At 39.3% G+C, this 72089-nt stretch overlaps 2 protein-coding genes and 1 non-coding gene across 3 annotated transcripts; 2 read left to right on the plus strand and 1 right to left on the minus strand.

Annotated features, from left to right (window-relative positions):
- Positions 1-24436: 24436 nt before the first annotated feature.
- On the minus strand, positions 24437-24543 carry LOC118487761. Its single transcript, XR_004882704.1, has one exon. It is a non-coding gene; the product is annotated as a small nucleolar RNA R71 (small nucleolar RNA).
- An 18034-nt stretch (positions 24544-42577) lies between these two features.
- On the plus strand, positions 42578-43108 carry LOC110913795. Its single transcript, XM_022158615.1, has one exon. It carries the CDS (start codon positions 42578-42580, stop codon positions 43106-43108), a length of 531 nt encoding a protein of 176 aa, XP_022014307.1.
- Positions 43109-43289: 181 nt separating this feature from the next.
- LOC110911770 (GDSL esterase/lipase At5g45950) lies at positions 43290-48543 on the plus strand. The gene is made up of 5 exons (XM_022156421.2): positions 43290-43681; positions 44377-44507; positions 46491-46724; positions 47673-47919; positions 48229-48543. The coding sequence occupies exons 1-5, from the start codon at positions 43387-43389 to the stop codon at positions 48423-48425; spliced, it is 1104 nt and encodes a 367-aa protein (XP_022012113.1). The 5' UTR covers positions 43290-43386; the 3' UTR covers positions 48426-48543.
- Positions 48544-72089: the final 23546 nt, after the last annotated feature.

Here is a 72089-nt window from a genome sequence, read left to right on the forward strand (position 1 = left end):
AATCATGTCCAATATAGTATTGACACGTGTCATGAACTTTAAACATGTAACGAATTGATTACGAGGGACTAAAGCTGACAAACGAGGAAAGTATGTATGTAAAAGGATCCAAAGTGTTAACATTTGAAAATTTTTCCATTCAACGACCCTACACGATGCTTATGCCCTTAAACGAATAAATTGTGAAACGTATGTAACCGTTTGTGGAAGAAAGTGAAAGATTACAAGACGCGAGGGTTAAATGTGTCAACATGTTAAAGTAATACCTCTGAGTGACCTTTTAACGAACCCAGAGCTTTGTAATGATTAATTATACTCCCAAGAACAAGTGACGAAAATTTCACAAGGTTTCGATATCGTTTGAGATAAATACGTTAACTTTCGTAAATAAGGGGTTTGAAGCGTCCACAAGGCAAAACTTGTGTTTTCGGTTATCGTTTAACGAAACCGGACCTAACGGTGATTGGTTATATCTTATGGATCATAAAAATATAAATTATATGGGCTAAATATGCTTGAAATGGAAATTATTGCGTTTTAAAAGGTTCAGGGGGTGAAAGTGTCAAGTTTGAAACTTGTTGAGCTGGTAATACACCTGGTGGCGTCACGCCACACCTATGTCTCTCTTCCGTCGCACGACGCGACGACATAATCTGGGCAGAAGTCATGCACAGGTGTAGGTTCTGCCATTCTCTTCACCATTGCATGGTTTAATTCAATTCCATGGAATGTTTGTTGGTTTTAAAAACCATTTTGGACACATGTGATCATCAGAGGAGAGCCCTAACACCTGTAATGATCTGGTGGCAACCTATAGTAGTATAAATAGGTAAAGATTTGGCAGCCATTCTCACTTACAAGTTCAATTTCATACTCTCAAACTTACTCTCAAGCTTTGGAGCTTTTAAAATCATTCCCTGGAGCATCCTACCTTGGAAGGAAGCTCTCTTAGTCTAAATTTTCATGCTAAGGACTCTTGTAAGTGTGCTTAGCCTCTGTAATTAAGTTTTCATTAGTGTAATGACCGAAAGTCAAAGTTAGCGTAATCCTGCTTTGACTTTGTGATTAATCACTAATGGTCCAGCCATTATTCGAATTGAAAGTGGTTATGTGTTGGTAATTATGTAGGTGTTAAACCCTTAAAAGGGCACCTCCTAATTATCACGTTATCTCAGTCAATTGTCGGGTCAAACTACTTAATAGAAAAGTCAAAAGGGTCTGTTTTGCAAAATAATACATAACTGATAATGTTGAAGTTATGGAACATGTTTTAACACTTAAATAACTTGGTAAATAATATAAGAACATGTTTAGGCATGTTCAACCCGACAATTCTGTGACAACCCTCATAATTACATGTATCCGTACGATTTATTAATGTTAATTAAAGTGCTTGATGACTGTGCTAAATTACTTAACTGCTTTCTGATTACTGTGTCATACTTACATGTGTTTTTTAACATACTAGTCTTGTGCAGAAAATTGGCTAAATAGTCCTGTATGCTTTCCTAAGTGTTGGGAATTAACTGTGACATGAAAAGTTATAAAAAGGACACTAAACGGAATAATTAAACACTTTAACGGAACGGTATCTAACCGAACAACCGGACATTACCCGGGACACTAAATTTTTGTCAAATACATTGTTTAATTATTTCTTGGCTAGTCATGATCCCTGTACACCATAACACCCACTAAAATACCCACTAACTAACATATGGAACTGTATACTTAGAATTGAACTTGCACTTAACAACTTGTTACAAAATATACATCAACCCCCCCCCCCCCATACCCGATTTCGGTCCAAAAGCGACCCACCAAATCACCCAAATATTTGCTAGATTTTATCTCATATTTTATGTAGATATTGCTTGATCTTGTAGCCAAAATATTAGATTGTGATCTTTACAAGTATGGTGTAAGATCATTCCTATCACTTCATATCTTCACAAAAATCAACACCATTTCTCCCTTACTCTCCCTCTCCTCTCGGCCCTCACCATAACCGCCACCATCACCACCTAAACACCACCATCTTCTTCCATTTCAAGCCTCATTCAAGACTAGAAGGTGATTTAAAGGAGCTTGAAGTTGTAGATCATCAAGGAGTTTCATTACTTGCTTTCATCATCCATTTTCACCATCTTTTTTTTTCACTAGAGATCTTCGCTAACTTTAAGCTAGTAGTAAGTTCTTGATTTACTCTTGTTTACTTCCATTTTGAATAATGTATGATGAATATTACAAGAACACTAAGAACAAGAACTAAAAACATAAACATGAAGCTTTACATAAAGTTTACATAAAAAGATGAAACATAATGAAATATTGCTAGTGTGATGTTGTTTGGTATATGTTGATGCTTGCTTGAAGATTACTAGAAATATGATGTTGATCATCACATGGAACTTGTTAAATCATGATTAAAAACATGAATTAACAAGTTAAAGAGGTGATTAAAGGTTTACATAAAAAGATCACCTTCACATTTAGACATGAACTTGAACATAAAATGATTTCTTGTAAAATAACAAACAAAGTGAACTAGTAATCTTGACTTGTGAATGATTTTCCTAAAGGAACCAAGTTTGAAAGGACGGTTCTTGAAAGATCATGATTTTTAGTAAACCTACACTATTTTTAGTAACAAAATAAGTATAGAAATATTTTCGGAACAAGAAGATGTGGTAAATAAATATTTTTGTAAAAAGTACCTACAAGTTGTAAACATCTAGAAATCCCGAGAAAGAGATTTTCACAAAAGTAAATACACTTCGGGAGGTAACTAAGACCACTAAATACCTTACCAAGTTACTACGCGTTTTTACGAAAACTCAAGTTCATGTTACTACGTAGAGTGCATTGTTCTTACACTTGGTGAATGTAATATTGTTTAGTGAATGATTGTTGATTGTTGAATAATGTTTGGAAAAGAGAATGATATGCTTATTAGCATGGACACTTCCATTTACAAAGGAAACTCTGGCGAAATTTTCTAAAAATTCCAACACTTAGAGATTATTTTTCTAACAAGTGTTCACATATACGTTTTAACTTTGCTTTCCAAAATAAACTTCGCCATGAGTTTTGTTACAAAAATACAAAGTATTGGAGGTTGATTTTACAAGTAAAATGGTTAAATATATATATATTTAGAATATATATTTTATACTAGAACACTTGTGTGGATACTTGTTTATTTTGTGAGATAGTTATATTATTTTAGGGTAAAATAATATAACTTAACAAAGTACCTTGACATTGGAATTGTGTGGTATGTGTGGTATGTGATAGAAGTAATGAGTAGATAAACCGTACGTAGGAGACGTGTTATGCATGCACAAGAAATTGATTGTTATCTGTACTTTATTAGGACGTGCTTGATTCTGATTATTAGAGTAACTAATCTAACCGAGCAAACCAAGGTGAGTTCACACACTTTCTAAGGCATGGGATTCCCGGTGGTTTGGGAATGGGTTAAAGTACTAAAACGGAACCTACATATCCTCCTTGGGTAGGATATGTACCGCCATCCTCCATGGGTAGGATGCCAATATTAATCCTGCGTATTCTCGTTGGGTAGAATACGTACGTTCGTCCTCCTTGGGTAGGACAACAACCTTAAAACTTACTAGACAAAACTCTATCATGAAGTCCCTCATTTTATATCGACTTAATCGCCGAGGACAATGGCGAGCGGGTCATTAGTTAATAGCGCTATTAGGTTTAACAAACCTCACACCGTGCCAGTCAGACGGGCGTGTACTAATGGACTATGGCAAACTGTCAATGATGATAGGCATTGATGTAGGGCACAACTTATTTTCATTAGTAGTCGATATCATAACGGTCTAGTGGTTCACATGGGGAAGCCCCCACTAAATATGGTTTGGGAAAAGAGAAATTGGTTAAATATATTTTTAACTATGGGGTAACCCCCACGGCAAGTAAGCCAACTAAACAAAAACTATGTTTTTGAAACAACTTAAAACTAAACAACCAACCGTGAACTCACTCAACTTTGTTGTTGACTCGTTGATTACATGCCTTACAGGTCGCTAGATGCTCATGGAGCTTGCACAAGGAGGAGGTCGTTGTGGGATATGGATTGTTATGTCCCGTGCTTAATATTTAATCCTTATGAACCTATTAAACTTACGTTTTGAACTTTAAACTTATGAAGTATGGAACTTATGTTTTGGACTTACGTTTTATGCTTCCGCTGCTAACTTAAAGTAGGTTACTTTCTTTTGGTCACCAATTGTATTGTGGTTGGTTTCATTTACTTAATTACGTTGTTCAATATGATTGGTGGCTCGATCCTGGTCATGTCACGCCTCCAAGCGGTGATACTCTGAATGGTGGATTTTGGGGGTGTGACAAATTGGTATCAGAGCCATTGGTTATAGTGAACTTGGTTTTAAAAAGGGAAAAGCTTTTTGACAAAACCAGACTATAACCTGTATAGTGCTCAACGACCCACAACGACGCTTCGCTCCACATGCAAGACTCGACACAATAGGTGGTATGATCTATGTTATATTGTCGGTTAGATAGTTCACAATGTGCATTAGTTAACGTGATAACTGCTATTTGAACCTTGTGTGCTTTCACTCTTTTGTCACCCCACACTTACGCACTTTCGCGACACCTTCCTCACTCATATTTACTTCGTTGTGAAGATCATGAGTGGGCGTCTCAACTTGACTCAGGGTCAGCTGATGGCTTTGATTAACGAACGGATTGCTGAAGCCTTAGCAACCCAAACAGGGAGTCAACCCATGCACCCTCAAACACGCATGGGCACCTTCAGGGCATTCTTGGAGTGCAAACCTCCCACTTTTGACGGCACTGGAGGGGCAATTGGCCTTCTAAACTGGATCTGGAGAATCGAATATACATTCAAAGAGAGTGAAAGCCCTGCCAGCAAACGAGTAGAGTACGCTACTTGCATGCTGCAAGGAAAAGCGTGTTCTTGGTGGAACGCACAAGTTCAGATGCTCGGGTTGGCAGACACGAATGCCACCCTCTTGAGCGACTTCAAGGATTTGATTAAGGAAGAATTATGCCACCTGGACGACATTCTGAAACTTGAAATAGAGTATTATGGGTTGAAGATGGAAGGATCGGAGATTGAGGCATACACAAAGTGGTCCAACGACTTGGCTGCCTTATGTCCTAACTTGTCACAACCCATATCTCGACGAATCAAGCTATACCTCAGAGGCTTAGTCCCGGAAATCCAAGGGTCTGTAATTGCGGCCAACCTTTCCACAATCCAGCAAGTAGTTTGTTTGGCGCACCAGCTCACCGATCAGGCGGTGGAAGAGGGCAAGCTGCCCAAGCGTAAATTTTCCAATGCAAACACTCTTAAGAGTAACAAGCATATTTGGGGTGATCACCAAGGTGAGGGTCCTAGCTCTATACGATAGGACCCGCACAGGAAACTAGTACAGCAGGGGCTAAACTACCAAAATCAGGGGGGATACCTCGGGAATAAACCAAGACGCCGCAAGTGCCAACGGCACCACAGCGGGTCATGTGCGGGATCATGTTGCCAACGGTGCAAGAAGATGGGATATATGGCTAGAGACTGCAGGAGCCCATATCCTGCAAACCGGAACCAGCAGCAGCAGGGTAGCAAGAAGGGGTGTTTTCGATGTGGTGCTGAAAACCACCTCAAGAGGAACCATCCGCAGATGAGACAGAATTGTGACAACAGCGGCAACCAGGGCAACGGGAACAATAACGGAGACAATAAGGATAACCGCAGGACTGGTGAGCATGAGTTCCTGAATGGACAAGAGGAAGAAAGAAACAACCCCAACATTGGGGCGGGTAAGTTCCTACCAGACAACTTCTTTGTTTCTATTTTAGTTGATTCGGGTGCCGATGTTAGATATGTGTTCCTAAGAGTTAGTCAGGTGCTTAAGCGTACCCCATTACCCTTAAAACACCAAACATGTTATAGAACTAGCTGATGGTGAAAGTCTTAAGGGTACACACACAGTTAAGGGTTGTAACCTCGTCTTAGCTGGTCAGACCTTCTCTATCGATCTTATTCCTATCGTACTTGGTAGCTTCGACGTTGTTATTAGGATGGATTGGTTATCTCACCAGCAAGCGGGAATTCTTTGCAACGAGAAGATTGTCCACATCACTCGTTCTGGTAAGGAACCCCTCGTGATTCGTGGCGACAAAAGTGGTGCTGTTGTGGGCATCATCTCTTTCCTTAAGGCTCAGAAGTGTTTGCGAAAGGGCCACACTGCTATCCTAGCCCTCGTTTCTGATACATCCTCGAAGGGAAAGAAGATAGAAGACATTCCTATTGTGCGCGACTTTCCTGAGGTATTTCCTGAGGAATTACCTGGTCTTCCGCCTCATCGGCAAGTCGAGTTTCAAATCGAGCTAGCTCTTGGAGCAGCACCAATAGCTCGTGCACCTTATCATCTATCTCCATCAGAACTTGAAGAACTGTCCTCACAACTACAAGAGCTCTTGGACAAGGGTTTCATTCACCCTAGCTCATCGCCTTGGGGAGCTCCAGTGCTATTTGTGAAGAAGAAAGACGGTAGCTTCAGAATGTGTATTGACTACCGCGAACTCAACAAGGTAACCATGAAGAATCGTTATCCTTTTCCGCGCATTGATGACTTAATCGACCAGTTGCAAGGGTCGAGTTTCTATTCCAAGATAGACCTGAGGTCAGGTTACCATCAACTGAGAGTCCCAGACGAGGATGTCTCTAAGACAGCATTCAGGACTCGGTATGGGCACTACGAGTTTCTGGTTATGCCTTTTGGATTAACGATATGAATCTCATGAACAGAGTGTGCAAGCCTTACCTGGATAAGTTTGTCATTGTATTCATCGACGACATCCTGATCTATTCTAAGAGTCAGGAGGAACACGAGCGACACCTGAGGCTTATCTTGGAACTTCTTCGAACAGAGCAGTTGTATGCCAAATTTTCGAAATGTGACTTCTGGCTCCGCGAAGTCCATTTTCTAGGCCACGTGGTAAACAAGGATAGAATTCATGTGGATCCATCCAAGGTTGACTCGATCAAGAACTGGCCTGTACCCCATACACCAATAGAAATCCGCCAATTCTTGGGTTTGGCAGGATATTACAGAAGGTTTATCAAGGATTTCTCAAAAATTGCGCAGCCCCTCACTTCACTGACTCAGAAGGTATCACCTATCGTTGGGGCGATGCACAGGAATCTGCGTTTCAGCACTTAAAAGATAGACTTTGTAGCGTGCCTATCCTCTCATTGCCTGAAGGCACAGATGATTTTGTGGTTTACTGCGACGCCTCCATCCAAGGACTTGGTTGCGTATTGGTGCAACGTGACAAGATCATTGCCTACGCATCGCGCCAACTTAAAGTTCACGAAAGAAACTACACTACGCACGACTTGGAATTGAGAGCAGTTGTTTTCGCACTTAAGATATGGAGACATTACCTGTACGGTACCAAGTGCACCATTTACACCGATCACAGGAGTCTCGGGCATATATTCAAGCAAAAGGAATTAAACATGCGACAACGTCGATGGGTCGAGCTCTTGAATGATTATGAATGCGCTAACAAATATCATCCGGGCAAGGCCAATGTTGTGGCTGACGCCCTTAGTCGAAAGGATTCTACACCTAAGCGTGTACGTGCGTTACAGCTTACCATTCACTCTAGCCTTCCCGCTCAAACACGAGATGCTCAGGCTGAAGCGTTGAAAGCAGAGAACATCAGGGCTGAGTCCTTACGAGGATCGAGGCAGTGGTTAGAACAAAAGGAAGATGGCGCCTACTATGTAATAGGGCGCATATGGGTCCCACTTTACAGAAATTTACGCGAGCTTGTGATGGACGAAGCGCACAAGTCTCGTTATTAAGTACATCCTGGTTCGGATAAGATGTACCACGATCTCAAGACTACGTATTGGTGGCCTGGCATGAAAGCCAACATAGCAACCTACATCAGTAAATGTTTGATTTGTGCGAGAGTCAAGACTTAATATCAGAAACCATCAGGCCTACTCCAACAACCAGAGATACCTAAATGTAAAGGGGAGCAAATTTCCGTGGATTTCGTAACTGGCCTGACTAGATCTCAACGCGGGAATGATGCCATTTGGGTGATCGTGGATCGACTGACCAAGTCTGCACATTTGCTAGCTATCAAGGAAACGGATAAGTTTTCTACTCTAGCAGACGTATACCTAAAGGAAGTAGTATCAAGGCACGGAGTGCCAACCTCCATCATTTCTGATCGTGACTCACGTTTTACATCTGAATTGTGGCAAGCTATGCACAAGTCCTTTGGCTCTCGATTAGACATGAGCACGGCATATCATCCACAGACGGATGGGCAATCTGAACGCACCATCCAAACCCTTGAAGACATGCTTAGGGCATGTGTGATCGACTTTGGCAGTGGCTGGGAAAAACACCTCCTGTTAGTGGAGTTCTCGTATAACAACAGTTACCACACCAGCATCCAGGCCGCTCCGTTCGAGGCATTGTACGGACGGAAGTGCCGATCACCTCTTTGTTGGGCAGAGGATGGCGACAGTCGAATCACAGGCCCAGAACTTGTAGTGGATACAACCGAAAGGATTGCTCAGATACGACAACGAATGGCGGCAGCTCGTGATAGTCAGAAAAGCTATGCTGATAAGCGAAGGAAACCACTCGAGTTCCAGGTTGGGGATCGAGTGCTACTTAAAGTTTCACCTTGGAAAGGTGTAGTTCGTTTTGGCAAGCGAGGCAAACTCAATCCGCGATATGTTGGACCCTTCGAAATCATTGAGAAAATTGGCAAGGTGGCCTACAAGCTGAATCTACCGGCAGAACTCAGCGGGGTTCACAATGTTTTCCATGTGTCGAATCTGAAGAAGTGTCTGTCAGATGAAACCCTCATAGTTCCTCTCAAGGAGCTCACTATCGACGCCCAGCTGCAATTCGTCGAGGAACCAGTAGAGATTACTGATCGAGATGTTAAGGTTCTCAAGCGTACCAGGATACCTCTTGTTCGAGTTCGTTGGAATTCTCGTTGTGGCCCGGAGTATACCTTGGAACGAGAAGACCAAATGAAACTCAAGTATCCCTAGTTGTTTAAGAAAAGTGCAACCACTACTGAGGCTGAAGCTACTGCAGAATTTCAGGAGGAAATTCCATACCAACAGGGGGGATGATGTGACACCCTAGGAAAACAAGGAAACCAACGCAACTCAACTAGCTTCCTCAGTAACCACGTGCTAAATTTTGGGACAAAATTTTCTTAACAGGGGGAGAATGTGACAACCCTCATAATTACATGTATCCGTACGATTTATTAATGTTAATTAAAGTGCTTGATGACTGTGCTGAATTACTTAACTGCTTTCTGATTACTGTGTCATACTTACATGTGTTTTTTAACATACTAGTCTTGTGCAGAAAATTGACTAAATAGTCCTGTATGCTTTCCTAAGTGTTGGGAATTAATTGTGACACGAAAAGTTATAAAAAGGACACTAAACGGAATAATTAAACACTTTAACGGAACGGTATCTAACCGAACAACCGGACATTACCCGGGACACTAAATTTTTGTCAAATACATTGTTTAATTATTTCTTGGCTAGTCATGATCCTTGTACACCATAACACCCACTAAAATACCCACTAACTAACATATGGAACTGTATACTTAGAATTGAACTTGCACTTACCAACTTGTTACAAAATTTACATCAACCCCCCCCCCCCCCATACCCGATTTCGGTCCAAAAGGGACCCACCAAATCACCCAAATATTTGCTAGATTTTATCTCATATTTTATGTAGATATTGCTTGATCTTGTAGCCAAAATATTAGATTGTGATCTTTACAAGTATGGTGTAAGATCATTCCTATCACTTCATATCTTCACAAAAATCAACACTATTTCTCCCTCACTCTCCCTCTCCTCTCGGCCCTCACCATAACCGCCACCATCACCACCTAAACACCACCATCTTCTTCCATTTCAAGCCTCATTCAAGACTAGAAGGTGATTTAAAGGAGCTTGAAGTTGTAGATCATCAAGGAGTTTCATTACTTGCTTTCATCATCCATTTTCACCATCTTTTTTTTTCACTAGAGATCTTCGCTAGCTTTAAGCTAGTAGTAAGTTCTTGATTTACTCTTGTTTACTTCCATTTTGAATAATGTATGATGAATATTACAAGAACACTAAGAACAAGAACTAAAAACATAAACATGAAGCTTTACATAAAGTTTACATAAAAAGATGAAACATAATGAAATATTACTAGTGTGATGTTGTTTGGTATATGTTGATGCTTGCTTGATGATTACTAGAAATATGATGTTGATCATCACATAGAACTTGTTAAATCATGATTAAAAACATGAATTAACAAGTTAAAGAAGTGATTAAAGGTTTACATAAAAAGATCACCTTCACATTTAGACATGAACTTGAACATAAAATGATTTCTTGTAAAATAACAAACAAAGTGAACTATTAATCTTGACTTGTGAATGATTTTCCTAAAGGAACCAAGTTTGAAAGGACGATTCTTGAAAGATCATGATTTTTAGTAAACCTACACTATTTTTAGTAACAAAATAAGTATAGAAATATTTTCGGAACAAGAAGATGTGGTAAATAAATATTTTTGTAAAAAGTACCTACAAGTTGTAATCATCTAGAAATCCCGAGAAAGAGATTTTCACAAAAGTAAATACACTTCGGGAGGTAACTAAGACCACTAAATACCTTACCAAGTTACTACGCGTTTTTACGAAAACTCAAGTTCATGTTACTACGTAGAATGCATTGTTCTTACACTTGGTGAATGTAATATTGTTTAATGAATGATTGTTGATTGTTGAATAATGTTTGGAAAAGAGAATGATATGCTTATTAGCATGGACACTTCCATTTACAAAGGAAACTCTGGCGAAATTTTCTAAAAATTCCAACACTTAGAGATTATTTTTCTAACAAGTGTTCACATATACGTTTTAACTTTGCTTTCCAAAATAAACTTCGCCATGAGTTTTGTTACAAAAATACAAAGTATTGGAGGTTGATTTTACAAGTAAAATGGTTAAATATATATATTTAGAATATATATTTTATACTAGAACACTTGTGTGGATACTTGTTTATTTTGTGAGATAGTTATATTATTTTAGGGTAAAATAATATAACTTAACAAAGTACCTTGACATTGGAATTGTGTGGTATGTGTGGTATGTGATAGAAGTAATGAGTAGATAAACCATACGTAGGATACGTGTTATGCTTGCACAAGAAATTGATTGTTATCTGTACTTTATTAGGACGTGCTTGATTCTGATTATTAGAGTAACTAATCTAACCGAGCAAACCAAGGTGAGTTCACACACTTTCTAAGGCATGGGATTCCCGGTGGTTTGGGAATGGGTTAAAGAACTAAAACGAAACCTACATATCCTCCTTGGGTAGGATATGTACCGCCATCCTTCATGGGTAGGATGCCAATATTAATCCTGCGTATTCTTCTTGGGTAGAATACGTACGTTCGTCCTCCTTGGGTAGGACAACAACCTTAAAACTTACTAGACAAAACTCTATCATGAAGTCCCTCATTTTATATCGACTTAATCGCCGAGGCCAATGGCGAGCAGGTCATTAGTTAATAGCGCTATTAGGTTTAACAAACCTCACACCGTGCCAGTCGGACGTGCATGTACTAATGGATTATGGTAAACTGTCAATGATGATAGACATTGACGTAGGGCACAACTTATTTTCATTAGTAGTCGATATCATAACGGTCTAGTGGTTCACATGGGGAAGCCCCCACTAAATATGGTTTGGGAAAAGAGAAATTTGTTAAACATATTTTTAACTATGGGGTAACCCCCACGGCAAGTAAGCCAACTAAACAAAAACTATGTTTTTGAAACAACTTAAAACTAAACAACCAACCGTGAACTCACTCAACTTTGTTGTTAACTCGTTGATTACATGCCTTACATGTCGCTAGATGCTTATGGAGCTTGCACGAGGAGGAGGTCGTTGTGGGATATGGATTGTTATGTCCCGTGCTTAATATTTAATCCTTATGAACCTATTAAACTTACGTTTTGAACTTTAAACTTATGACTATGGAACTTATGTTTTGGACTTACGTTTTATGCTTCCGCTGCTAACTTAAAGTCGGTTACTTTCTTTTGGTCACCAATTGTATTGTGGTTGGTTTCATTTACTTAATTACGTTGTTCAATATGATTGGTGGATCGATCCTGGTCATGTCACGCCTCCAAGCGGTGATACTCCGCATGGTGGATTTTGGGGGTGTGACAAATTCCGAGTTTAGGCTCGGTTCGCAACCGAAAGTCGCAAAACTAGACTTTTGCTTTGACTTATAGTTCTGGCCCGATTTAGCATTAGTTTAGATATGCCTTAGGGTTTCTTTAGGACCCTAATACATGTTAGTATAACCCACTGAGATTATACTATATGGTTCCTTTGAAATCTGAATCATTTGCATGTTTACGTTAAATGCTTAAACGTTGACCATTATGCCCTTTTGATATAAAAACGATATTTTTGAAAATGTGAGAGGACAAAAACCTTTATTACTGATTTATAAGCATGTCCTAAAAATTTAACATCAGTTCATAGTCTAAAATAAAAGTTATGCGAGATATCATAAAATGAAAGCTTTTTATTAATTAAATGGCATTTTCGGTATAAATCATATTTAAATCCAATTTTTGGCACCAAACTTGCTACTCACTGTTATGATATAATATTTAGGGATTTTTGGAAATTTTTGTTGAAATTTTATACTGATCATAATATAGAGTTCTAGTGTAAATTCGGTGTTGACGAAATTGCCCTTTTCATTGATAAAACGAGTTTTATATATCATTTTGATACCAAACCTTTTCCTACTGATTTCATATGTTAAATAAAATATTTTAAGCTTCAGAAACTGATCAGGACTTCAAAATTTTATAAACATTTCAAGTATCGTCAAATACCGACTTTTACGCCTATTAAGCGCATTGTATGGTTTAAAACCATATTTAATGCTTAAGACTTATTACCTACTGATTTTAAAAATAAATTTTATGTGAAATGAACAAAATGCCCCTACGGTGCATAGTTTGGCCATAAACGATTAAACACACACATATATATATGATATCTTGTTGTTGTAACCACATAAAATAAATATTTTCACAGAAGGTTTTGGACCAGATCTTCAGTTTATATTTAAACCTCTTTTATAAACTTTAAAATGACCAAAATACCCTTCGGTGCTTTAATTGATTTTAAATCCATTTTGGGCATGATGGAAGATATCCTACTGATATCATAACATAATTAAAGCATATTAACTTATGGAACTTGTACATGACTCTTTTGGTTACCCGTTATGCATATACGCGTTAGGTAAGATTTATGTAACTTGTTTGCGTAAATTAACCGAAACGGGTCAAACCTTATCATTTTTACTTTAAAATCCAGAATGTATTTAGTTTACCCAATTTATACAAGTCTTCCTACTTGTGGGGTCTAAATCACATTCTATTCCGGTCTTCGCTTAATCTTGCGTTTTGAACCAAAAACCATTCTTTAAAACTAACCGGTCTAAGTTATAACTTAAACAAGACTCGTTAGGAATCTAATAGGTTATTAAAACTTCCGTTCCAGATTAGGAGCCCGGTAAAAGCTACTGTACTTGCTGATTTGATATACGGCTGAGATTAAATTTATATTTTAGCTCAGGTAAATACTTTTAACTTATTTTCCCTTATACGGGCTTGGGATACGGTATTTAATAATACCGCTTGGTCGGGTATTGAATCTTTAATCGATTAGTGGTTAAACCATTGAGATAACCCGTTTTAATCTGTTTTGTTTGATCTAAGCCTTTGGGGGGGGGGTTAATGATCATGTCCTGGATATCCTCGGCTCATTCATTGAAATGGTCACGACTTAAGCACGGGGTGTAGGCATACACCTGACAGTGCGTATGTAAAAAGATATACCCGCCTGTTGAGGATAACTCACCGTGGGTCTATATTATGTGGTGTGTCTATTAATCTTGTTCTGACTTCTATCTCGGATTCTGAACGTACGACAAACATATAAATCTGTACACAATATTATTTTAAATATTTGTCCCAAGTTATATAAGAATATTTGTGCCTTGTGCATTTAAATCAATTTTATAAACACTTTTCAAAAAGAGTGAGTTAATTGTATTTACCAGTGTAAACTGACGTATTTTTCCAAAAAGGTTAAGTGTAGATACTACGCGTAATGGGCTGGAAATTCCTGAATGATTAAATAAAGAGTCTTGCAAGCTTTTATCACTTTAAGTCTGTTGAACAATATTTCTTTTGTTTTGATCCACATGTGGATCTACTTTACAACCGTTGTGTAATATTTTATTATACTTTCAAATCGGTTTGTATTATTATTTTAAGACTTCCGCTGTGCATTGACCATGATGATATCAACTACGTCACGATACTCCCCACCGGGCCCAACGGTAATACATGGAAATATCAGGGTGTGACAAATTATGAAATCCATGACTTGACAATTCCCTATAAAAATTCTTGGAAAGACATTTGTTTTCAAGCTTTATCCAGAAATCTTCATTTTCTGAAGATTTCTTTTTGCTTTCAAACTCTTTTTCTTTTTTTCTAAAAACTTTGTTTTCTAATGTCAAACTGTTCAAATCACTTAACAGTTTGTCATTTTCAGATCTCAATTTCTCACAATTTCCCTGCAAATTAAGAATCTGTTTATCATCAGTTTGCTTCTCATCTTTCAACTTCTTGACTTCCAATGTCAAACTTTCCGCATCCGTCAAGAGTTTGCCATTGTTAGTTTCGAGTTGATCATATTTAGAGCATTCTGATTCAGAATTCGAAGATTCAAGCTTCACAGATTCTTCATTCCTTGGAAATTGCTCTGTTTCTATTTTGTATGTTCCTGCACAAAAGATTTTAACGAAATCAAGAGGATTTTCATTTTCATCAATATAACAACCTCTCTTCATATCGTATTTCAAATTTCTTTTTGCAGCCCAACATACATTGATTCTTCTGTTAATTTCATCTATCACATCTAAATTCAATTCATCTAGATTCATTTTTACTTTATCCATTAATTCTTTCTTCTTCCTTTCATTATCATACTTATGTGTTTTAAGTTTGCTAATGAATTTATATAGATGTAATTTTGAAAAATTTGTATTTCATTTCAGATTTTCCAAAATATCATCCCATTTAGCTGGTAATGCATTAGCAAACTTTGATACTTTTTCAGTTTCAGGTATGATTATATTATGCTCTTTCAAATAGTCAGTCAAACGATCAAATCTTTTCTCCAAATCATCTAATTGTTCATCTTTCTTACACATAAAGCATTCGAACCGGTTAACCCAAACATTCTTAGACAAATTTTGATAGTAACTGCTAAAATGTCCTCGATACCAATCATTTATCTTTTCCAGATGATCATTTTCTTTTTCATCAAACACCATTGCCATTTTTCAAACTGTTCCCGACAAAATTTCACACAAAAACACACTTTCAAGCTAAATAAAGCTTTTCAAGTGGAATACCCATTTTGGAGCGGAATCACACCTATGAACACAATGACTGATTTCGCTTGAAAATGTTTCAAGCGGAATCAACACGGTTGATTCAAGCGGAATGGTAAGATTCGAGCGGAATCAAGATGATTCACTCGAGCGGAATCAAAAACCAAACTGATTCAAGCGGAATCAGTTAACTTCCTCAAGCGGAATCACCGAATCAAGCTAAAACTCTGATTTCGCTCCAAATGCTCGAGCGAAATAAGAACTTTTCAAGTGATATACCTGATTTCGCTTGAAATAACAAGCGGAATCACAACTTCCTCGTTCAAGCGGAATCAGGTTTTAGGCCATTCTTTACCAGTTTTAAGCCGAATTTTGACTTGAAACTTTCACGGGTTTGTTAAATTGTAATTTTACATATCTTGTGAAAAATTTGGCCAATTTTAACCGTGAAAACTTGAAAATCTGTGAAAAGATGGTGTAGAAATCAGAATTCTCCAGCGAAAACGAGCTAAACGGTAAGAACTCTTCCTCCTGAGCTCTGATACCACTTGTAGGATCGTGAAACGACCTAACGAGTTGATCAGAAGAGTGCTTAGACAGAATCAGAGGCGGAATTCATTCATTCTGTCTTTGTTTAGCTTGAATTCACTATTAACTGTCTCTTGTATTAATCAGTATTCGGTTACAGACTCGGAGACACCTCGACAGCACCTCGGCGTCGGAAAACAACTCTGAACTAACTGTCGCTGATCCCGCTTATACTGCCCCTATATATACATCTTCTGATTCCGCTTGAACATGTTTCAAGCGGAACCTCAACACTCATTTGGAGCGGAATCAGACATGTCATTTCAAGCGGAATCAGCCCTAATTCTCACTTTCTCGATTTCCGTGCACAAAACAATCAGTTCTACACTAAGACTCGAACGAAGATGAAGTCGACAGACAACTGCACCGACAAGTTTAACTCAACATAACCACAAATCCATGTGGTGGTGCGTCACTCCTATAGTGTTTCACAAGCACTATATATGTTAAGGTGTGGCTTCTTACGAAGCTAATGACCAGTTTATCACATAAGAATGTCCAGTAATCCCAAATCAAGTATAACGTATCAGTATGCGTGTATTAATTTATTGTGTAAAAACGATGATTAGGTAACAAGTATTAAATCGCATAAAAGTCAAGTTAATATAAAAGAGAGGCTTGATAAGTATTGGAGTACTTCGGGTTTAGAAACTTTGACTATTCCAAAGTGAATCGCAAGTCCTTCCGAATTAGGGAGACATGCTTTGGCCTAATAGGTATAATACTCTTGTCGCCAGGTGATTAACGGTATTTTACCCTTCCAGTTAATACATGTCCCTGATTTGATGGCAGATACGAAACTTTGGCGAGATTGAAAATCGAAGAGTGGGACCAGTCATCAAGGTGTGGACATCAATCCTAGCTTGACAATTTCGTCCCCAAAATGTGGTTTATTGAACGAACAAGATAGAATCTCGAGTCGTCAATAAGGATCCACTAGAGTATGAAATGGAAAATTTCCATCAAGATATGGATATCACTCCTAACTTGATGGTGAAATTTCGTGCAAAATAACGTGTAAGGTGGATTGAAATTCGTCACCAAAGGTGGGAATTACCCCTATTTTGATGAGTTATCTCGATTGTGGAATATGAGTGTTTTCAAGCTATTTATTGCGTAAAATGTCTTAGAAAAGGCACATTGTATATTTAGACAAAACGAATAGGTAGAAGCAAATAGGGAGAATTTCATATTAAGCAAGAATCAGGAATGGTCAAGTTTTGGTACTTAGACTATAGACTAGGTCGAACATGTTAATTCTACCTAATTCCCTATAGTTATGGCTCTGATACCAATCTGTCACACCCCAACCGATGGCGGAAACATCGGGATGAGACGAATACTAGATTGCAAGAGACTTCAAAACACTATTTGTGGCAAATATTTAATAATTGATTTTTACATTGTTTGAACTAGAAACACCACAAGTTTGAAATAAATAAAATACAACAAGTATTCAAGTAATTAAGTTCCATTTCATTGATTAATGGTCATACAAAAATTGGAAACAAATTACAACATGTTTGGAAATAAATTACAATACAACCAGGATTAAAGCTTAAATGTGTTTCTAGGCAATCCTACTAGATTCCTTGCAGCTTTATATCAACAACCTGCAATACACGTTAAAGCATAGTTCAATACAAAAAAGTATTGGCGAGCATACAAGTTTGAATATAAGTATAAAAATGTTTTAAACAGATTTTTCATGGCAATGACTAAGTATAAGCATATGAATTTAAACACGTATGATTGCAAGTATAACACGTATGAGCATATAGAGATTATTTGTATAAAAATTCTAGCATGTTTGTGTATTCGATTCAAAGTACATGTATTGCATCCCAAAGGTAATAAAGCTAAAAAAAAGGATCGAGTATGCTCACATTGGTTGCATTGCGATTTCTTGTAAGTAACGTACGAGTAAGATTGGGAAAAAATCCAACAGAATGAACAACAGCGATTAACCGAAAGTCCGAAATGATGTGGATTCGAGTTCCGTCGTAGAACTCTGATGTGATCTTCGATCCTGGCAAGGTTGTGGTATTCCCCGGTGACTGAGACGTAACGAAAGGAGTCCCGTCAAGCTTCGTACGGTTCCGGCGAAGCTCCGATCACCGGCGAAAGTGTAGTGAACCAGAGAGAGTTGGAGAGTGTGGGTGAAATGTCGAGACAAATGTTTTGTGGTTGTGAAGGTGTCGAGATGGATGAGAGGAGAGCAGGTTGAAGGTCTGATGTATGTTGGTGTGATTACTTTGTGAGTGGGTGTTGAAGATAAGGTGCATAGGTAACTTTGGGAGGGAAAGAGGCTTGGTATGCGGTATGTGGCTGATGTTATGAAAGTGAGATTAGGGTTTTCAATTAAACACTAACTATTTATACTAGGTTTGGTTAGTGGGCTTGGGCCCAAGGCCCACAAGCCCACTTCCCGCGTTTTAAGTGGCCCGTAATTCCTACGAGACCCGTTATCAAAACCCGAATGTCGTAAAATGTCGTAAATTATTTTTTTTAAATGAGAAGGCGTAAAACAGTGTCGGTAGTCACGTTTGACGCGCTTGTTTGTCGCTTACGGTAAAAAAATCGTGTAAAATCGCGTCGTTTGACATTTTTATTCCGTTTTTCGATTTGATTTTCTAAAAATAGAAAACGAACTTGAATTTTCTAAAAATATATAAAAATACGAAAATACGAGGCGTCATAGTCTCCCCTACTTTAGGAAATTCCGTCCCGAAATTTATTCAAGCGGAAGACCCTGGGGAAAGATGACATTTTCGAAGTGTGTTTTGGGTATAACCGAGAAATAGGTGGTGTGTGATCAAAGTTTGTATTCAATGAGGTATGGGGAAACACCGAATTTCTCATGGCACGTTTTTTACGAAAGTTTGGTAATATGGTTGGAACACTTATATATAGGAAGTACCGACGGCGTATCCACCATGTTCATACCATGTTACATCCGTTTCGTTATTCGGTGTCATGTTACGTTCCGTGTCATGGTACACAGTAGAACCTACTATGTTTTTCATGCACCTACCAGTATAATCATGTATGCATCCATGATTATTTTGGTTTGTGCATGGTTCGCATAGTTTGTACTAGTAGTGTACGGGTCGGGGTATATTAACGTATTACGAGTGATAATGATAGCGTATAGAATTTAAAGTATGCATGCATGATTGTATTTAAGTATGAGAGTATAGAGTTTAAGTATGGGTATGATTAAAGTCTTTGAATAGTCCACACGAGATATCTAGTTAACTAGATTAACGCATTATTGGCATGTGATCTCACTGGTCAAACCATCATGTCCGCAAGTATGTATGAATGTCTTAACATGACCGCAAGTCCATGCGGCGGGCGTTACTCCTATAGCGCTACACAAGCGCTATATATGTTAAGGTGAGGCTTCATCCGAAGTTAATGGCAAAATGTCAACCCAGCGTTTAACACAAGCGTCATCTAATAATAACACATGTTATCATTTTGTTGCTATGAAAAGATTCATAATGTATGAATGAAGGTCTTGACATTACCACAAATTCATGTGGCGGTGCGTCACTCCTATAGTGCTTCACAAGCACTACATATGTCAAGGTGAGGCTTTTCCCGAAGTTAATGACAAAATTGTCAACCCAACGTGCCCGCAAGCGTCATCTAATCATAGCACATGTCATCATTTCGTTGCTATGAAAAGATCCGTAACATAACCACAAATCCATGTGGTGGTGCGTCACTCCTATAGTGTTTCACAAGCACTATATATGTTAAGGTGTGGCTTCTTACGAAGCTAATGACCAGTTTATCACATAAGAATGTCCAGTAATCCCGAATCAAGTATAACGTATCAGTATGCGTGTATTAATTTATTGTGTAAAAACGATGATTAGGTAACAAGTATTAAATCGCATAAAAGTTAAGTTAATATAAAAGAGAGGCTTGATAAGTATTGGAGTACTTCGGGTTTAGAAACTTTGACTATTCCAAAGTGAATCGCAAGTCCTTCCGAATTAGGGAGACATGCTTTGGCCTAATAGGTATAATACTCTCGTCGCCAGGCGATTAACGGTATTTTACCCTTCCAGTTAATACACGTCCCTGATTTGATGGCAGATACGAAACTTTGGCGAGATTGAAAATCGAAGAGTGGACCAGTCATCAAGGTGTGGACATCAATCCTAGCTTGACAATTTCATCCCCAAAATGTGGTTTATTGAACGAACAAGATAGAATCTCGAGTCGTCAATAAGGATCCACTAGAATATGAAATGGAAAATTTCCATAAAGATATGGATATCACTCCTAACTTGATGGTGAAATTTCGTGCAAAATAACATGTAAGGTGGACAATAATTCGTCACCAAAGGCGGGAATTACCCCTATTTTGATGAGTTATTTCGATTGTGGAATATGAGTGTTTTCAAGCTATTTATTGCGTAAAATGTCTTAGAAAAGGCACATTGTATATTTAGACAAAACGAATAGGTAGAAGCAAATAGGGAGAATTTCATATTAAGCAAGAATCAGGAATGGTCAAGTTTTGGTACTTAGACTATAGACTAGGTCGAAAATGTCAATTCTACCTAATTCCCTATAGTTATGGCTCTAATACCAATCTGTCACACCCCAACCGATGGCGGAAACATCGGGATGAGACGAATACTAGATTGCAAGAGACTTCATAACACTATTTGTGCAAATATTTAATAATTGATTTTTACATTGTTTGAACTAGAAATACCACAAGTTTGAAATAAATAAAATACAACAAGTATTCAAGTAATTAAGTTCCATTTCATTGATTAATGGTCATACAAAAATTGGAAACAAATTACAACATGTTTGGAAATAAATTACAATACAACCAGGATTAAAGTTTAAATGTGTTTCTAGGCAATCCTACTAGATTCCTTGCAGTTTTATATCAACAACCTGCAATACACGTTAAAGCATAGTTCAATACAAAAAAGTATTGGCGAGTATACAAGTTTGAATATAAGTATAAAATGTTTTGAACAGATTTTTCATGGCAATGACTAAGTACAAGCATATGAATTTGAACACGTATGATTGCAAGTATAACACGTATGAGCATATAGAGATTATTTGTATAAAAATTCTAGCATGTTTGTGTATTCGATTCAAAGTACATGTATTGCATCCCAAAGGTAATAAAGCTAAAAAAAGGGATCGAGTATGCTCACATTGGTTGCGTTGCGATTTCTTGTAAGTAACGTACGAGTAAGATTGGGAAAAAAATCCAACAGAACGAACAACAGCGATTAACCGAAAGTCCGAAATGATGTTGATTCGAGTTCCGTCGTAGAACTCTGACGTGATCTTCGATTCTGGCAAAGTTGCGGTATTCCCCGGTGAACGAGACGTAACGAAAGGAGTCCCATCAAGCTTCGTACGGTTCCGGCAAAGCTCCGATCACCGGCGAAAGTGTAGTGAACCAGAGAGAGTTGGAGAGTGTGGGTGAAATGTCGAGACAAATGTTTTGTAGTTGTGAAGGTGTCGAGATGGATGAGAGGAGAGCAGGTTGAAGGTCTGATGTATGTTGGTGTGATTTCTTTGTGAGTGGGTGTTGAAGATAAGGTGCATAGGTAACTTTGGGAGGGAAAGAGGCTTGGTATGCGGTATGCGGCTGATGTGTGTAAAATGCAACATATAAATCACATCAATTAAGGCATAAAACTAACCCTTTTTAAGTACTAATGTTGGAAAAAGAGTGTTTTTGTCTTCCTTTTGTATTTTCAGGATGAAATGAGCTCAAATTCACAAAAGAAGCAAAAAGACAACTAATTCTAGCATAAATACAAGAAAAGGAATAAAAGTAGACTGCCCGGACCCTCAACGGCATCCTCCAAAGCAAAGAAGAGAAAGCAGAAGTCTGAACACGCCCCGTGCTCAGCCAGCACGGGGCCGTGCCCAAGAAGCAGCATAAAAGACAAACTTATAGAAGCTTCCATTGCCCACCACGGGGCCGTGTCCAGCGGGCACGGGGGCGTGGTGAAAGTACAGCAGGCGCATTAATTGTAATTGCGAATTACAATTAATGAGGAGAGAGAGTGTCAGACGTGCACGGGGGCGTGTCCAGCGGACACGGGGCCGTGCCCAGCCTTCTGTTCAGCCTATAAATAGGAGTGCTTGGTTTCATTCCATCTCATCCCTTGGCACACCACCTCTCTCACACTTCATCCACCACCCACCACCACCATAACACCATCATCCACCACCATCATCCATTGTCCATCGTAGAGTGTGTGAGTCGTCTCGGGATCCAAGATTGATCGTAAGAGTTCTTGACAATCAAGGCCATGTTTGCCTAAGTCTCTTACATCACTTGGTGAAGACAAGTGTTTAGTATAATACTTTTTATTTTCAATCTTTTGCACTTTTTATTTGGTTTTGTATTAATGACTTTAATAACTAGTTGCTTATGTTGAAGGTGATCTTTCCTTATCGTTTGTCCGTGGTGTCTTGGCATTATTTTACTGTCTATATAAAATAAAAGATTTTCACCATTCATATCTCCACGGTCTATATGGAGGTATGTTGGCTACCTGGTCGGGGGTTAAGGGAACGGTTTGGTAAGGGTCTTGCCCTTGTTCAGCGTTTAGAGGTCCTGCTTGGGACCTGGGTCAAATTTAGTAGGATCTCCTTCAATGCCCATAGGTATTGGATGGCGGGGATCCAAACTCTTTGACCCCCTCATAAGTTAACTACTATTAATACTATAACCCGGCTATTTAGGACTGTATCCCTGCTGACTCAGACTACTTAGCCGAGGGTAACGTCACCGCCGAAAGCGGGGCCTACCACAATTTGCATTAATAACTTAATTCATTATCTTTCAATAATCCGACCCTTTAGGATTGTATCCTTGCTGACTCAAACTACTGGGTTGAGGGTAACGTCGCCTTCAAAAGAGGGGCCTACTACAATAACTAAGATAATCTCTTAAACAAGTGCAAAAGTGCGAAAATAATCAAAGGTTATACTAATACACGTGTCGGATCCAAGTGATTCATCTTGTCTATCTGTTTTATTTTATTTTTATTTTTCAGCATTTAGTTAGTTTTTATTTTCTTAGTTTAAAAAACATTTTTCTCACTTTTTGATTTGATTAGACGTTGAGGATAAACCGGTATTAAAAGCTCTTGTGTCCTTGGACGACCTCGGTATCTTACCAACACTATACTACGTCCACGATGGGTGCACTTGCCCATATGTGTGTTTAGTGTTAGTGAATATCGTGTTTTATATATTTAAAACTTGGCTAAAAGTGTAAAAAGGGCTTAATTATACATCTAAAAAATATATTACACCTAACGCACATCAAGTTTTTGGCGCCGCTGCCGGGGACACAAGGATTTTAAGAAAGTTAGGAATCAACGGCCTAATCATATTTTTATTTTTCTTTTTAATTTTTAGGATTTTTCTTAGTTTTTCAGCTTCTGCAGGGCTCAGCACGGGCCGTGCCTGGTCGGACACGGGCCGTGCCCAGCATCGTTACTTGCAGTTTTTTGTTTTCCAAGTTACAGAAGGCTGACCACGGGGCCGTGCCGGTGCAACACGGGGCCGTGTCCAACTTCCAGTAACTGGGATCTGGAAAACAATCACTGAAACTCCGACCACGGGTCGTGTTCGCTAAACACGGGGCCGTGGTGAACCTTCTGACCAACATTCTTTTCTGTTTTTATTGCAGGACTTGGAACCCGACGCCAACCACACGTAGTGTGTGAGCTCCAGTTCCAATAAAGACATAAAAGAACCACTAGAAGAACCCGAACGCTTTCTCAGAAAAAAGGTTAAAAGCCAAAAACCAAGAGAAGGTTTCGGGTGATCCACCTCCAATGGCGGACCAATGTACCCTTATGGATTATCTACGACCCACCGTAGGTAATCTAGGCGCCGCTATCAATGCTCCGAATGTCGAAGCTAATAACTTCGAACTCCGGCCGCATTTGATACAAATGCTCCAAAACTCCACAACCTTCCATGGGCTTGCGGACGAGGATCCCCATCTACATATAACTAATTTCTTGGAAATATGTGATACCTTTCGGATCAATGGAGCATCAAACGACGCCATCCGCCTCCGTATGTTTCCCTTCTCACTAAAAGACCAAGCGAAAGCTTGGCTCAACGCCCTCCCAGCTGGATCGGTAAACACCTGGGATGAACTAGCCCAAAAATTTCTATATAAGTATTTCCCTCCCGCTAAAACTGCTAAGTTAATGACTGAAATTAATACATATTCACAAGAGGACGGGGAATCCTTATATGAAACTTGGGAAAGGTTCAAGGAGCTATTACGCAAGTGTCCCCATCACGGCCTTGCAATATGGCAACAAGTATCCACTTTCTATAATGGATTGTTGCCACACACTAGGCAGACACTTGATTCTAGCTCCGGGGGACTTTTAGGTAATAGACGCCCACACGAAATATATAATCAAATTGAGGAAATTGCTCAAACCAATTTTCAATGGCACACCCCCCGGGGAAATAAGTCTATCGCCCCGGGCGCCCATAAGGTCGATGAAAGCACTTCTTTACAAGCCCAAATCGAGGCCCTTTCTTCAAAGATAAAAAAATTGGAAATGACAAAAAACAGTCTCGGTTATGGCTTGTGAAGGGTGTGGTGGGTCACATGAAAATTGGAGTTGTATGAAAGAAACAGACGATCAACAAGAAATGGTAAACTACATTGATAATAGACCTAGGCCGTCGGGTCCCCCAACGGGAACTTACAACCAAGGATGGCGAAACCACCCAAACCTTGGTTGGAGGGAACCCGGCAATATTAGTAACCAACAAACCCAACGAACAAACTTTCAACAACCAAGAAATGAGTCACAAAATTTCACTCAACAACAAAGTGGACGAGAAAGGCTCGAAGATACTGTATCTCGCCTCGTCTCCGACATTGATAAGAAAAACTCGGAAAGATTTCTACAATTAGAATCAAATTTTAGAAATCAACAAGCTAGTATTCAAAACATAGAAAAACAATTAAATCAAATAGCTCAAAATTTTGCCGAGAGATCGCAAGGCGCATTACCTAGCAATACCGAAACAAACCCAAAAGCGCAAGTTCACCTCATCACACTACAGAACCACGCCGTAGGGCCTGCAGAAGTGCCACCGCCAACGGAAGAAACAGTACCCACACCTCTGCAGGAAAAGAACTCCCCTCCGTCACCAGAGCCTACCAAGGCTCCTCGAGTTCCATACCCCGGTAGGTTAATTCGTCAAAAGACCAATGAGCAATTCGCAAAGTTCGAAAGTCTGTTAAAACAATTGCATGTCAATGTTCCTTTTATCGAAGTCCTAACCCAAATGCCCAAGTACTCTAAATTCATGAGGGACTTCCTTACACATAAAAAGAAAATTGAAAGTTTGCAATTAGTCAATTTAGGCGAAGAATGCTCTGCCCTCGTACTCAATAAACTTCCCCAAAAGAAAATCGATCCCGGAAGCTTCACGATTCCCTGCTCAATAGGGGAATCGCCCGTTCGTAATGCCTTAGCCGACCTTGGGGCTAGCATTAACCTCATGCCCTCATCAATGTTCAAAAGACTCGGCTTAGGAACCACGAGCCCTACAAAAATGAGCATACAACTCGCTGATCGATCCGTCAAATTCCCACAAGGTGTCATCGAGAATGTCTTGGTAAAGGTAAGCAGATTCGTTTATCCAGCTGACTTTGTCATACTCGATATGGAGGAAGACACCAAGGTCCCCCTCATACTAGGGAGACCCTTCCTTGCCACCGCCCAAGCAGTGGTAGATATGAATAACGGGACACTCACCTTGAAGTATGGGGATGATGAAGTGAAGTTCGGAGTTGGGAAGAGAATAGAGGACGACGACCCGGTCAATTACATGAAGGTTATTGATTCGAGCTTGGATGCTGCTCTCCGACGGTGTAACATGGGACGCCACGCATCCCACTCAGAAAACATATAACCTCGCATTGGGTCTAGCCAAGGACCCTTATAAACGTGGCGCACCACGGAGGCATGCCGCGGAACTATCCTTAGTTTAGTTTAATCTTTTAGTTTTAATTTGCAGAAATAAAACACACTCATGGTGGTAATGGATGAAAAAGGGAACGAGAAAAATGGCCCCCTGCACAAAGAACAGAGCAACCCGACACAAATCTCCATCACAGAAGGCTCAACACGGGCCGTGCCCAACCAATACGGCCCCGTGCTGAGCCACCTGCAGAAAAACGCCCAGTTCAGGTAACTGGACACAGGCCGTGTTCAGGGGATACGCCCCCGTGTCCAGGCTTCTGTCTTATTTCTTTAATTTCTGTTACTGGCACCTGACCACGGGGCCGTGCCCGGTCACCACGGGGCCGTGTCCAGGATGCCAGTAACATAAATCTTTGCTTTTTAACCCACTTTTACACATTCTAATCAACCGAAAATCTTATTTTTGGGACACATTGAGGACAATGTGTAATTTAAGTGTGGGGGGGATGCTAAAACCTTGAATTTTGCAAATCCTAATTACAAGCCTTACGCAAAACTCTATTGGAACCGCTAAACACCCCAAATTTTTTTTCAAAAACTTTTCGTTTTTTTTACTTGTCTTGGTTTAATTTGGGAATAACAAGTTCTAAAAAGGTTATATTTTTACAAATTTACAACCGATAGCGTCGTGATAACAAAGAACCAACATAAGAAAATTACGAAACGGCATAACAAGTCTAGTTAAAAATTCGATTATATATACTTGATCGCATTAAAAACCCATTCCCACAAAAGTGAGTTTTGAGCCTTTATGGAGCATACAAATATACACTAAATGCTCATTTTTCGTTTCTTTTGTGAATAGCCGCTTGGTTCTTACAACTCTAGAACTTGCCACGACGATACATTCCCGGTCCTTACCAACTTAAGTAAGTAAGTGATCGAGGCATTAGGACTAACCATATTTTTCTTTCTACACCATTATTTTTCATTTTTTTTTACCACCTACCCAAAATCCCCCTAGTTAGCCCCTTTGAGCCTAAACCTTTCATTTCATTACCCTAAAACCTTTTTTTACCCACCAAAAACCCTTTTTTATTTTTCACCCTTTATTTTAGTAACAAGCTCGGTTTTTCGTAAGCTCGCTATTTTATGTGACTTATCAAAAAAAAAAAACAAAACAAAAAAAAACAAAAAAAAAAATATGATGAAGTCAAAAACAAACAAAAAGCTATATAAAAGCTTGCTTGGAGAAATACTTCAAAATAAAGAGTCACTAAAAACAAGGTATGTCACGAAAACCGACGCTTTTTACGATTTTCGCCCTTTTACTAACCACTAACCCAACCACCCACCTTTAACCCAAGCCTAACCCTTCACCCAAAAAGTCCTCTTGATATTTATAAAGGTAAAAAGTTAAAAAGGAGGAGGATTGATTGCTTGGCAAGCCTATGGAAGGCGTAAGTTCCATGCCGCTCTCGAGTGATTCACTAAAAAAAAATACACCTTCGGCCGAGTGTTGAGTGATCTCCCGTGAGGTATGTGAACTTGTATATAAATGGAATTTTAATAAGGCATGCTATGCCCGAATAAGTAATTTATCCTGTGAAACGTTTTAAATAAATCATAACGAATAGGATTGTAAATAAATAAAAATAAAACTTACAAAGATCTTGGATTCCCGACACTCTATGACAAGCCAAAAACTTTCTCTTCTACCTATTCCATTTGGGAGTGTAAGCCACATTTAAAGAGTTTTGCTTGAGGACAAGCAAAAGTTCAAGTGTGGGGGTATTTGATGTGTGTAAAAAGCAACATATAAATCACATCAATTAAGGCATAAAACTAACCCTTTTTAAGTACTAATGTTGGAAAAAGAGTGTTTTTGTCTTCCTTTTGTATTTTCAGGATGAAATGAGCTCAAATTCACAAAAGAAGCAAAAAGACAACTAATTCTAGCATAAATACAAGAAAAGGAATAAAAGTAGACTGCCCAGACCCTCAACGGCATCCTCCAAAGCAAAGAAGAGAAAGCAGAAGTCTGAACACGCCCCGTGCTCAGCCAGCACGGGGCCGTGCCCAAGAAGCAGCATAAAAGACAAACTTATAGAAGCTTCCATTGCCCACCACGGGGCCGTGTCCAGCGGGCACGGGGGCGTGGTGAAAGTACAGCAGGCGCATTAATTGTAATTGCGAATTACAATTAATGAGGAGAGAGAGTGTCAGACGGGCACGGGGGCGTTTCCAGCGGACACGGGGCCGTGCCCAGCCTTCTGTTCAGCCTATAAATAGGAGTGCTTGGTTTCATTCCATCTCATCCCTTGGCACACCACCTCTCTCACACTTCATCCACCACCCACCACCACCAAAACACCATCATCCACCACCATCATCCATTGTCCATCATAGAGTGTGTGAGTCGTCTCGGGATCCAAGATTGATCGTAAGAGTTCTTGACAATCAAGGCCATGATTGCCTAAGTCTCTTACATCACTTGGTGAAGACAAGTGTTTAGTATAATACTTTTTATTTTCAATCTTTTGCACTTTTTATTTGGTTTTGTATTAATGACTTTAATAACTAGTTGCTTATGTTGAAGGTGATCTTTCCTTATCGTTTGTCCGTGGTGTCTTGGCGTTATTTTACTGTCTATATAAAATAAAAGATTTTCACCATTCATATCTCCACGGTCTATATAGAGGTATGTTGGCTACCTGGTCGGGGGTTAAGGGAACGGTTTGGTAAGGGTCTTGCCCTTGTTCAGCGTTTAGAGGTCCTGCTTGGGACCTGGGTCAAATTTAGTAGGATCTCCTTCAATGCCCATAGGTATTGGATGGCGGGGATCCAAACTCTTTGACCCCCTCATAAGTTAACTACTATTAATACTATAACCCGGCTATTTAGAACTGTATCTCTGCTGACTCATACTACTTTGCCGAGGGTAACGTCACCGCCGAAAGCGGGGCCTACCACAATTTGCATTAATAACTTAATTCATTATCTTTCAATAATCCGACCCTTTAGGATTGTATCCTTGCTGACTCAAACTACTGGGTTGAGAGTAACGTCGCCTTCAAAAGAGGGGCCTACTACAATAACTAAGATAATCTCTTAAACAAGTGCAAAAGTGCGAAAATAATCAAAGGTTATACTAATACACGTGTCGGATCCAAGTGATTCATCTTGTCTATCTGTTTTATTTTATTTTTATTTTTCAGCATTTAGTTAGTTTTTATTTTCTTAGTTTAAAAAACATTTTTCTCACTTTTTGATTTGATTAGACGTTGAGGATAAACCGGTATTAAAAGCTCTTGTGTCCTTGGACGACCTCGGTATCTTACCAACACTATACTACGTCCACGATGGGTGCACTTGCCCATATGTGTGTTTAGTGTTAGTGAATATCGTGTTTTATAAATTTAAAACTTGGCTAAAAGTGTAAAAAGGGCTTAATTATACATCTAAAAAATATATTACACCTAACGCACATCAGCGGCTGATGTTATGAAAGTGAGATTAGGGTTTTCAATTAAACACTACATATTTATACTAGGTTTGGTTAGTGGGCTTGGGACCAAGGCCCACAAGCCCACTTCCCGCGTTTTAAGTGGCCCGTAATTCCTACGAGACCCATTATCAAAACCCGAATGTCATAAAATGTCGTAAATTAATTTTTAAATGAGAAGGCGTAAAACAGTGTCGGTAGTCGCGTTTGACGCGCTTGTTTGTCGCTTACGGTAAAAAAATCGTGTAAAATCGCGTCGTTTGACATTTTTATTCTGTTTTTCGATTTGATTTTCTAAAAATAGAAAACGAACTTGAATTTTCTAAAAATATATAAAAATACGAAAATACGAGGCGTCACATTATCCTTCTTTTAATACAAACCTATAATAACCCGCAGTAGATTGTATGAATTTCAAACAACTGTGATTAGACTGAAATATAAAGCGAGAATTAGAGTATATCACTTCAAAATTAAAAATTCAAAATTTCAAAATTAGAGTAGCAAAAAAAAACATACTTTAAACGATGTTGGAACAATGATGCTGGAAACAACCGTAGAACAATCATCATCATCATTTGCTTAGATCATTCACAATCATCATTTAGTCATAACTCAGATAAAAAAATTTTAGTAAAAATCAAGAACAAAAACAAACATAATCATATATATCACATTACCATCATCAAGGCAAACCACATATCCCCAAAATTTGTTCTGAAAGTGGGTCAGAGAGAGCTTCCGTTTTCTCTTATCCTTTATGATCAAATGTCGAGTATTGAGAAGAAGGGATTTGAGGGAGAGATACATTAGAAATGTGGTTTGAAAATACAAAAGAAGAGAACACGAGAATGTAAATATGAAGAGTGAAATGAGAATATAAATCAGTTTATATAAGAAGATGATTGACAGAAGTGAGTGAGTGACATGCATTAATTGAAAATTACATATCCCCATGCATTTTGAATTTCAAATTACCCGCAATTTCAAAACATCTGCTAACGTATACGTTTGCCAAAGAAACCATATGCTACTTTCTTGTAGATGGGCAGTGGTTTGCCCTTTGGAATGTGGGCCAGACCTTTAACATTTGAATACACAAGGCAGTGCTTTGAAATTAAATTAAATGTATTTTAAAGTGATTTATATAATAGGCTTTATGATGTAATAACGACATAAGAAAAGCATTGTTGGACAGCCTCTCCTGCTGACACATCAGCTTTTCTTCTGTCATTGGGAGTTATCCTTTTATAGAAAGTATAGATAGATAATTCTCTAGTTAAACACTAACCACAAATTCCCTGTGGATACGATACCCTACTTACACTATATACGTAGTTTAATTAGGTTTTTGATTGACTCTGACGACAGTCATCAATGCGCCAGGTAAGGGAAATCCTGGCGCGCCACGCGAGGCTCCCCGGTTTCAAAAATTGTTTTAAAAGTTACATGTTCAGTCCCTGTACTTCCATAACTCGTGTATCTTTCGTTTTCAGCATTAGGGGCCCTTAAAATCAGGTTTCAAATATTCTTGGGAATTAAGTCAAGTATAGTTAAGTTCCGGATTCGATAAAACAGTCTCCCGGGAGCAGAATTGTCATGTGGACACTTTCAACCCTTCTTCTTGGAAATTGCAAATTAAATCATATAATTATACCGAAACTTCATGAAATCATTATCCGATATTCGTGAGAGTATAATAAGACATTACAAAGCCTCAGGATCGTTAAAAGGTCATTCAGAGGTAAGAGTTAACATGTTGACACTTTTAACCCTTGTGTTTCATAAACTTTTGATTTTAGTCACGAACGGCTTCTTGCGTCCGACAATTTACTCATTAAAGAATACGAACATCGTGTGAGGTCAATCAGAGGCACAAGTTTCGCATGTTGACACTTTTAGTCCTTCCACATACATTTTTTCACTGTTTGTCAACTTTAGTCCCTCAAAGTTAACTTTTTATATGATTAGAGTTTATGACACGTGTCATTACTATATTGGACATGATTTTGCGAGGTGTTACATCCTGGTTCTGCTCTAGTTCCATTGGTTGGTTGGGGAATAAGGGTAGAAGTTCTAGTTCAGCTACTTGGTTCAGATTAGGGTATGCTGTTGTATTTGCTAACATGTGGAAATCAGCTAACTGCCTATCAACTTCCTTTTCCCATGAGGGTCTAGCCTCCTGATTCTGGGTATTCCTCTCACTATTTTCCTCCACCCATAATGGTCTAGTTCCCTGGGTTTGGGTATTCATCTCTCTATTTGCTTTTGCTATTGCTATTGCTCGCTGTTGTTGGAGTTTTTTTCATTCTTTTCCTCCTTTCATGCGCTCCTCTACTAAACCATCCTCTCTTTTTAGGGGGAAATGGTTCCTCAGATTGGGCCTTAAAGATAAAGATTCCTTCCTTAGAATCAGCTGAGTAGCCTGAGGTTGGCTGGGATGAGGTTCCTTCATTCTTTGGGGAATTAGGCAATTGACGGTAAGCATCAGATGTACCTTGCTCACTCATGCTGTAAACTAACAAATTGTCAAATAACACAAAATAATATTATATATATTTACACAGAATAACATATGTTATTTCCTAACACAATTGGTGAAAATTTAGGTATTAACAGAACACCTAAATAGCTTAAACCAATGGCATTTGCTCTGATACCACCTTCTGTCGCAGCCCCCGACCCCTACCCTGGGAGCGGGAGCCGCGAGAACACAGAGCTGGTGGTATCGGTATTTATTAATTTGGCAGCGGAATTTAAAACATTAGGATCGTAGTTAGGAAATAAATTTCAGAGTTTCAAAACACCAAACTTTTACAATAAATAAATGGGATAAAACCCATGTTCCATTGATAATACATTTATAGTTATAAATCCTAAATATTGAAAACATAATCTCCTTTTATTTAGGTAACTTTTTATAGCCACTTCTTTAAGCTTTCAGTGCTCCATAGTTGGTTTCTTATAGCTTCACATTAAGTTACCTGAAACACGTTTTAAAAAGATTTTATCAACAAGAAATATTGGCGAGTGCATCCCAGTTTAATCAAAACAAGCATTTATAACTTTATAGTATTGAGAGCGATTACAATGTTTATATCTACCAATATACTCATTCAGTATTTGTCATGTCGGCAGTTCCATGACTGTGGTCATGTTACTCATTGGCTAACTCATTGTCCAATAGTAATAGATTACTAGTAGTGTATACAAAACCTCACATACCGGCAACAATTGTAAAATACATAGACTCAATCACTGTAAGTATACCCGAAAATATTTGAGGTTTTGTATAACAGTTTGGTAGAAAAAGAGAATAACTCACATTGTTGACTTAGGTATTTCTATAGCTTCCTGTTGGTGTTCCTGATTATTATCTATTAAAAATAAACAATGCACACGTGTTAGTAAAATAACCCAAATCACATTAGCCATATAACACAAGACCGAACTCCAACGAACTGAGTTAGGCAGAGCCTTGACATGCGTTACGGAGCCCTAGATCAATTGGGTACGGTAACGAATTAGTGATCGGGGGTTAAAATACTTACAACGAGGCAGAGCTTCGTGTTTTAGGGGTATACTACCCGATAATTTTCGCAGTTAAAGGGACAGAGAGAAAGAAGATTTTGAACGAGTTGGGACTGAGGCTGAAGCCTCTATTTATAGGCTGGATCTGAGGTCTCTCGCGCCCCGCGAGAGCCTCCTTCTTTTCTTTCGCAGCTCGCGAGCCAGGCCTAGCTATGGTTAGGTCTGGTTAGTCACATATATAGCCTCGCCGTGTGTCGTGCCACGTGGCACGTTGTGGTTTCGCCAGGTATTACTCGGTCAAGCCCCGCGATTCACTTGGTGAACTGGGTCGCGGCCCGCGAGCAACCCATTTTCTTTATTTTATTTGATTTTTGTAAAAATTAAGGTTATACGGGTGTAATTTAGCGTATACGGGGTATATTTAGGACGTTTAGGGGTGTTTTTGAGGGTTGTTATATCATCCTCACCTTGTTTTAAATCTCGTCCTTGAGATTCATTGGAATAAGTGTGGATATTTTCGTTGCATTTCTGACTCGAGTTCCCATGTGTATTTTGGTCCTCTTTTTGAATCCCATTTCACTTTGACCAGAACTAATCTCTTGTGCTTGAGATTCTAGATCTTTCTATCTTCAATCTGAAGTGGTTTCCCTACGAATTTAAGTTTCCCATTTACCTCTATGTCCTAAAGAGGTACTACCAGTGATTCGTCTGCTAAGCATTTCTTGAGATTACATACATGAAACACATGATGTATTCTGTCATTTATGAGATCAATGTCGGATTGTGACTAAAAATCCACATAACCTGTTTTAATTCGTTTTGCTTGATAAGGCAATGCGGTATGGTGACCATCCTCCCTTGGAGGATGATCCGCCACGTAGGCGCCACATCATAATCCTACAGAGGATGATCCGCCATGGCAAAACACTGGAAATGGGAGGATGATCCTACCCCACTAATTATGGCAATTAAATTATTTTTTTATTTTTGCAAAGGAAACACATTGAAAAGCTGGTGGGTTTTGTCTTCTTCTGGATCGTCCCAAACGTCTCAAAGCCGGCAGACTCGACGCCGACGGAGGGGGGCAGCGCGGTGTGTGCTTCGTCGCTGGGGCTGGACGGGTGGGGGACGCTCCCCATACCGTCTAGCCTAACTTAAACATTGGTGGTTAATGCGGCCGTGTCCTTGATATCACCGGCTCATTTAATTGCAAATGGCCACGACTTAAGCAAGGGGTGTAGGCATACACCCGACAGATGCTAATGCTACCATAAAATATTTTTCTACCCATATTGGGGATACCCTTCATGGATAAAAGTGGCGTGTCGGTTAATCATGTTATCAGTGTTTAGTACCGGGCCCCATATGTATTGACAAGCATGTAAATACTGAATACAAGAGACATATTTTATCCCAAGTTAATTATGAAAATACATGTGCCATTATGTGCAATTAAAACTATTTTGAAATATTTTCAAAATGTGTCGGTTATTTGTATTTAACAGTGTAAACTGACGTATCTTCAAAAGACTAAGCACTGGTTGCAAAGTACGTAAATAGGCTGGAAGCTGCCCCGTAAATGCTTAAGTGGAATTTGCAACTCCATGCATGAAGCCGTCTGTATATTATTTTTAAACATTCGGACACTTGTAATTTGTAATAGTATTTTATAATCCCAAGACTTCCGTTGTTTTATTTGTGAATATTGATATCAATTTGTCAGTACCCCAAGTCCGGGCCTACCGGAAAATCAGGGTGTAACAGTTGCCAGTCATGTGGGATCCACAAACTAATACTCAAGCACAACGGCTATATTGGACCAGCAACCCAAAGCCAGCCATGTCACCCAGGTCTCCGCCCCACGCTAGGCACAATCCCAGGGGCGGACCTACCTCTTTGGTAGGGGTAACCCCCGCTACCCCTTGGTCGGAAAAAATTTGGAAAAATTAGTGTAAATTTTGGAAAAATTTGACGTTTTTTCGATTTCGTTACGGCTTATTTATAACACGTTACCCCTTGGTCGGAATCCTAGATCCGCCACTGCACAATCCCCATGCCAGCGGGGCAACGCCATGACCAACGCTAGCCCGGTGTGGTCTAGCCAGCGTTAAAGACTAACCACCGCCCCAACCCACGCCCCACACCCCACAGTTTAATAGGTTACCCAACCCCAGCACTACCACCAACCCAATTTATTACCCCTAACCAAGTCTTCTCACTTGCATATATCAATCGACGGTTTGTAATTTGTATCCACACAAACGCATCACGTCATTTGCAATCAATCAATCGAGGGTTTGAAATTTGTATTCACACAAACGCATCACGTCATTTACAATCAATTACCATCCAAATTAACAACTTAAAGAGGCCATTAATTGCATAATGAATTAATGACTAAACAATGCTAACATACATGTATTTTTTATAGTATTATTATTATTATTACAATAATTTTTACTAAATAGATTAACCATCATAAAGTTTGTATTAAAAACTCTAAATAAAGTAAAATTTATTGTATTAAAAATTCTAAATAAAGTAAAATGTATGTCATAATAGTGATGAAATGTAACATTATTGTTGGGGATGTTATTGTTTGATTTGTAGTTTATTGTTGGGGATGTTATTGTTTGGTTTGTAGTTTCTTGCTAGCTAGATTTATCTTTTAAAATGTATCTAATAAAAGTGATGTAATGTAACGTTATTGTTGGGATGTTATTGTGTGGTTTGTAGTTTCTTGTTAGATTTGTCATTTACTTAATAAATAAGGGAAAATGTCGTTCCAAAAAAATAATAAGACGAAAAAAATCACCAAAATAGTATGTGAATCATAGAGTTTGCTCACAATATTGACTTTTATATTCGTTCAAATATGCAATACAAAACAATTAATCAAAGGAATGCAATACAAATCACTTAATCAAAGGAAGACAAATAAATAGAGACTACTATTTTATAGTTACACTTCGATAATTCTAACTTTTTTTATAGCACACACTCTGATAATTTAGCTCATTCAAAGCTCTTTCATAATCCAATAATTTGGCTCCTTCATACCGAATTTGGCTCTTTCATAATCCACAATCTGATAATCTGGATTCTCTATTGCCCAAACTCCGATAATCTGGCTCCTTCAGAGCCCACTTGAACAAATATAAAGTCAATGTCAATCTAGTTTTTTCATTTGTTCTCACAGTTCTCGCGATATTTAGTGTTCTCATTTAAACCCTCCCCTATATATATATATATATATATATATATATATATATATATATATATATATATATATATATATATGATTAGGTTCAAGTGTGAACGAAGAACGATAAATAATAACTTTATTTTTAAAATAATATATAACTTTTTATTATTTTATATTTAATATATTATAATAGTTTATTATTATATTTACTGTTAATAACATATTTAATTTTTTTTCCTTTTTTAAGCCATATATTTCCTTTATCATTTTTCTAATAATTCTTTTTTTTTTCTTTTTTAGAACATATATTAATCAATCAAATAATTTGATAATTCTTTAATAATTTACGTTTATAACTTTTTTCTAAAAATTTAAGTACGTAGTTGTGTTTGATTTTTTCAATCGACATTCCTTATAAGTTTTGTTAAAAACGAAGTTGTACTTAAAATAAAGTATTTATTTGGTATTATAAAAATGTCCAATTATAAACTAAACCGTTCCAATGGTTTGACTTTCTAAACAACATTCTTTATTTTCAAATCACGTTTGTTTTACATTATAATTTGCTCGGTTTCACTGCAACGCGTAACATTAAAAACAAAAAACAAAAACTAGTTATTAATTAAATGGTTAAAAAAATCAAGTTGAAAAATATATCACAATCTTCAAGAATTCTCTCTAGAATACGAAAAGTTTTCGACTCGCCGGTGGCTCGACGGGGACACTTCTGCCTGGTTAGCACGCGAGGTTGCCTGCTTTGGCTTGACCTCTCGTTCTAAACTCGCCGGATTGCTTCCTCCATTCGCTTCCGGGATCGGATTTTTCTTTTGCGGCATTTCGTCGGACGGCTGTCGGTCTCCCTGCCGGACTTTCTTCTTGTTGGCTTAGCGGGTCTGATATTGGTCGCGACTATCTGAGTATAGCACAGCTAGATCGATTCGAATCCCGTTAACACTTCGTAGAAGTTGCGTCCTGGGTGACTGACCCTATCGGTTGTCTAGGTGGGTTCTTGGCTCACATTTGGACACATCGGGCAACATGGAAGATGAAGGACCCTGGAATCAAGTTATCGGAAAAAGGAAACAGAGAAAGAAACAAAACCGCGGTAAAAAACTGCACTTTGAGTTTGAAAATGCCACTACTTTCTTTGTGTCAAATCTCCCAGGATATTGCTCCAAAGGAGATCTTTGGAATGAGTTTAAAAACTTTGGCAATCTCAAAGACGTGTTTATCCCAAAGAAGTTTGATAAAGGGGGTAGCCGGTTCGCCTTCGTGAGATTTGAAGACGTGAAAGATACGGGGAAATTGCTTGAAGTGCTGAATAAGATTAAGCTAAAAGGAGCAAAACTGCTTGTTGCTATGGCAAAATTCAGGCGTGATGGTCAACCATTCTCCAATATGAAACAAAATGAAAACAATCCTTTGCCCAACTACGTTCCTTTTCAGCAGGTACCTCTCACTGACTCCCGGAAGGACTTCCCAAAACACGACAGTGGCAGATCCTACTCTGACGCTCTAACTGGGAGAGGGGCAAATAAACAGAAGTTGATCGAGGTTGAGGAACCCAACTCTAAGTCGTTGCGTGCATGGGTTGGAACATCACTTATGGTTGAGGCCAGGAGTTTTGAAATCCTATGTAATCTGATTGATATCATAGGAAACATGAACCAGTTCCTGGAGGGACTCCGTTACTTAGGCGGTCTAAAGATTCTATTAAACTTTACTCTCAAGTGCCACTGTGATGCATTCATGAATCATTATCAGCAACGTCCGTCCAAATGGTTTTCCACGATCAAACCATGGATGGGAACGGAAAGTTTTACAGATCGTATAGCATGGCTACGAATTGACGGTGTCCCTGTCCATGCTTGGGACAAAGAGACTTTTGATCTGATTGCTAGAACCTATGGGGATGTAATATCTCCCTCTGGTGCAACAACTAAAGACTGCAATCTCTCCTTTGAGATCGTAGGCATCCTTGTTAACTCGGGTAAGGAGGTGAAAGAAGAAATGGTCATCAAATGGAATGGTGTGGATCACAAAGTATGGATTTCCGAGGTCATGAGAGAATGGGTTCCAGACTTTCTTGTTGGGGGATCTGGTTCACCAAAACGCTACAAGAAAAACGACACCAACGACATGCCGGAATCGACGTCGGAACCAACTCCGGTGGCCGACACGAGAAACATTGAAACAAACGATGAGATAGAAGATGGAGAGGTGATTCGGGAATCGGAACAACCATGCATGGGGGAAGGAATAGGAGTTAATTCAGCGCCACCCCCTAACTCGCTTCCCCAAAATATTCCTTCCAACTTTGCGGCTGAACAAAACAATAGCAGTAATAACGTCTTCAATGCTGGTGGGACCCAAGTTACTAAACCACCCATTAGTAAAAATCGGAAATCGGGTTCTGGGCTTCGTCCTCCCAGGCCCAACCACTCGCCACTGGACTCCTCACTTAGCCCAAAGCGACCAGCCACCAAACGGCCCAGATGTGAAGAACCCTCTCCCACCCCTACTCCCTTTCTCTTTCCCCTCCCACCTTATCCTGATAACCTCCGCTCCCCAACCACACACCCTCCCTCATCTATCCCTCAAGTAACTGACCCACAATCGTGCGGTGTTGACCGGACACCGAATGCAGAAACAACAAATAATATGGAAACTTTCATCGGGGCTCAAAATCCAGGCGAACAATGTAACACCAATCTGGGCAGAGATCTCATTGGAGAAGTCGACGAAACAATTAAGGTTGGATGCGTGGCAGGAATGGACGTAAGTAATTGCTCTATTCATATCGAACATATGGTCAGGGGTGTTGGTGAAAACAGGGTTTCCCAATGAATTACTTAACAATTAACATTAGGGGTGTTGGCAATGCTGACAAAGCTTCCTGGGTAAAAAGGATAAAGAAGGATCATGGAATAAATTTCGTTGCTATCCAAGAGACCATGTACGCTGATGGCTCAAGAATCAACTTCACAAGTTTCTGGGGCAACTCTAATCTAGAAGCAGAATGGGTCAATTCGGAAGGAAGATCGGGTGGAATTACAAGCATTTGGGATCCGACGATCTTTACGAGAACTGAAACAATTAAAAACAGGAATTTTCTTCTAATTGGTGGGACGATTAGAGGACTTGAAGATAGGATAAATATCCTCAACGTCTATGCTCCTCAGTCTAGTCAAGCAAAAAGAGCGTTGTGGGACGAGATCAAAACTCTAAAAGCGTGCAAAGAAGGCATATGGATTATACTAGGAGATTTCAATCAGGTAAGAACTGCGGATGAAAAAAGGAACTGTAATTTTGATCCAGCTTCGGCTTCGGATTTCAACTCCTTTATTTACGAGGCAGATCTCTCTGAGTATAGTATGAATGGTGCAAAGTTTACTAGATGGCTTAACGGGGGTAATAAGCTTAGTAAATTGGATCGCATGTTGATTTGCAACAAATTTTTGAACCTGTGGCCATCGGCTACACTTAGAGCGTTGCCGAGGGATCTATCAGATCACTGTCCTCTTGTTTTGAACACGACACCCTTTGATTATGGTCACATCCCTTTCAAGTTCTTTAATGACTGGCTGTCAAAGCCTGGTTTTGACAATGTGGTCCGCTCAGCAGTCAACACTTTCATCCCTGTTGGACCCCCAGATATCATCTTGGCTGGAAAGTTAAAAAGAATCAAGAACGCAATTAAAGTGTGGATCAAAGATGTCAGAAAAGCTGAAGATGAGTGCCTAAATGCCTCGATGGAAGCCATAAAGAACCTGGATGCTATCTGTGAATTTAGAGACCTCTCTGAAGTCGAAGCAGCCGATTACACTCACTACAAGCATAAAATTTCCGAAATAAGGGAGAGTAGGAAAAGCGAACTCAAACAAAAGTCTCGGGTTAAATGGGCGATCGACGGAGACGAAAACTCATCTTTTTTCCATGGTTATATCAACAGCAGAATCTCAAAAAGCCGTATTAACGGGCTGACAATAAATGGGGAATGGTGCACGGATCCGCCAAGAGTAAAAGAAGAAGTTCGTGATTTTTTTGAGAGGAAATTTATTGAACCGATTGCGGATAGACCAAGCTTCTCCTGTCATCACATCAAAAAACTATCACATGAGCAAGGTATCTTTCTAACTTCACAGTTCTCTTTTAATGAAGTTAAAAACGCAGTTTGGGATTGCGGGGGAGAAAAGGCACCGGGTCCGGATGGTTTCAATTTCACCTTCAATAAGCGTTACTGGGACATACTAGGTAATGACTTCTTTGAAGTCATGACACGGTTCCACTCTCATGGGGTAATATCTATGGGTTGTTGCTCATCTTTCATCACTCTTATTCCTAAAGTCGACGACCCGATAAACCTCAGCGACTTTAGGCCAATCAGTTTGATCGGCTGTATTAGTAAAGTAATCTCAAAGGTTCTTGCAATCCGTCTCAAATCTGTTATCTCTTCGATAATTTCGGAAGAACAATCGGCCTATCTATCGGATAGGAATATTTTAGACGGGCCTCTCATTATCAATGAAATCGTATCATGGACCAAAAAATGCAAATCAAAGGCTTTTTTATTCAAAATTGATTTCGAAAAGGCCTTTGATACTATCAGCCGGGGTTTCATCGACCTTGTTCTTCAGCAAATGAACTTTCCGCAAAAATGGAGACTTTGGATTAATGGGATCCTTGCTTCATCACGATCTTCGGTACTGGTGAATGGTTCACCAACCAGTGAATTTCAAAGCTTCAGAGGGGTAAGGCAAGGCGACCCGCTTTCTCCCTTTATCTTCATCCTTGCCATGGAGGCTTTCTCAAGCTTTATGATCAGTGCTACCTCGGCCGGCCTTATTAATGGCATTTCTCTTCCGAACAACGGTCCAATTGTATCACATCTCGTCTTCGCAGACGATGTCATGCTTCTTGGAACATGGGAGGAAGAAAATGTTATGAATATTCATCGTCTTATGAGGTGTTTCCACTTAGTCTCTGGACTAAATATAAACCTTCATAAATCCTGCCTTTATGGGGTTGGCACGTCGGTGGAAGAAAACAATCACTTGGCTAATCTTCTTGGGTGCAATTGCGGGTCTCTACCATTCTCGTATCTCGGGCTCACGGTTGGGGGAAACATGAACCGCTATCAAAATTGGACTCCGGTCATTGACACTTTCCAGCATCGCCTATCTCTTTGGAAAGCAAACACCTTATCCATTGGAGGTAGATTGACGCTTATTAAGTCGGTTTTAGACTCTCTACCACTCTATTACTTTTCACTATACCAAGCACCCGGGAAAGTAATTGATAAGCTTGAGAAGCTTAGAAGGAGATTCTTATGGGGCGACACCGATGCTCGAAATAAAATGCACTGGGTTCGTTGGGAGATTGTCACACTTCCAATCTCAAAGGGGGGCCTCGGCTTAACCCCTCTTCAAAACGCGAACTGCAGTCTACTAGCAAAATGGGCTTGGCGATTCAAATCGGAGCCCGGAAGGCTGTGGAGAAAAGTCATTACGTCTATTCACCATAACCCGAGGCACGGTAATTTCTTACCTTCCAGGAAAGGTTTGTCTTGTGTATGGAACAATATTGTTAAAAAAGAAGTAACTCTTCGTAACAAAAACATTCACTTGTGCAACCTTCTTGTGAGTAAGACGGGTAATGGGCTTAACACCCAGTTCTGGACCGATAACTGGGTAATGGGGTGGCAACTAAAATTCAGATTTCCTGCTCTATTTAGCTTGGATAAGTTTAAAGGTTGCTGCGTTCGGGAAAGACTAGAAACCACGGCAAATGGCCAAGTCATCGGCCCAAAATGGTGCTGGGCTCGAGAACCGGTTACGCAACAGGAGACAATGGAACTTTCGGAGCTATGTGACATCATCTCTCAAGTCTCCTTATCCAATTCCGTTGATAGTTGGGGATGGTCATCTGAACAGTCAAAAGAATTCTCGGTTAGTGAAGTTAAAAAACTAATGCAAAACATTGATATACAAAGCGACGTGGAGAAATATGAATGGAATCGTTGGGTTCCTCGAAAGGTAAATATCTTCGGGTGGAGAATGAATCTGGATCGACTTCCAATTCCGTTGATAGTTGGGGATGGTCATCTGAACAGTCAAAAGAATTCTCGGTTAGTGAAGTTAAAAAACTAATGCAAAACAGTGATATACAAAGCGACGTGGAGAAATATGAATGGAATCGTTGGGTTCCTCGAAAGGTAAATATCTTCGGGTGGAGAATGAATCTGGATCGACTTCCAACTAGATCGGCACTATCAAAAAGGAACATTACTTTGGCCTCACTTTCGTGTCCACTATGCGGTGAAAGGGATGAAACGGTTGAGCACATTTTTGGATCATGTTATATTAGTTCAGTGATATGGCATATGGTGTCTAGATGGCTCTCCATTCCTCCTATCTATGCCTTTAGCATTTCGGATCTTCTACGGATTCACGAGCATATCAACTGGCCGAAGCCAATGAAAAAAATGGTGCACGCCATCATTCTTACTACTTGCTGGAGCTTGTGGAAACTTCGCAACGATGTAGTCTTTTCGGGCATTAGAGTCGACATCTCAAGATTATGGGCAGATATCAAAGCTACAAGTTTCTTATGGATCAAAAACAGAGCAAAAATGCATACGCTCGATTGGTCTAACTGGTGTAATTTTAATATTCTGTAATCTTTTTGGCTTTGTTTTTTTCTTCTAGCATCTTGCTAGTTTGCTTTTTCTAATAAAATTCTGCCGTTCAAAAAAAATTAAATGGTTAAATTATTTATAACGATCCACTTTATACCTACAAAGCATTTAATGCCCATATTCATGTATATAAAAGCCAAGGAGATATCTCTACTTGATACACATCCAAATAAAAGCGATCTCTACTTGATACACATCCAACAATATCTATCTCTCTATCAACAACATACTCTTTAACATCTTCTTGTCATAAATTGAAAATGAAACATATAACATGGGTGACACTTAACATAGTAATGCTAACGGTCTTGTTTTTGGCTGCAGTCACATGCAATGCACGCAAGATGGGGAGTGCCCAAAAACTTAGGGTTCTTGCAGCCAAGTATAACGTTACATCCATTCTGGTGTTTGGTGATTCTGGTGTCGATCCCGGTAACAACAACGATCTCCCAAACACATGGCACAAAGGCAACTTCTTGCCTTACGGGAAAGATTTCGGTCATTCCATACCGACGGGACGGTTCACGAATGGCAGACTTACTACAGATTTCATCGGTAACTAGCTTTATGTAATCGATCTTGTAGCACAAACACTGAATCAATAATACACCATGCATGATTTGAAACTTGTAGAAGGTGCCTTGTCCTGTAAGTAAATCATGCATGCATGAATGCACTACTAGAAAAATCTCGGATTTTCTACACCAAATTCCGTTGGAAATGCCTAGAAAACATTGTTTCCGACGCATTTCCAACAAAATGCGTATGTAGGAAAAAAAAAAAAAGCTCGTGTATAGGGGTGTAATTAAACGAGCCAAATCGCTCATGAGCTACTAAGAATCTGCTTGCTAAAAAGTTTGAACTTTGAATCGAGTCAGGCTTAAATAAGCTCGAACTCGATCCCCAACATAAAATAAGCTTGTTTAATAAGCCAACCCAGTTCTGAGCTTAACTTATCGAGCTCATGTACGCTCGCTAGCTTAATTAAAGAAGCATATTATTTGTATAATTTTTATTGTTAAATATACATATTTACATAAAATTTAAAAATATAATAAGTAACAAAATAAAATAATGTGGTAAGAAAAACTATAATTTTAAATAGATAATAATATACCAGAGCCCGAGTAGAAAACAAGCTTGAAAAGCTATTTACAAGAGGCGAGTTCGAGCTTTAGAAATAAAGCTCAAATGACAAAACAAGCCAAGGTTCAAACCCTAATTGTTTACACCACTATTCGTGGATGCAGCTGCTGCTCTAGGTTACACAAAGGAAATCAAAGCCTATTTGGATCGAAACCTTAAGGAAGAAGACCTGGTGCATGGTGTTAGTTTTGCATCAGGTGGATCTGGTTTTGATGATTTTACAGCAAATATCACTGTAAGTCACAATCTTAAACATTTAACGTAATCATATATGACAAATACGCGCTTATAGTAGTTGTTAATTAGGTGGTTGAAAACTATATTTTGACATACGTTTTAAATTTGGAAAGAAAACTATAACTTGACAAATTTTTAAAGAGTTAAATGTCTGGTTGGTTCCTATGGTTTGCAAAAATTGCAGACTTGGTCCCAATGGTTCACTAATTACAGAGTTGGTCCTAATGGTTGTAACTTTTGCGCTCGGGTGCTCCTTATCACTAACATTTGTTAGTTTTTTCAGTTAAGTACGTGTGAAATTACTATATTACCCATGAATGATTAAAAAAATATAAAGAAGATAGGGGCCCACTACTCATCTTCTTTATCACCCCTGTCGCTCTCTCCCTTCCAAAACCTCAGCCACCACCTCCTCCCTTCACAACCTGCAACCACCTCCACCACAACCACCTTCGCCATCTGATCAACACCACTTTCACAAACCACCTCCACATCTCCACCTTCACAAACCGGCCACCAGTTTCTGTCGGTACTCCGGTCACTAATGGAAGCATCTCTTGCGACTGTTCCAATCTCCGACGATTAAATATTCAGCTGTTCCAATTGCGATTAATCGGCCACCGGTTTCTGTCGGTACTCCGGTCACCAACCTTCGTAGATCCACCGTCGATTGACCCACCGTCGTCACCAACCTCAGCACCACCGACATTTACTTCTGGTTGTTGGTCGTCGTCGGAGTTTGAAACAGTCGCTGGAGATGCTTCCATTGGTGGTTGGGATATTATCGGAGGTGGGTTTAATTTGTGAAGGTGGTGGTGGTTTGTGAAGGTGGAGATGTAGAGGTGGTGGAGGTGGTTGCAAGTTGTGAAGGAGGAGGTGGTGGCTAAATTTTTTTGAAAAGGAGAGAGAGACAAGGGTTTTGAAGAAGATGAGTAGTGGGTCCTTATCTCCTTTATTATTATTTTTATTTTTATTTTTTTAATTATTCATGGTTAATATAGTAATTTGACACACATTTAAGTGAAAAAACTAACAAAGGTTAGTGATAAGGACCACCGAGTGCAAAAATTATAACTATTAGGACCAACTCTGTAATTAGTGAACTATTGGAAACAAGTCTGTAATTTTTGCAAACCACAGGGACCAACCAGGCCTTTAACTCAATTTTTAAATAACAAGATAGGCCTTTTCATAAAGACACGGGGTCCATACATATCACACATTCATCTATAATGTAAAATGCAAGGTTGGAGAACTCGCTAGTCGCTAGTCGGCCGGTGAGGTGGGGATTAGCGACTACTCGGGATTAATCGAATCGGGTTTTTTATATGTAATTTTTAGTTTTATGTATACATATACACATTTTTATAGATAAATATTTTAAGTGGCTAGTTTTTAATTCTTACTCAACTCATTTTTTTAAGTATACAAGATTAATTGTTGGAATTCACATGGTTTGGTTGGAAACTGGCCGGAATTTAGAGATTTTGGGCGGAATATACAGGTTTTTTGCCAGAATCTGGTCGGAATCACTGATTTTTGGCCGACCGACTAGGCCCAACTAGGTCTGACCAGCAATTAATGGACTGATTAACGAAAAATTACTCATTTACTAGCCGACTAATGGTTAATCGGTGATTAATCACCGACTAGTCACGATTTTTACAACATTGGTAAAATGCTACAAATACCTACAAACATGTCCACCTGTCACATTTCTACATATTCTTGAAAAAGACACATGTTTTGTTTCCAACCTAGAAACATCATTGTGAATCCTTTATATTTTCATATTATCATCATCTTTTACACTTATTTATTCTAATCAAACTGTTTTTTTATAGCAGATTAAATTATGTATATATATAACAAATTATATTATATTATTATTATGTATACAAACTGAGAGATCGATAGTTGGTAAAACACTAAAACTGATATTTATTTATTTATTTATTTATTTTTTATTTTGTTGTTGTAGAATGTTATACCTCTTAGCAAGCAACTGGAGTACTTCCAGGAGTACAAGATTCGTATGGAAAAGCTTGTTGGAAAAGATAATGCTCATAAGATTGTGAAGAACGCAGTGTTCGTCTTGAGCATGGGTACAAATGACTTCTTACAGAATTACTACATTGATCCTACTCGATCCCAAAGGTTCACCATCGCTCAATACCAACGTTACTTGATCAATTGCATGGAGACTTATGTTAAGGTAAGCGTGAAATATTTTTCTTTCAACTTTTAGCAAATGAAATAGAAACATATCATTATATTACTGAATTTTCAAAGAATATTTCTAGGGTTTACTATTTCATAGACTGAATTGTTATTTGTCCCTAGCCTGTGACCGATTGATTTGCTTGGTCGCCATGTTTGCCCGGTACAAACATCGTGTCTTGCACTATACAAAAGAGTTAAAGGTAGATACGTTTTAGCAAACTTTCAAAAATACATAAATACATTAAAGTTTATTGTTATGTATCAAAGATTTTCTAAACATTTTATAAAATGTGAACTAAATATTGTTTTCTTACAAAATCACTAACACTCTAAACTTGAAAGAAAAACAAAAACCCTTGATTTAAAATACTATTTATTATTGAAAATCTTTAGAAATGATTTTTTATATAAATTGTTTCTTTACTTTTTTGTTTCTTCTCATTAGTTAGAATGCAAGGGTTTATTGAAAGTATACTTGGTTTCTAGTCCTGCCAATAAATAATGGGTTGAGGGAGTCGTCGACCATTCGACTCATTATTTAATTACCACGAATTAAAAAACCAACCCCATAAACGCTTGCATAATGTCAAGTATGAAGGGGAGACTTCATGTTTTGTTTATTTTACACTTTATATTTATTAACATTTAAATCTACACCAAAAAATAAAGTAGTTTCAAGTTTTGGCGTCATCTCGTTTTTGAAACGAGACGGGTAAGATGGCCTATTCGACGACCGCTTGGTTATAAAAGTTGGTAAGCTAGCTAAGAGCTTTTAAAATAAAAAAGAAACAAAATTACCAATGCATTACTCATACATGTATATGTAGTAGTTATTATTGCAAATCAAGTTCTTTAATGTGTGTTAAGCAACATTTTGAGTTATTTCTTCAAAGCTCAAACAGTAGAGTGGTGTCATTTCTATCTTTAATGCAATTTGTAGAAAATGCATTCACTCGGAGTGACAAGACTGGCGGTTGTTGGGATGGAGCCATTTGGGTGCATGCCTCTGATAAGAACATTAAGGAACAGTGTTGAATGTGATGAAGATATGAACCAAGTGGCTCTCTCTTTCAACGTTTTATTGAAAGCAAAGTTGTCTACACTCAACGAAACACTAAACATGAGAACTGACCTTATTGACATTTATGGTGTCATCCAAAACATCTTACAATGCCCATCAAAATATGGTTAGTACCACTTGTTACCTACTTTCCTGATAATATGCTTCCATTTACATACACTAGCTAATTATCCCCTAAATCAATTACTAATGTCATGTCTATTAAATTTGTATAGAACCTTATAATTACCATCTGGATAAAAGGTTTTGGTTTCGTCACTGAGTCATATACCACTGGGTAATCATAGCCCGATCACTATAGACAAACGGACGAACTAACTACAACTAATGGTCATCCAACTCTAGAAAAGGCTGTTGTTAAGATGAACTACACTACAGGAACACGCTAACATTTTGATTGATTCAAAACTGACAGGTTTTACAGTAACGAAAAAGGGTTGTTGTGGATCCGGATTAACAGAATTTGGGACGGCCTTAAAGGGGTTAAGTACATGTCGAGATCATTCAAAATACGTCTACTGGGATGCCGTTCATTTTACCGAAAATATGTATTCGATCATTGCAGACAAGGCGATGGAATCTTTAATCACGAGTATTCAAGGCAACAAATAATCGTATTAAATCCATTGCATGCATATGTTGTTTGGCTCTAGGTTCTTAATTAGTTTTAGTCACGATAAACGATGTTATTTCTATGTGGTTTGTTGTTGTAAAATAAGAGGCTTTTTTTTTTTTTTTTTTTTTTTTCAGAATCAGTCACGTTTTCATGTTACCCGTATTTAGAGTTAATTGTCAAAATTGTTTCTGAGGTTTGGGCATGTTTGTCATTTTCGTCCAAAATGACACTTTTGTACCAATGCCCCCAACGTTTTTAATTTTTTGTCATTTGCATACAAACCACTAACTTAGTTTATTTTTAGTGGTTTGGATGAAAATGGCAAAATGTTACAAACGTTGGCGGCAATTTAGTACAAAAGTGTCATTTTGAACGAAAATGCCAAATCTGCCTAAACCTCAGGGACCATTTTGGCAATTAACTCCCGTATTTATGATGTGTTAGTGACCACAAGGATTTGTTCCTCCTCTCTCCTCAACTGATTTGAGTTGTAAATAAATGAACCGTTAGAAGGGGTCCCGGAGACACCTTAATGCTAAAGTCAATTTATTTCTTGTGCATCCAAGCGTCTATCCCTAAAATGAGTATAACTATGAACATATAACAGAGAAGCGAGTATTAGAAAGAAGTACCAGAGTATGAGTTGACGAACTACAAGTATTAAGAAAGAAGTACGAGAGCATGAATTGACGAACTAAGAGAGAGTCACGCAACAAGTATTTAGAAAGAAGTATGAGAGTATGAGTTGACAAACTAAGAGAGAGTCACGCTACCTCTAAAGGTGTTAAACTTACACTCTTAACGGTTAATCAGGGGATAATTGAAATGAGCTGCTAGTTGAGTGGTAAGGGAGAGACCTTGTGTTCTAAGTAACCTAGGTTCAATTCCTGCCCCCGCCATTAGTTTCTGTGACACATGTTGACGATGGGAGACTAGACGCAGATCACTAGTTCAACCTTAAAGTGAGTGGGTTTTATGTAACGCCCAACGTCCCTAAAATTTAGGATTTTGTCAAGATTAGTCCCTGAAGTTTGTCTATTTGTCATTTTAGCCTCTAATTATGTGGAAGTCTATGTTATATGCTTGAAATGCCTAAATCTACGTGTGGAATGTCTATATCTTTGGAATGTCTATATCTATATGTTTGGAATGCCTAAATCTATATCTGAAATGTCTAAATCTATGTTGGAATGTCTAAACCTGGGATGGGATGCCTAAATCTATATTTGGAATGTCTAATTCTAATTGGTGCTTGACTCCTTAGACTCGTGAAACTTGATTCTTGGTTGAACGAGAGACTGGAACCTTGTCACTGGCGGAATCTATTAATCTTTGGAACTTTTGATGTTTATATGATGTAATCTAATTATTCTATTACTCAATAATACGCAACGCTTAATCTAACACGCAAAACGAATAAAAAAACCGGAACGCGGAAAGGTTGGATTGGCCAAGTGGCAATCCGATCGGATTACCACCCGATCGGGCCACTACCCTATCCATGCTACACCGCTTCCTTTCCCCTCCACACTATAAATAGGCCTGTCACATCACTTTATTCCCTGATGTGACAGTCCTGTTCGACCAGACACACGCACACTACGTTTCTTCATTTTCCCATCGATTTCGGTACGTTTTAAGCTAGATCCTTGTACTTTCTTGATCTACACTTCATTCTCTACGTAATTCTCCCTTGAAATCACACTTTTCACCGTGAAATCTCTCAGATCTGAGTTCTTGAGGGTGATGTCATCATGGTGGTTTGTACAAACTACTATATGACATCATTTCTAGCAAGATCTAGCTTGGATCTAAGGAATTTCATACGTTTTTACACTAAATCTAAGTTAAATCTAGACCTTTTCATATAAAACTTGAGTTTCTTCATCTTCTCTTCAACTCCTTACTTTAAATGGTGAGATCCGGTTCTGAACGGACTATAGACTCGATTATTAGTCTAGAGTCGGCTTAAAGATGGATTTCTACCGGAGAATGACGGCCAGAATATGGATTTGACATAAACGTATCGCGAACAGTAACTGATCGCACTGGGGTGGTTCCCACCCGATCAAAATGGCTATACGACTATGAGTTTGCCATTATCTCAATACATGCCATGTCGTCATCGTTAGTGATGTGTGTAAAATGCAACATATAAAACACATCAATTAAGGCATAAAACTAACCCTTTTTAAGTACTAATGTTGGAAAAAGAGTGTTTTTGTCTTCCTTTTGTATTTTCAGGATGAAATGAGCTCAAAATCACAAAAGAAGCAAAAAGACCACTAATTCTACCATAAATACAAGAAAAGGAACAAAAGTAGACTGCCCGGACCTTCAACGGCACCTCCCAAAGCAAAAAGGAAGAAACAGAGTCTGAACACGCCCCGTGTCCAGCGAACACGGGGGCGTGCCCAGGAAGCAGCAGAAAAGACAAACCAGTAGAAGCTTCCATTGCCCACCACGGGGCCGTGTCCAGCGAGCACGGGGGCGTGGTGAAAGTACAGCAGGCGCATTAATTGTAATTCGCAATTACAATTAATGAGGAGAGAGAGTGTCAGGCGGGCACGGGGCCGTGTCCAGCGGACACGGGGCCGTGTCCAGCCTTCTGTTCAGCCTATAAATAGAGGAGCTTGGCTTCATTCTCTCTCATCCCTTGGCACACCACCTCTCTCACACCTCAACCACCACCCACCACCACCATAACACCATCATCCACCACCATCATCCATTGTCCATCGTAGAGTGTGTGAGTCGTCTCGGGATCCAAGATTGATCGTAAGAGTTCTTGACAATCAAGGCCATGTTTGCCTAAGTCTCTTACATCACTTGGTGAAGACAAGTGTTTAGTATAATACTTTTTATTTTTAATCTTTTGCACTTTTTATTTGGTTTTGTATTAATGACTTTAATAACTAGTTACTTATGTTGAAGGTGATCTTTCCTTATCGTTTGTCCGTGGTGTCTTGGCGTTATTTTACTGTCTATATAAAATAAAAGATTTTCACCATTCATATCTCCACGGTCTATATGGAGGTATGTTGGCTACCTGGTCGGGGGTTAAGGGAGCGGTTTGGTAAAGGTCTTGCCCTTGTTCAGCGTTTAGAGGTCCTGCTTGGGACCTGGGTCAAATTTAGTAGGATCTCCTTCAATGCCCATAGGTATTGGATGGCGGGGATCCAAACTCTTTGACCCCCTCATAAGTTAACTACTATTAATACTATAACCCGGCTATTTAGGACTGTATCCCTGCTGACTCAGACTACTTAGCCGAGGGTAACGTCACCGCCAGAAGCGGGGCCTACCATAATTTGCATTAATAACTTAATTCATTATCTTTCAATAATCCGACCCTTTAGGATTGTATCCTTGCTGACTCAAACTACTGGGTTGAGGGTAACGTCGCCTTCAAAAGAGGGGCCTACTACAATAACTAAGATAATCTCTTAAACAAGTGCAAAAGTGCGAAAATAATCAAAGGTTATACTAATACACGTGTCGGATCCAAGTGATTCATCTTGTCTATCTGTTTTTATTTTATTTTTATTTTCAGCATTTAGTTAGTTTTTATTTTTCTTAGTTTAAAATATTTTTCTAACCTTTTTGATTTGATTAGACGTTGAGGATAAACCGGTACTAAAAGCTCTTGTGTCCTTGGACGACCTCGGTATCTTACCAACACTATACTACGTCCACGATGGGTGCACTTGCCCATATGTGTGTTTAGTGTTAGTGAATATCGTGTTTTATAAATTTAAAACTTGGCTAAAAGTGTAAAAAGGGCTTAAATACTCATCAAAATAATATTACACCTAACGCACATCAAGTTTTTGGCGCCGCTGCCGGGGACACAAGGATTTTAAGAAAGTTAGGAATCAACGGCCTAATCGTATTTTTATTTTTCTTTAATTTTTTAGGATTTTTTTCTTAGATTTTTAGCTTCTGCAGAGCTCAACACGGGGCCGTGCCTGCTGAACACGCCCCGTGCTCAATCATTGGAACTGGCAATCCTGTTTTAAGACAGACAGTAGGCTGAACACGGGGTCGTGTCCACTCAACACGCCCCCGTGCCCAAGATTCAGTTACTGAAAACAGAACCGTTAGATCCCGGCGGTTGGTAATTTCTGACACAAACATGAGTGATAGTAATTCTTTTTACTTTCGGCACTCGTATGGTTTGTGGTGTCGAATATGTGGAGGCGAACATGAGGAATTAAAATGTTTCTTCCTCACTTATAGGCCCCACTATATAGACCCACCGATTCCTTGTAACCTTAAGAGGGGCGAAAGTAAAAATAAGCACTATTTCTCCCTCGAATGCGCCCAGCCAGATATTCTAGGAGAAATGCTCCTTGACGAGCTATTTCAACTAGAAGAACTACTTCTCAATTGGTCAAAAGAACTTAGGAAGGATTTTTTAGATCCATCCCAAGATGATGACCATGAGGAAATGTTGGAACCGCATTCCGACAACCTCGTTGCTCCCGAAAATACCTTCTTACCTAAAAAAGACGCGGACGATAGTCGTCCCTGTGTCGATTGTGCCGTGAAGGACTCCCCATCGACTTCGTTCGATGCATACATAGACCTGAGCGATTCGGCATACACCTTCTTTAACGAGAGCCCGGGAAAGGGTTGGACTTGTCCACCTAGAATGAAAATAGGAATTACCCTCACCGATAACCTCTTGCGTTCTCGCCTTAGTATAGGACAATTAAGGTATCTTAGGCACTTTGGGGTTGTTCCAACAAGTCAAGAGCCACCCGATATAGATTAGCTCCTTAGTAAAGACAAAACTTCATAAGACAGCTTTCCGACACGGGGCCGTGCCCGGCCAACACGCCCCCGTGTCCACCAAAAGATTCCCCTCTGATCAGAACGTCAGAATACGGACAAACTGTGTCAGAATTTCATCTGCACACGGGGCCGTGTCCAGCGGACACGGGGCCGTGTCCAGCAGGCTGTCATTTTCTATAAATGCAGCCAAAAATCCTGCACATTTGGACCAACTTGGGGACAGAGATTTGAAGGAATCTTCTCTCAAACAATCCTAGGTAAGTCTAAAAGAAGTTTCCAACAACCCATCTTGTCCTTTCCTCTTCTAGACATTTCCTTCTTCTTCATCTTTCTTCAAAAACTACCATGAAAAGTTTGAATTTTCAATCTTTGTGGTAGGGAACAATGAGTTTTGGTTATAGAATCTTGGTAAAAACATGTTATGTAACACTGTTTAAAGTTATTTACTGTCAAAAAACTTGCATAAACTCAGAAAATAACTTAAAAACCCAAGATTCTTTGCTCCAAAATTCTGCAGAAAGATGAACACGGGGCCGTGCTCAATGAGCACGGGGCCTTGTCCAGAAACTGTTTCGTCATATAAACTGCTTTTGGTTTATTTTTCGTAGAATGGCGAGTGAAAACAGCGAAACATCATCCATTCATTCCTCAAACAGCCGAAGGGGAAGGAGGCCTTCCGTTGAAGCTACACTTGTGCACTACGTGATAGCGCTAAGGGAAGCTCTCGACGAAATGACGTCAGTAGAGGAGGTCCTCATTGACCGTATTAACGATCTTACAATGGGACTTGAAAGCAGCTTCCAAGAGATTAACCTTTTGCACCAAAGGTTAAACATTTTGGTAGCACCCCCTATGGAACCAGTCCTTCCACAACAAGACTGGAACTTGGCACTCGGTGTTAACAACCCTACCGGGTGGGGAGACTTTCCCGCAGAACCTCCTATGGAAAACCCACAAGAAGTTCCAGCGGAAGTTGAAACTCCTCAAACCAATGCAAACGAGCCCTCTTTTCTCCTCCCAAGGGAGGTAGAGGAGTGGCTTGCCGACATATGAGGGGAACCGTACCCGAAAGGAGGAGTTCTACAAAGCCTTATCTAACCAAGACTAGTATCTTCTTGGAAATTTTGCTAAATTAAAATAAAACATAGGGCTAGAACTCCATAAGTTTAATATCTATGTAGTCTTTATCTTTATGAAATGTCTCTCTATGATTTACAATGTTATGATGGTTTTTATGATTGATGGTTGTTTTGAATAAAACACACTCATGGTGGTAATAGATGAAAAAGGGAACGAGAAAAAATGGAACCATGCACGAAGAACAGAGCAACCCGACAAAAATCTCCATCACAGAAGGCTCAACACGGGTCGTGCCCAACCAACACGGCCCCGTGCTGAGCCCCTGCAGAAAAATCACCCAGTTCAGGTAACTGGATACGGGCCGTGTTCAGCGGACACGCCCCCGTGTCCAGGCTTCTGTTTCAATTCTGAAATTTTTGTTACTGGCACTTGACCACGGGGTCGTGCCCGGTGAACACGGGGCCGTGTCCAGGATGCCAGTAACAAAAATCTTTGCTTTTTAACACACTTTTATACATTCTAATCAACCAAAAATATTATTTTTGGACACATTGAGGACAATGTGTAATTTAAGTGTGGGGGGGATGCTAAAACCTTGAAATTTTGCAAAATCCTAAACACAAGCCTTACACAAAACTCTATTGGAACCGCTAAACACCCCAAATTTTTTCAAAAACTTTTTCATTTTTTTTTATTTACTTGTCTTAGTTTAAGTTGGGAAGAACAAGTTCTAAAAAAGGTTATATTTTTACAAGTTTACAACCGATAGCGTCGTGATAAAAAAGGAACCAACATAAGAAAATTATGAAACGGCATAACAAGCCTAGTTTAAAATTCGATTATATATGCTTGGTCACATTAAAAACCCATTCCCACAAAAGTGAGTTTTGAGCCTTTATTGAGCATAAAAATACACATATTTAGATTAAATGCTCATTTTTCGTTTCTTGTGTGAATAGCCGCTCGGTCCTTACAAATCTAGAACTTGCCACGACGATACATTCCCGGTCCTTACCAACTTAAACCCAAGTAAGTAAATGATGGAGGCATTAGGACTAACTATTTTTTTTTTTCAAAACCATTATTTTTCATTTTTTTTACCTACCCAAAATCCCCCTAGAAAACCCCTTTGAGCCTAAACCTTTCATTTCATTACCCCAAAAACCCTTTCTACCCACCAAAAACCTTTTTATTTATTTTTTTTTAGTAACAAGTTCGCTTTTTCGTAAACTCACCTTTTTATGTGACTATCAAAAAAAAAAAAAATGATGATGAAGTCAAAAACAAACAAAAGCTATAAAAGCTTGTTTGGAGAAATACTTCAAAATAAAAAGTCACTAAAAATAAGGTACTTCACGAAAACCGACGCTTGTTACGATTTTTCGCCCTTTTTACTAACCACTAACCAACCACCCACCTTTAAACCCAAGCCTTCACCCAAAAAAAAAAAAAGTCCTCTTGATATTTACAAAGGTAAAAAGTTAAAAAGGAGGAGGATTGATTGCTTGGCAAGCCTATGGAAAGACGTAAGTTCCGTGCCGCTCTCGAGTGATTCACTAAAATATACACCTTCGGCCGAGTGTTGAGTGATCTCCCGTGAGGTATGTGAACTTGTATATAAATGGAATTTTAATAAGGCATGCTATGCCCAAATAAGTAATTTATCTTATGAAAAGTTCAAAATAAATCATAACGAATAGGATTGTAAATAAATAAAAATAAAGCCTATAAAAAAAAACCTTGGATTCCCGACACTCTAGGACAAGCTAAAAAACTTCTCTTCTACCTATTTTATTTGGGAGTGTAAGCCACATTTAAAGAGTTTTGCTTGAGGACAAGCAAAAGTTCAAGTGTGGGGGTATTTGATGTGTGTAAAATGCAACATATAAAACACATCAATTAAGGCATAAAACTAACCCTTTTTAAGTACTAATGTTGGAAAAAGAGTGTTTTTGTCTTCCTTTTGTATTTTCAGGATGAAATGAGCTCAAAATCACAAAAGAAGCAAAAAGACCACTAATTCTACCATAAATACAAGAAAAGGAACAAAAGTAGACTGCCCGGACCTTCAACGGCACCTCCCAAAGCAAAAAGGAAGAAACAGAGTCTGAACACGCCCCGTGTCCAGCGAACACGGGGGCGTGCCCAGGAAGCAGCAGAAAAGACAAACCAGTAGAAGCTTCCATTGCCCACCACGGGGCCGTGTCCAGCGAGCACGGGGGCGTGGTGAAAGTACAGCAGGCGCATTAATTGTAATTCGCAATTACAATTAATGAGGAGAGAGAGTGTCAGGCGGGCACGGGGCCGTGTCCAGCTTTCTGTTCAGCCTATAAATAGAGGAGCTTGGCTTCATTCTCTCTCATCCCTTGGCACACCACCTCTCTCACACCTCATCCACCACCCACCACCACCATAACACCATCATCCACCACCATCATCCATTGTCCATCGTAGAGTGTGTGAGTCGTCTCGGGATCCAAGATTGATCGTAAGAGTTCTTGACAATCAAGGCCATGTTTGCCTAAGTCTCTTACATCACTTGGTGAAGACAAGTGTTTAGTATAATACTTTTTATTTTTAATCTTTTGCACTTTTTATTTGGTTTTGTATTAATGACTTTAATAACTAGTTACTTATGTTGAAGGTGATCTTTCCTTATCGTTTGTCCGTGGTGTCTTGGCGTTATTTTACTGTCTATATAAAATAAAAGATTTTCACCATTCATATCTCCACGGTCTATATGGAGGTATGTTGGCTACCTGGTCGGGGGTTAAGGGAACGGTTTGGTAAAGGTCTTGCCCTTGTTCAGCGTTTAGAGGTCCTGCTTGGGACCTGGGTCAAATTTAGTAGGATCTCCTTCAATGCCCATAGGTATTGGATGGCGGGGATCCAAACTCTTTGACCCCCTCATAAGTTAACTACTATTAATACTATAACCCGGCTATTTAGGACTGTATCCCTGCTGACTCAGACTACTTAGCCGAGGGTAACGTCACCGCCAGAAGCGGGGCCTACCATAATTTGCATTAATAACTTAATTCATTATCTTTCAATAATCCGACCCTTTAGGATTGTATCCTTGCTGACTCAAACTACTGGGTTGAGGGTAACGTCGCCTTCAAAAGAGGGGCCTACTACAATAACTAAGATAATCTCTTAAACAAGTGCAAAAGTGCGAAAATAATCAAAGGTTATACTAATACACGTGTCGGATCCAAGTGATTCATCTTGTCTATCTGTTTTTATTTTATTTTTATTTTCAGCATTTAGTTAGTTTTTATTTTTCTTAGTTTAAAATATTTTTCTAACCTTTTTGATTTGATTAGACGTTGAGGATAAACCGGTACTAAAAGCTCTTGTGTCCTTGGACGACCTCGGTATCTTACCAACACTATACTACGTCCACGATGGGTGCACTTGCCCATATGTGTGTTTAGTGTTAGTGAATATCGTGTTTTATAAATTTAAAACTTGGCTAAAAGTGTAAAAAGGGCTTAAATACACATCAAAATAATATTACACCTAACGCACATCAGTTAGACTTAGAAAATTTTACAAAATGGAAAAAGGGAACAAGGTTCGCCTGATCGAGCAGCCACCCGATCAGGTGATACTTGTCCTTTAGCCTTGAAACTTTTCAACACTTAGATCTTTTTCAGAAACTTGAAACTTGAAACTTGGAACCTTTGATCGAACGACAACCCGATCAGACAGCAATCCGATCGAGCAGCCACCCGATCAGAAGAACCAGAGCACTTAACACTTGGATCGAGTGGCAACCCGATCGGACAGCAATCCGATCAGGCAGCCACCCTATCCCCCATCACCTTGTGGATTTTAAACCAAGTGGCAACCCGATCGGATGGCCATCCGATCGGGCAGCCACCCGTTTCTCACACACAGGTCACCCGATCGACTGGCAATCCGATCGGATAGCCATTCGATCGGACAGCCATCCGATTGGACAGCCATCCGATCCAGTGACTGTTTTCGACACATTACGCAATCTCGTTATTCTGCTCGACTCTTGTCATGTTGTAATCTAATCAGGCTAATTCTGAAAAGAGCTCCCTTTGATCCAATAACAGTTACGACTGTTAAGCCATCACTGTGAGTATACTCGATCCCCTTTTTATTTTTAAACTTTGAGGTGTAACATGTATTCTATATAAACTTAAATCTTTTGAAGTCTAAACTCTATCATATGTGTATGTGAAAACTTGTGCATTCTAGTATTCTATTTTGTGCTATGTGACGTTTAATCCAGGGTGTGTAGTTCCGCCTTAACAATAGTAGCGCAATAGGGGGTGCACCTCTCCCATTATTCTTAGGGGGTATTGTTAGGAGGATTCTAGTTTACCTTGAGTCTTGGGTAAACACTAAAGCATCGGGATACTTGGGCTATCACTGCGTGGACTGCGACACTAGCACGGCTGAAACTATTTTTTATTGCTTACATTGTGGATATGAGTTGTTTTAATCTATTATGCTAATATCAAACATGTATACTCGCCAATACTTTTGTATTGATATTTTAATACATGTTGCAGGCTGAGAGGTTGCGATGGAACATGGAAATCAAGCTAGGATATGCTTAGAAACGTCGCCTAGTTAATTTAGTCTTTTGAACAATTTGAACAATTTATGATATGGTTTGTAATGTGATACTGGTGATGATGTTTGTTAGACTATTTGCATGAAATCAATTAATCTTTATTGAAACAATAGTGTTATGGAAATCTCATGAGCAATCTGAACGCCTAGTGCTCGCACCCCGATGTTTCCGCCATCGGTTGGGGTGTGACAGATTGGTATCAGAGCCATAACTATTGGGAATTAGGATAAGTAGGAATACTTGCTCTAGTCTATAGTTCTAGGAACTTTGACTCTTATTTGTTGTTTAAGACTCATGTATTCTACCGTACCTGCTTCCTAGAAGCAAATATTCCTGTTAAACTTACATGCCTCTCCTAAGGCTAACATAATATACACTTTATACTTGGAAAACACTGTTAATCGGTGTTTGTATTTTGCACGAGATTTGCCTTCAAGACAGGAGTGACGTCCAAACCTTGATGGAAAATCCCCGTATTATTCTAGTAGGTCTTATCTGCGGATAAGCACCAATGATATTAGGGTACGACGTTGTTAAGTTAGAGGTGAAACTCAGACCTTGATAACTAGTCCCACTCCTTGATTTGTTTTATGTCTCGCCAAAGTCTCAAAGTTCCAATCAACTAGGAATGTAGAATGACTAAAAGAACAAATATCATAGGCTTAACATCGATGACGTATTTTTCTAAGTAAGTCAAGACACGTTACCTCAGTTAGAAAGGAGTCCGAATCACTTTGGTTAGTCACCGTTCCTCTACCCGGAACAATCCTATGTTTTGTAAGCCTCTCTTTTATGTTATCCCGATTTTATGTATGTGGTTTTGAACTCAATTCTTCGTTCATTTTTGGTATGTTTTTGCACTACTCACACGTGTGTCCGCAACCTAAAATATTAATTCTAATCTCAGATCGAACTAAATTTACAAAGCTTTATTCTATGTGTAAACTATGTGGTAATGTGATTGTAAGGCACTAGATGTAACATGGCATGGAATACGAGGGGAAAGTGACGTGTCCGAAGCATGGTGGATACGCCCCTGGTACTTCCTATATATAAGTGTTTCCGACATGTTGCCAACTTTCGTACCAAGTGCCATGCGAAACTTAGTGTCTGTTGTTGAATTTTATAGCTATGAAAGGTCCATTGCGTAACCTATGTGAAACCTATGCGAATTCTATCGTGTACTCTAATGAAATCAATGTGTGTACACTACGTATGTGTGGATGGAGAAACAAAATACGAAACGTAGCCTAGCGCCGAAGACGAGGAGGAGAGTGGCATGTCCGAATGATAACCAAGTACATCAATGGTCTACCTCCTACCATGCGCGATTCTATTGAAGCGGCCCAACTAGACACTATTGAGGAAGTCTACCGTCTCGCATCCAGGATCAACAACAATCGTGTGCGTGATAAGTAGTTTGCTACCCCTGCTACTTCCAAGTCTGCAAACCAAGTTACCCAGCAGCCAAGCGGTAGCAAGAACAAGAAAAGGAAATCCCAGGGTTCTGGATGTAACGCCATTACTCCTGCTGCAAACCCTGCTGCCAAACCTGCTCCTGCTACTGCTGCTGCTAACCCTGCTGTTCCAGAAGCTAAGAAGCAATACACTGGGTCTTACCCTAAGTGTGAAACTTGCAACTTTCATCATCATACTGCTTCTGCATGTCGTCTGTGTACCAACTGTAACCGCTATGGTCACACAACTCCCTACTGTCGTCAAGCTAACCCTGCATAGCCAGCTCAGCAAGCCCCAGCTCAGGCAGTTCAAGCAGCTCTTCCAGCTCATCTACAGGATCCCAAACCGGTCAATGCTGTTCGTGCATGTTTTCATTGTGGAGATACTACGCATCTTCGTAATCGTTGCCCCCAGCTAAACCAGGACCAAGCATCCGCTCGTGGACGAGCGTTTAATCTCAATGCTAACCAGGCTCGCAACAACAACGATGTGGTGAATGGTATGTTTCTCGTCAATAACCTTTATGCTTCGATCCTATTTGATACTGGTGCCGATAAAAGCTTTGTGTCCGTGGAATTTGAGTCTTTGATAAATTATACACGCTCTAAGTTACCTGAGTCGTTCTCTGTTGAGGTCGCAAATGGCAAATCGATTCTTGTTAATTCTATTTTGCGTGATTGTTCTCTGACTCTTAACGATCACGTCTTTTCCATTGATCTCATACCCATGCGACTGGGTAGTTTTGATGTCATTATCGGTATGGATTGGTTGCGTAAGAACCATGCTGAGGTTGTTTGTCACGAGAAGCTTGTTCGTCTTCCTCTACCGTCTGGTGATATCCTAAATGTCTATGGAGACCGACCTTCGAAAGGACTAAGGCTGATGTCATGCACACAAGCGAACAGGAGTTTACGTAAACATAACCTTGCCTTCTTGGCCCACGTGGTGAAACAAAAGGGCAAGGGGAAGAACATAAGCGATGTTCCAGTTGTGTGTGATTTCACTGATGTCTTTCCTGAGGATCTACCTGGTCTTCCTCCTCCTAGATCCGTCGACTTTCGTATTGATCTCGTACCTGGTGCGACTCCTGTCGCCAGGGCTCCCTATCGTCTTGCACCTTCCAAGATGCAAGAGTTATATAGTCAGCTACATGAATTACTCGACAAGGGTTTTATTCGTCCAAGTACCTCTCCGTGGGGTGCTCCCGTGTTATTTGTCAAGAAGAAGGATGGATCGTTTCGTATGTGTATCGACTACCGTGAACTTAATAAGCTTACCGTGAAGAATCGTTACCCTCTACCCCGCATTGATGATTTGTTTGATCAACTACAAGGCGCGTCCTGCTTCTCTAAGATTGATCTTCGATCTGGATATCATCAACTACGTGTCCTCGAAGATGATATTCCAAAAACCGCATTTCGTACTCGTTATGGACACTACGAGTTCGTGGTTATGCCTTTTGGACTGACCACCGCACCTACAGTGTTCATGGACCTTATGAATCGTGTGTGTAAACCTTATTTGGATCATTTCGTTATAGTCTTTATTGATGATATTCTTATTTATTCTAAGTCTAAAGCTGATCATGCTCGCCATCTATGTCTTATGCTCGAACTTTTACGTGGAGAGCGTCTGTATGCTAAATTTTCTAAGTGTGAATTTTGGATTGATGAAGTGCAATTTCTTTGTCATATTGTTAGCAGTCAGGATATTCATGTTGACCCTTCTAAGATCGAGGCAGTGAAGAATTGGTGTACGCCTAAATCCGTGTCTGAGATTCGTTCTTTTCTAGGATTGGCATGTTATTATCACCGGTTCCTCATGGATTTTTTCAAAAATCGTTGTTCCTCTAACTACTCTAACCCAAAAGGAGAAACCTTTCGTTTGGGGTCCCGAACAGGAGGAATCCTTTCAGACCCTTAAGAACCTTTTGTGCAATGCTCCTATTTTTAACCCTACCTGATGGAAATGACGACTTCGTGGTGTATTGTGATGCCTCGAACCGTGGCTTAGGCTGTGTGCTCATGCAGCGGGACAAGGTCATTGCTTACACATCTCGTCAACTCAAAGTGCATGAGAAAAACTATACTACTCACGATCTGGAGCTTAGTGCGGTTATTTTTGCGTTAAAGATTAGGCGACACTACCTTTATGGTACTAAGTGTGTGGTCTTCACCGACCATAGGAGCCCCCAACATATCTTTGACCAAAAAGAGCTGAACATGCGACAGAGACGTTGGGTGGAACTACTTAACGACTACGACTGCGAAATTCGTTATCATCCTGGTAAGGCGAATGTAGTGGCCGACGCTCTTAGTCGTAAGACTCATGTCAAGGCTATTAGTATGTCTAGTGATCTTCATGCTTGTATTCGCGAAGCTCAGTATGCGTCAACTAATGAAGGAAGTTTATCTGTTGAAGTTCTTGGCGCTAACGTTAATCAACTCGAAACTAGATCTGATGGTCTTCAGTACTATCTAAATCGCATCTGGGTGCTAGATCGCGACAATCTCCGTGAGCTCATTATGAACGAGGCCCACAAATCCCGTTATTCTATTCACCCAGGCGCTGATAAGATGTACCATGATTTGCGTACAACCTACTGGTGGCCTGGTATGAAGAGGGACATTACTGTGTATGTCTCTAAATGCCTTACCTGTTTGAAGGTAAAAGCCGAACATCAGCGTCCTTCTGGACTTTTAGAGCAACCTAAAATCCTCGTTTGGAAGTGGGATTGTCTTGCTATGGACAGTATTTGGGTGATCATTGACCGTTTAACTAAATCAGCCCACTTTCTTCCTATTCGTTAGGATTATAAAGTGGAGAAACTTGCTAGGATCTATACCGATGAGATTATATGCCGTCATGGCATCCCTCTTGACATAATCTCTGACCGTGATGGTCGTTTCACTTCACGTCTGTGGCAAACATTTCAGTCCGCTATGGGTTCGCACTTGAATCTTAGCACGGCCTTTCACCCTCAGACGGATGGACAGACCGAGCGTACTATTCAAACCCTAGAGGACCTGCTCCGTTCTTGTGTCATCGACTTTGGTGGTAACTGGGATGTACATTTACCATTGATAGAATTCTCGTACAACAATAGCTATCATTCCAGTATTCAGATGGCTCCTTTCGAAGCTTTGTATGGACGAAAATGCCGATCTCCTCTCAGTTGGCATGAGGTTGGGGAAACACAGTTCACTGGCCCTGAGATTATTCAAGAGACAACGGATAAGATCCTTCAGATCCATGATAACTTGATCAAGGCTAGGAGCAGACAAAAGAGCTGTGCTGATAAAAGGCGCAAGCCTCTGGAATTTGATGTTGGTGACCGAGTTCTACTCAAGCTATCTCCCTGGAAGGGAGTGGTTCGTTTTGGTAAGAAGGGAAAGCTCGTTCCTCGCTATGTAGGTCCTTTCGTGATACTTGAAAGGATTGGCAAGGTGACGTACAGATTCGACCAGCCACAAGAACTAAACAATGTGCACCCGGTGTTCCACGTGTCTAATCTACGTAAATGCCTAGCCGACGAGGAACTGCAGGTTCCCCTTGAAGATTTGCAAATAAATGAAGCCGTCCAATTTGTGGAGAAACCGGTCGAAATCATGGATCAAGTTGTCAAGCGTCTGAGGCGCAGCAAAATTCCCATTGTTAAGGTTCGATGGGAAGGAAAGCGTGGTGCCGAATTCACTTGGGAGTTGAAAAGTGATATGAAGGCCAAGTATCCGCAGCTCTTCGAGCAGTCTTCATCTAAGATTTCGGGGACGAAATCTCCTAAAGAAGGGGAGACTGTAACGCCTAACGTCCCTAAACTTTAGGATTTTGTCAAGAATAGTCCCTAAAGTTTGTCTATTTGTTATTTTAGCCTCTAACTATGTGGAAGTCTATGTTAAATGCTTGAAATGCCTAAATCTACGTGTGGAATGTCTTTATCATTGGAATGTCTATATCTATATGTTTGGAATGCCTAAATCTATATTTGAAATGTCTAAATCTATGTTGGAATGTCTAAAACTAGGATGGAATGCCTAAATCTATATTTGGAATGTCTAAATCTAATTGGTGCTTGACTCCTTAGACTCGTGAAACTTGATTCTTGGTTGAACGAGAGACTGGAACCTTGTCACTGGCGGAATCTATTAATCTTTGGAACTATTGATGTTGATGATGTAATCTAATTATTCTATTACTCAATAATACGCAACACATAATCTAACACGCAAAACGAATAAAAAAATCAGGAATGCTGGAAGGGTGGATTGGCCAAGTGGCAGTCCGATTGGATTACCACCCGATCGGATGACCACCCGATCGGATGACCACCTGATCGGGCCACCACCCTATCCATGCTACATCGCTTCCTTTCCCCTCCACACAATAAATAGGCCTGTCACATCACTTTATTCCCTGATGTGACAGTCCTGTTCGACCAGACGCACGCAGACTACATTTCTTCATTTTCCTATCGATTTCGGTACTTTTTAAGCTAGATCCTTGTACTTTCTTGATCTACACTTCATTCTCTATGTTATTCTACCTTGAAATCACACTTTTCATCGTGAAATCTCTCAGATCTGAGTTCTTGCTGGTGATGTCATCATGGTGGTTTGTACAAACTACTATATGACATCATTTCTGGCAAGATCTAGCTTGGATCTAAGGAATTTCATACGTTTTTACACTAAATCTAAATTAAATCTAGACCTTTTCATATAAAACTTGAGTTTCTTCATCTTCTCTTCAACTCCTTACTTTAAATGGTGAGATCCGGTTCTGAATGGACTATAGACTTAATTATTAGTCTAGAGTCGGCTTAAAGATGGATTTCTACCGGAGAATGACGACCGGAATATGGATTTGACATAAACGTATCGCGAACAGTAACTGATCGGACTAGGGTGGTTCCCACCCGATCAAAATGGTTGTACGACGATGAGTTTGCCATTGTCTCAATACATGCCATGCCGTCATCCTTAGACTTAGAAAATTTTACAAAAGGGTACAAGGGAACAAGGTTCGCCCGATCGAGCGGCAACCCGATCGGACAGCCGTCCGATCGAGCAGCCACCCGATCAGGTGATACTTGTCCTTTAGCCTTGAAACTTTTCAACTCTTAGATCTTTTTCAGAAACTTAAAACTTGGAACCTTTGATCGAACGGCAACCCGAGCGGATAGCAATCCCATCGAGCAGCCACCTGATCAGAGGAACCAGAGCACTTAACACTTGGATCGAGTGGCAACCCGATCGGACAACAATCCGATCGGGCAGCCACCCTATCCCCCATCACCTTGTGGATTTTAAATCAAGCAGCAACCCGATCGGATGGCCATCCGATCGGGCAGCCACCAGTTTCTCACACACAGGTCACCCGATCGACTGGCAATCCGATCAGATAGCCATCCGATCAGACAGCCATCCGATCCAGTTACTGTTTCCGACACATTACGCAATCTCGTTATTCTGCCCGACTCTTATCCTATTGTAATCTAATTAGGTTAATTCTAAAAAGAGTTCCCTTTGATCCAAGAACAGTTACAACTGTTAAGCCATCACTGTGAGTATACTTGATCCCTTTTTTATTTTTAAACTTTGGGGTGTAACATGTATTCTATATAAACTTGAATCTTTTGAAGTCTAAACTCTATCCTATGTGTATGTGAAAACTTGTGCATTCTAGTATTCTATTTTGTGCTATGTGACGTTTAATCCAGGGTGTGTAGTTCCGCCTTAACAATAGTTGCGCAATAGGGGGTGCACCTCTCCCATTATTCTCAGGGGGTATTGTTAGGAGGATTCTAGTTTACCTTGAGTCTTGGGTAAACACTAAAGCATCGGGATACTTGGGCTATCACTGTGTGGACTGCGACACGAGCACGGCTGGAACTATTTTTTATTGCTTACATTATGGATATGAGTTGTTTTAATCTATTATGCTAATATCAAACCTGTATACTCGCCAATACTTTTGTATTGATATTTTAATACATGTTGCAGGCTGATAGGTTGCGATGGAACATGGAAATCAAGCTAGGAGATGCTTAGAAACGTCGCCTAGTTAATTTAGTCTTTTGAACAATTTGAACAATTTAGGATATGGTTTGTAATGTGATACTGGTGATGATGTTTGTTAGACTATTTGCATGAAATCAATTATTCTTTATTGAAACAATAGTGTTATGGAAATCTCATGAGCAATCTGAACGCCTAGTGCTCGCACCCCGATGTTTCCGCCATCGGTTGGGGTGTGACAGATTGGTATCTGTAACACCTCGAAAAAATCATACCCAATAAAATAAAGACACGTGTCATGTAAGACAAACGTGTCAGGAACCCGGATCAAATAAAAGATGTATGGTAGGATTTATGAAGGGCGACATGTTATTAAAATACCTCTGAGCGATCCAAGTTGTAAATCCCAAGACCTTAAATGTTTATGATAAACATCTGATATATTAGCCGGTTGTTCTTAAATAGATAAATTCCATTTTTATATGGAAATTGGGTTCTTTAAAATGTTGCTGCACATTCGGAATTTAGATTCTTGATTAAAAGAATGGAACTTGAATCAATTCATGTTCATTGTAAATTCTTAATACTTCTGACAATTTCAAACCTCCCACTAGATTCCAAAAGGTGTAAGTGCATGGCTAGACATGCAATGGTTGACTACATGGTCCCCATACTGATTAAAGGACCCAAGATTCGGAGACTACAAAGTTGCATGGTCAATACTTGAAAGTTTGCAAAATTTTGGATTCTGGTCATCGGTTACGGACCGTATGGCTTTAAGTTTACGGTCCGCAAGAATCATATCTGGGCGCATCAGACCAGGGTCAGTTACGGACCGTATCCGTATAAGCATACGGTCCACAAGAGGAGCATACGGACCGCAAGGGATTTGGCTTACGGTCCGTAAGCCTGTCGCTGACAGCAGAAAATGGACAGCTGCCTGTTCAGCCAGTTCCACCGCCTTACTTAAGTGGTATTGGAATTCTGAGGCTCATACAACTGGTTTTGGCATCATAGGACACCTAGGATGATCTTGTAACACTCATAGACTATTTTGGCATGATCTTGAGCAATGGAGTTCACTATATAAGGAGAACAAGTTGTGAACTTTGCACTTGCTCATTTCATTCTCATTCAAGACTCTTTCTGGAGCTCCTCTGATAAGCAACAACCCTTCTTAAGATCTCTAAGCATACTTAGGACTCTTGTAAGTGTCCTTAATCCTCTTTAATTCAGTTTAGCTTAGTTAATTAGCTAAAAGTCAAACCGTCGTAATTAAGGTTTGACTTCGAGATTAATCAATAATTATCCAGTCAAATCTCGAATTAAAAATACCTATAAGTAGGTAATTATGTGGGTAATAAACCCTTAAAAGGGTACCTTCTGATTCCCACTCTAACTATGTCAATTGTCGGGTCAAAGCTAATTACAAAACGTCAACAGGAAGCTTTATTTCAAATTAATATATAATTAGCAATATAGGATCCATGTAACCAGTTTTATCATTAATATAACTTGGTAATTAATATAAGAACATGTCTAAACATGTTCAACTCGACAATTTTCAGTTTAGGCTCAGTTTGGAACCGAAAGTCGCATAGTTTGACTTATGCTTTGACTTTCAGTTCTGACCCGTTTAATCCAAGTTTAGGATTGCCTTAGAGCTTCTTTTGGACCTAGTTACATGTTAGTATAACCCTCTGTGATTATACAACCTGGTTCATTAGATATCCGATTATTATGCAAGTTTCCGTTAATTGCCTAAATGTTGACTATTATGCCCTTTCCACCTTAAATTATGATTTTTTAAAATATAAAAGAGTAGACACCTTAGTTACTGATTTATAAACTTGTACCTAAAATTTTACATCAGTTTGAGGTCTAGATTTAGAGTTATGCTCATTAGCGTAATTAAAAGCATTCTTAGCAATTAATTGGCGTAATTAGCATATAACCTATCTAAACCCAAATTATAATATCAAACTTTTTACCTACTAATATAGAATAATATTTTGGTATTTTTGGAGATTTTTATTTATTTTTAGGCTGAGCATAACTTAGAATTCTAAGCTTAATTCGGTTATTGCCGGTTTTGCCCTTTTGGGCTATAAAATAAGTTTTATAAATCCTTTTGACCTCAAACCTTTTTCTACTAATCTAATATGTTAAATAAGATATTTTGAGCCTTCTGGAATATTAAAAATATTAGCTTTCTATACAAAACCTGGAAATGCCTCTAAATCGCCTTTTAAGCGTTTTAACGACATAGTATGTATCAAAACTAGTTTATATATATAAAGTTTGATACCTACTGATATATTCAGAAAATTTTTATAATATAACAGTAAACAAAGGTTTTAAACTCAGATTTTCAGTTTTGACCTTTTAGGCTTATGTGAAATTACCAAAATGTCCCTTCGGTGCATAGTATGGTTATAATTAATAAATCTCACATATATATGATACCCTACTGTTATAACTTATTAAATTAAGTATAATTACTACATAAGTCAGACCTGTAACTCAGATTACATCTAAACTCTTTTATACCCTTTAAAATGACCAAAATGCCCTTGTGAGGCATAGTTTGCGTTTAAAATCATTTTGGGCATAATAGATGATATCTTACTGATGTCACAACATATTTAGTGCATATTAACTCAGGAAACTTGTATATGATTCATATGGTTACTCGTTACGCACTTTCCGCGTTCGGATCGGCTTATGTAACTAGTTTACACATTTTAGCCGAAACGGGTCAAACCATATCATTATTGTCTCAAAATCCAGAATGTGTTTAAATTACCCATATTAAACAAGCATGCAAGCTTTTCGGGTCAAAACCACATTCTAAACCAGTCTTCGCCTTCCATGCGATTGAACCGTATTCATTCTTTAAAACTAACCGGTCTAAGCTTAGGCTAAATTAAAGACCCGTTAGGATTCAAATATGTTATTATAAACCTTTGTTCCAGAATAGGAGATCCAGTAAAAGATATTTGCACTTGCTTATTGTGACTATACTTGCTCAGGTAAATACTTTTAACTTATTTTCCCTATACGGGCTTGGGGTACGGTATATAAAATACCGCTTGGTCGGGCATTGAATCTTTAATCAAATATAGGTTAAATCATTGAAATGACCCATCAAAAATTGTTTTGTTTGCTTAAAGCCTTTGGGGGGTTAATGACCATGTCCTGGATATCCTTGGCATCATTTTACGAAATGGCCACGACCTAAGCATACGGGTGTAGGCGTACACCCGTTGCGCATAAATATTAAGGTATAACCGCCGGTTTTGGGTTAAACCGCTGCGGGATTATATCATGTGGTGTGTCTATTGATCTTTAACCCGGTGTAGACCCGGGCTACTGGACGCATAAGAAACATGTAAATCTTTTACAAGTTTATATTCAAATAATTATCCCAAGTTATAAAAATCTTTTTATGCCATGTGCATTTAAATCAATTTTAAACCTTTTCAAAATGAGTCAGTTAAATTGTATTTACCAGTGTAAACTGACGTATTTTCCTAAAAAGATTAAGTGCAGGTACTACACGTAATAGGCTAGCCTCTCCTTAGCATCACTTAGAGTCTCGCAAGCTTGGATGCAAATAAATCTGTTGAACATGTTTCCTTTTTCTTTTGATCCGCCTGTGGATCTATTTCAACTGTTTGTGATACTTAATATTACAATAGTTATTCGGTTGAAATAAATCTATCTTTTTGCTTCCATTGTGCATTTTAAATTTGTGTTGTTTGACTATGATGATATCAACTACGTCACGATACTCCCCACCGGGCCCACCGGTGACACGTGGAAAATAGGGGTGTGACAGTATCAGAGCCATAACTATAGGGAATTAGGATAAGTAGGAATACTTGCCGTAGTCTATAGTTCTAGGAACTTTGACTCTTATTTGTTGTTTAAGACTCATGTATTCTACCGTACCTGCTTCCTAGCAGCAAATATTCCTGTTAAACTTACATGCCTTTCCTAAGGCTAACATAATATACACTTTATACTTGGAAAACATGTTAATCGGTGTTTGTATTTTGCACGCGATTTGCCTTCAATACAGGAGTGACGTCCAAACCTTGATGGAAAATCCCCGTATTATTCTAGTAGGTCTTATCTGCGGATAAGCACCAACGATATTAGGGTACGACGTTGTCAAGTTAGAGGTGAAACTCAGACCTTGATAACTAGTCCCACTCCTTGATTTTTTTTATGTCTCGCCAAAGTCTCAAAGTTCCAATCAACTAGGAACGTAGAATGACTAAAAGGACGAATATCGTAGGCCTAACATCAATGACGTATTTGTCTAAGTAAGTCAAGACACGTTACCTCAGTTAGAAAGGAGTTCGAATCACTTTGGTTAGTCACCGTTCCTCTACCCGGAACAATCCTATGTTTTGTAAGCCTATCTTTTATGTTATCCCGATTTTATGCATGTGGTTTTGAACTCAATTCTTCGTTCATTTTTGGTATGTTTTTGCACTACTCACACGTGTGTCCGCAACCTAAAGCGTTAATTCTAATCTCAGATCGAACTAAATTTATAAAGCTTTATTCTATGTGTAAACTATGTGGTAATGTGATTGTAAGGCACTAGATGTAACATGGCATGGAATACGAGGGGAAAGTGACGTGTTCAAAGCATGGTGGATACGCCGCTGGTACTTCCTATATATAAGTGTTTCCGACATGTTGCCAACTTTCATACCAAGTGCCATGCGAAACTTAGTGTCTATTGTTGAATTTTATATCTATGAAGGGTCCATTGCGTAATCTATGTGAAACCTATGCGAATTCTATCGTGTACTCTAATGAAATCTATGTGTGTACACTACGTATGTGTGGATGGAGAAACAAAATACGAAACGTAGCCTAGCGTCGAAGACGATGAGGAGAGTGGCATGTCCAAAACATGGTGGATACGCCGCTGGTACTTCCTATATATAAGTGTTTCTGGCATGTTCTCGAATCCTCGTACCACGCGCTAAGTGAAGTTCGTAGTTTTGTAGGCTCAGGCTGAAGTGTGAAATCTATTTTGGAAAAGTCTATGTTATAAATCTATTTGGGTAGTCTATGTGGATCGAATAGAGTCTATGGGAAGTCTATTGAAATCTATGGCAATCTATTGAAGTCTATTAAAGTCTATTGAAGTCTATTGAATTTGTTGAATACTATTTGAAGCCTATTGTAATCTAATGAAGTCTATGTTAATCTATGATGAGTGTGGATTACGACATGTAACATGACATCGAGTACGAGGTGGAAGTATTGTGTCCGAAGCGTGGTGGATACGCTGCTGGTACTTCCTATATATAAGCGCTTCTGACATACTGCCAAGCTTCGTTCAACATGCCATGCGAAGGTCGTGGGTTTGCGTTATCTATGTGAATCTTATGAATCTGGAGTTGGAGCCTACCGTGTGCAATCTATGATAACCTATGTTAATCTAGACTTATACGATCCTCTTGTTGGATCTTTAGGATGTCTTCTCGAAAGCTATCCGACACTCTCAGGAAATCCAGGGAGAAGTCTCAGAAAAAGATGATGTCATTCATGGCCGACCAGATTGCCCGAGTCATGCCAAAGATCGTCTCTGAGCTCCAAGGATCAAACACTCCTCCATCCTCTGTGGACTCAAAGGCTGAAAAGCAAAAGCCTACAAAGTTCAGCTACAA

The sequence above is a fragment of the Helianthus annuus genome, chromosome 15 (assembly GCF_002127325.2).
Source record: "Helianthus annuus cultivar XRQ/B chromosome 15, HanXRQr2.0-SUNRISE, whole genome shotgun sequence".
NCBI classification, from domain to species: Eukaryota; Viridiplantae; Streptophyta; class Magnoliopsida; order Asterales; family Asteraceae; genus Helianthus; species Helianthus annuus.

What these genes read in the sequence shown, in the direction of transcription:
- LOC110913795 (XM_022158615.1), top strand. Translation starts at nt 42,578, where the DNA reads ATGCAAAACAGTGATATACAAAGCGACGTGGAGAAATATGAATGGAAT.
- LOC110911770 (XM_022156421.2), top strand. Translation starts at nt 43,387, where the DNA reads ATGAAACATATAACATGGGTGACACTTAACATAGTAATGCTAACGGTC. An exon ending in GCATGGAGACTTATGTTAAG is followed by an intron (nt 46,725 to 47,672) that starts GTAAGCGTGAAA and finishes TGCAATTTGTAG; the next exon opens with AAAATGCATTCACTCGGAGT. An exon ending in ACAATGCCCATCAAAATATG is followed by an intron (nt 47,920 to 48,228) that starts GTTAGTACCACT and finishes CAAAACTGACAG; the next exon opens with GTTTTACAGTAACGAAAAAG.